Source organism: Patella vulgata, chromosome 6 (assembly GCF_932274485.2).
Source record: "Patella vulgata chromosome 6, xgPatVulg1.2, whole genome shotgun sequence".
In the NCBI taxonomy this organism is placed as follows: Eukaryota; Metazoa; Mollusca; class Gastropoda; family Patellidae; genus Patella; species Patella vulgata.
Genome location: NC_065884.2, coordinates 49,863,295 through 49,935,383, shown reverse-complemented (window position 1 = coordinate 49,935,383; position 72,089 = coordinate 49,863,295). Strand labels below are relative to the sequence as shown.

The following is a 72,089-nucleotide window of genomic DNA, read 5'->3' as shown; positions in this document are numbered from 1 at the left end:
TAGCCATTTGCATTGAAGAAGTCTGTCATATACGTCTCGAGCTATGTAATTGTACACCTTCTGTATATCTGAATCACTTGCAGAACCACTCCAGAACCATTGTGAACTAAATCTTTATACGCTAACTGTGGTCGGTGCTCTGGGCCCCAAATTGACAAGAAGGGCAGGTCTCATTGGCTTTCCAGGTGGTCGTTCTCAAACTTGGCCCACAAGGTTGCTCGTTTCCATGTATTGGTGTTTTCTCCATCCGTTACAATAGACGTTTTGTCAACAATTGTCTCCCGATTTTTCCACTACTTCCTTGGTTTACACCTCTGGCGCCGCGTTCAGACGACTGGTCAAATCCTAGGAAATAGGACTGTTCTGTACCGTCATCATGCTTGTTATCAACGTGTGCCCTGAAAGATTTCCTTGTTATTATATAGTTATCTGCTGCAGTATACCACCTAGTAGCTTTTAGTGGTGTGGGGTGGATTTGTGCGAAGAACATGAAATTTAAATACAACAACGTAGCGAGGATAGAAGATTTGAATCTTATAAAGTAAGTTTAATGGGGATTGTCGATAAGAGAGATCATTCTAATCCTTTTTCGAATTATTAAACATTAAAAATAAACAGTGTGTTGAGCGGAGCGACGGTGAAATTCTTCAAAGAAATCGTTTTCATTTTTAATTACATCAAATGCAGCAACCGTACAAATAGTGTTGCGGAAGATGCGTAATAAAAAAATAATACATTGCATTATAAAATGGTCTCTAGTTTTTAGTAAATATATTATTGTGGTGTTTGTATTGCGGGGTTCGATACCGAGATAAAATCTGAAATATTAGTACCATATATCGACTATTTTGATTTCTCCAGTGAAGGTTGGTATGAATGAAGTTGACAATATCCGTAATACCATATACTATTTAATGTACGTGCTTTGCTATGATAAAGACCGGATGTCGAGGGTTGACAATCATATAACGATGTTGGCAACAGCAGATACGCATAATATTATCCTTCGTATCGATTCGTAACACTTTATTAATTAAGAAGGGATTGTTTACCATTGTAATGGTAGAGTTAACTGTTTACCATATTACACCGACCTCTTGCGTTCTTAAAGGGGGGTAGCCCGGATTTCACACGGTACACTTTGATATAGCTCCGTTAAAAATAAATGAAATGAAATGGGGTTGAACGCCCTACTGTTCTGCTCCGAACTAGGCTAATGAAGACGGGCATAAGCCATACAGTGTGCTATGAGGGAAATTTTGCCCGGACAGCGGCACTACGGCCTACTCCTATCGAATTCCAACTGTCAAGGGTTCTTTTACGTGCACGCCAATGTATACACGGGACCTCGGTTTTTCGTACCGTCCGAACGACTAGAAAGCTGTCCTTCTCAGGAATTCCGTCCTGCATCACTGACAAGGGGGAACCACGCCAAAAAATCTATATGAACTTTCTCGGCTAATGCAGAGATCGAACACCCGACCTCCAGGCTGGCGAGCCAGCGTCTTACCCACGTTAGCCACCGTGATCCCCGAATAATGAAATGTTATTAAATAATATCTAAAAGGTAGCTAATTTTGAACAATTCACAAATTATAACCCAAATTTCTTGACTTGATCCAATTCGTCAATTCGCATAGGACACATAAAGGGAATTTTTACAGCGAATATCTCCTAGTGTGTCTGGACCTGCGACATTCGCTCGAGCTTTGAACAATCTGATTAAAACACAGATCTTATTTAATTTCGTTTTTTATAGTTCAAAAGTTCGTTTTTACTTGCCTTCACTACACTAGGATCTAGAAGAGTTGTTATATAACCCGCGTGCTGGTTGATGTGAGGGATTAGCCAATGAAACGGTCTGTTGTGGCGAGGTCTTTGTGTGCGGTGCATGGAACCATGGGTAGACATTAGCAGTGTGTTGTATTTCCAAATACCCAAATAAACAAAAGGGCGACCTCCACCGACATAAAGTGGCCAAAAGTGTATAGGCTGATGCGTGGGTGACTTATTTGCCGAGAAATCGGCACAGGCATTCGCCTTGTGTGTCCACTGCGTTGCCCGAGTAACTTCAGCAATGAATACTAAGGCCGAACTATATGCGCATAGTGTGTCCAAGGCGTTACGAGTATTCGATTAAACATGGTACGTTTGATTTAATTAGCTAATTAAAAGCTGTGCTGTACATACAGTAGATGCATTTTTCTGGATTAACTGATGATGTAGTGGAACACAACAGAAATATCATGAAAACGGCGAAGTTTGTATCAATGAACTGGGTTACCTTTCCGTGTGATCTGAAAATCCTGACTATTAATCTGGGACCCATAGGTTTGGTCACAGCATAATCTTATAATCATGAAATAAATGGGGTTTAACGTCCTACTTTTAGGCACCGACTGGGCTAATGGAGACTTACAATCATATTGAGTCGTGGATTGTAAAGCAGACGATACCTTGCTACTTTAAAACTCGCCTTAATTGATCAGTTACATCAATATACATTCTGAAAGTTTATGTACAATGCTACATGAACGGAAGTACGTGTATATACCAGTACACGTATTTTCTATTATGTCTTCAATATTTATTATTTACGTTTGACTTCTTCCTTCCTGCAGTATCTAGACAATGAAGTGGGGAAAAGTACAACCATTCCACAGTTTCCATTTGTGTCTGTTGACACACATGGTAAAAATTGTTATACCGAGTTTGTTTTGCTTTTTTGTTTTTGGGATTTTTTTTTTAAAATCAAATGAATAATCCAACAGAACACGTGATAATGTTGTGTTTATTCCTTTCAATAATAACAACTACGCGTTGGGATATGGCGTTATGACGAATGGTCGTATGAGAGTCGCTTTGTCTTTTTCATTAAGCTTTAATATTTTATATGAAAGCTTATTGTTTCTGTTAAGATGATAATTTTTTGTTTGTTCTTTTCCCATAACGCTTATATCTCAAAATTTAACCATGGGATATTTCTAAAACTTTGACCTACAATATTAATGGGAAGTGACTTTGAATTTGCTTTGGAATAAATATATTTTCAAAACGTTTTCCGAATCCGAAATCACCGAATTTTACAAACCAAGCAAAATAACAATGCATAATCCTATTTTACTAATTCTTGTTTCGTTGAGTACCTTGAAAAAATGCATTTTCACCTGCAATTTTCGAATTTCGAAAATTCGTCTCTGTGATTTCGTCCCGCAAGTTGAGACTAATTTGACAACTTCTTTAATACTTATTAGCACGATTTTCATGAAATTTGGAATGTAAGTAGATCTGTCTCAAACGACTTGAATGATGTCATTAGAAATTTTCTAGCTTTAACTCCCACTGGAGAAATTAAGGATCAAACTTGTTGTTTTTAAATGAAATGAAATGAAATGGAGTTTAACGGCCTACTTTTCTGCTCCTAACCTGGGCTAATGAAGACGGGCATACGCCATACAGTGTGCTATGAGGGAAATTTTGCCCGGACAGCGGCACTACGGCCTACTCTTATATCGAATTCCAACTGCCAAGGGATCATTACGTGCACGCCAATGTGTACACGGGACCTCGGTTTTTCGTCCCATCCGAACGACTAGACAGCTTTCCTTGTCAGCCCCTCCGTCCTGCATCACTGACAAGGGAGAACCACGCCGGAAAATCTGGATGAACTTTCTCGGCCAATTATTGTTTTTAAAAATCGTGACAAAAAAATTTACCTACATCGCTGTAACTGTGTGACCATTTGACATATTTTGCTAATTCTTTTTATTGTGAATACCTTGAAACATTTTGTTATGTTCAAAATCGGTTAATGAGAGTCTGGATATACGAGTGTGTCTGGATAAAAGAGAATGAAAGTGCGTGTTGCTAGGTGATTGAATATTATAGGATGAGAATGGTGACCCGAGCCCTCGTGTGTGTGTGTGTGGGGGGGGCGGCGGTTTTGATATCGTTTTTCACGACGAATTTGATGTTGACACTCAATTTCCCTTTAATATTGTAGTGAATTATGAACTCAATATATATATTGAGTGTGAATAAATATGTATGGTGAATCTTTTATAAGGTGATTTTTTGTTTTTTGTTAAATTGGTCATATGTGTTATGAGATCAATCCGTGAACTCTACTTTTCTCTGTACATTATCCTATTTTGTATGACATTTATTTCATGTTTAATTTACTATAGTTTGAAAACAATATTGATGTTGAATCACCAGTGATACAGCAAAACTACGCCCATAATACGACCCGCGGCTCACCAGTACTATACATTTACTTTAAATCTGCTATTTTCGTTTTCCGAATTTCGAAATTATGTCATTGACATCTCATCCCGGAAGTAAAATCCAACTTGGCAACTTCTTTAATATTATCACGATTTTCACGAAACTTGCCATGTAAGTAGACCTGGCGGATCCAACTTCGACGATGTCATTAATTTTTTTTAAAACTTATCTCCCCTTAGAGAAGTTAAAGAATCAAATTTTTCAAAAAATTACTTATGCGTTCACAAAACATGAGGCGTGTTGAGAGAACCGGAAGAGCCACCACATTGAAACGTGAAAAATCCCTAAGTCTTTTGCGATATTTTACTTACAGACATTGGAGTTACATTTACCTAATCCTTGAAGGAATGTCTAAAAAAACATTCAGAGCAGAATTTTGACATCCCGACATGATACCAATCAGCCACTATACTCTCCACTGACAGGTGAGAATCAAATATTACCCCAATGTTCCGAGCCGCCTTAGAGAAACAAAAGAAACCATCACCCACTTTACTACTGGGGTTGTTATCCATTTTCTCAAAAGTTTTATTCGACCCAATAAGCAAATATTCTGTCTTATCGTCATTGAGTTTGAGGAAGTTATGACACACCTAACACTTTATTTCTTATACATTGCTCAAAAATTGATTTTGAAATATAGAAGTGGTAATCTTGCTGAGGTTTAAAAAAATGTAAAGCTGTGAATCGTCAGCATATAGAAGAAATGAAAGGCCGTGTTTCCTAGCGATTACACCAAGGGCAGAAGTGTATAGACTGAATAACATTGGTCCTAATATGGATCCCTGTGGGACACCACAATTTAAAGGCATTTTTGTCGATGACACACCATTAACTATAATAGTTTAATTGCGACCTTTTATATAAGATTCTATGAGTTTCGGGGCATCAATTTGGATTCTAAAGTTACACTCTAATCTTGACATGAGGATATCGTGATCAACGGTGTTGAATGCTGCTGATAAATCCAGCAGGATCAGCAGAATGCATTTACGCTTATCCAGACATATGGTAATGTCGTTGTGGAGACGGAGAAGAGCTGTTTCCGTATTGTGGAATTTTCTATACGCGCTCTGTTATTCTTCCATAAGATTGTGTTCAAATATATGGGTCGTAATTTGATTGGCTATCACCATCTCCAGAGTTTTTGATAGAAAACGAAGGTTAGACACCGGTCGGTAATTTTTGTCCAAGTTGGGAAGTAAGCTTGTTCTTTTTTTATCAATGGGAAAACGAAGGCTCTTAAACACATCAGGCACAATATTCTCTGAAATAGAAGAACTGATGATGTTAGTTATTATGGATAGGGTCGTAGTAAGACGTCCCTTTAAAAAAGCAGTTGGTATAGGGTCGAGAGCGCAAGATTTGGTTGCAGACTGTTTTATGATTTTTGCAATTTCAGTCTCATCAACTAGTTTAAAGTCCTATATAAAACACACTCTGTTGAAGGTTATTATGAAGTATGAAGTCGAGGCGGGTATATAGAGAATCTCCTACGAGTCTTTTTTGATATCGACGATCCGGGTGTTGATATTTTTTTTATATAAAAAAAAACGAATAGTAGATTTTATTTATCACTCAATCCTTTCTTACATGCACACATAAATAAATATAATTCTTTGCTATAGATTTCACTTTTACTGAACCTGATTACATTTATACGGCGTAGTGATACATCATTTTTTGACAGCAATTCAACCATTGCAAAGTCCTTATATTGACCCAGTGTTTCCCACACTGATCAGCAGTGAATATTCGCTAGGACGCTACAATCACTGATAAGGATGACATCACTTAATGAGTCTCAAATATTAACTTTTTTCCACCGACAAATTAAATTCTAAAACATTTTTTTGATGTATTAGAAAAATAAATAAAGACGTTTGACGTATTTGTAGGTAAAAATTATTTCCTATTTAGTGTAAATGGGTATTAAAATGAGTAAAAGGCAGCATTCTGCCCAAAGCAGTAACGTCTTATGTAAACAATGCACACGCCATTCAGCCAATGATTGACGGCGCGTGCTGTGACGAAACGTGTTAAAGGCAGCCATCTTTTACGGAGATATTAGAAGACTCGTAATTCTCTTTGAAACAGATTGAGTGTTTCCATGGAAGTCAATTAAATAAAAATAGTTCCTTTTTAATAAGAAAGAAGTTATTTTTAATAAAAAAAAGAACTGTTCTTTGAAAATAAAAAAAGTAGTTTCTTTTTGATTGACCAATCAAATTCATGTAAAGTGATATCTCCTAAGGAGATTATGAAATTTATCACACAAGCGATATCTACTGTACAATGTATTATTGGATGATAAATAATTATCATATCCAGTATTAGCAAGCCCTCGGGGAATTTTCACAATCTTATCTGTACGTGTATCTGTAAAGTAGGGTGCCAATCTATCGTGGGGTGGGCTTAACGAACTCTTGGGATTCACTATCGGGTAGTATGGTCTTGCCATTAGGGTTTAACAGTGAGTTGGTGATCCTAAACAGTTCCGTTTGCTTGTCGTTGCTAGAGTCAATCTTATTTGAATATTAAGCTCTCTTAGCTTCGGCGATAAGATGGTTCATTTTTGATTTTAGTGGTTTATAATCTGTTGTGAATTGTTAGCTGAAACTTGCGCCAAACATGTTCAGCCTTATTACGTTTTCGTTTTGCATCAAGAATTTCATTATTGAACCAAGCAGAGTTTATTCTCCCGTTGATCTAACGCTTTCAATTGTCTAAATGTTACAGTTTTGACGGGTAGAATTGGTTTACAAACACATAAATCAAATAGAATAGAAAAATGGTCGGATAATAATTAATGTTTTATTTGCAGATTTCTTAACAAATCTGATTCAACAAGGGAAATTACAAGATCCAAAATGTGTCCACGGTTGTGTGTTGGGGTTTTGATGTACTGTTGTAATGAAAAAATATTTAGAAGTTCAATAAACTTTATGACAGACGAGTTGTTTGGTATACCAAAATGGAAATTAAAATCTCCCTCTATTAATATCTCCGAATTGTTAAAGTAAATGTACTAATTAGCTCGTGAAATGCAGCAAAGAACTGTTGGTCTGATCTGATGGGGGTCTATAAATAACTCACAGTTTTATTAGAGATGGTTGAATTTACATTCAAACATTCGAAACTTTCAATCAAAAAATTTAGAAGCTTGTTTTGAAACTTTTACTAATGTTTTCTAGCAACATCCAATAACCCTGCCCCTTTTCCTTCTTGATTCATTCTGTCGGGGTCTTGCTTCCGTTTACATTTCTTTCGACATTTCAGCTCCTTTCACGCCGAATTCCCCAATCTCTGATGTTTGTGCCCGAAAAAAACAGAAATACACTGTCCGAAAATGGACGGCTTCTACGCCTATGTCAGCAAGCGGGCCGTCTGTGTAAATAAGATAGACCCAAAGACTGGCCCTTGTGGAATTCGGAAGTTCTAAAGTATTGGATTTCTTTCAAGATCTTTCAAGCCAATTATCTAAGAACTATTCGTGGGATATGTTAGATTTATTTTAGATTTGTTTCTGAGATTATCTAAGAACTATTCGTGGGATATGTTAGATTTATTTTAGATTTGTTTCTGAGATTTGTGTTTAAGACAATCTAAAAGTTTGGAATGGTTGGTTGATCGTATCAAATGTAGTAGACAGGTCTAGTAAAATAAAAAAATCTCCATGCATTTGACCCATTCTTCGAAACAAAGGATAATAATAGGCGAAACGATTTACCCAATAATTATTTCTATAGCTGAGTATATGGTCCTCTAAACGTCCTTTCTATTGGTTTTGTACCGCCATCTTATTTTTCTCTACGCTTGAATTTCAATCCAAGAACCTCAAACTGAAATTGGCATCTAGTGGGGGGTTTTTAATCATGAGATTACGTATATAAAGAAGGCTATTTAATGCTTTAATTTAGATAAATTCAAGTAGATAAATGATTATTTGTTGTCTGGCGTATTGGGGCTCTAAATCATATTGGTCTGCAGCGCACCACCATCCTACTTTTCGACACTATGCACTGAAGAGCAAAATGATTAATAATATATAATACACGCTGTTTGTTTCGATTGGTAATAATGATGCTTGTCCTTCAATAAATCAATCACAATTGTTTTTCTTTCTCCGTTTTAAATCACGTTGATATATATAATGGAGCACCGGATGTTTATGCTTCATCGAATCGTGTTGATGTATTTGATATAACATAAAGACGAGCATGACTCTCTCTATTTATCTTGTTGAACTAACAAAACATTATTTCTTCCTAAAAAAACATAAAACAAAGTTTCCATCCAGGAAGAATACAGTTATACTCCAAAATTAGATTCACTACGCAATTCGTAATCCATATCTACTCCAATTGTTTGTTCTTTTTTGATTCGGGGTGGCTTACTCCACTGTAGGCACGTAACAAACCTCGTTTTGAATTGACCGAGGCTTGAGACTTACACAATACCCATACTGATTTTTTAAAAAAAATGATAAAACACAAAAAAGAACAGTGAGGCTGCTTATTTTAGAGTTGTTGTTTGTTCTTATTAATGTTTTTAAAAAATATGTACGTGAAAAATACTAGGTCACGATTTTAAAGAATACCATCATTCCTGTGATGTAATGTTTTTACAATTTCAAAGGAAAATTCCCCCACAAAAATATTTGCTATTTCAATATTGTGGTTTCTGATTTCTTCAATTTTGGATTTAAAATTCGATCTGCGTTGCACGAATGGACACGTTAAAAAAATCAATTGTTCTGGGCATCTGATTGGTCAAGACAGTGTAAATATTTGAAACCGACATTTTACCGTATCCAAAGTTTTTTTTAAAAACCTTTACACTTCATTGTCATCTAAGGCATCAAAACCGTGTTTTAACGGTGAAACTTACAATTTATGTCAGCCAATCATACGCTAACTCTAAACCTACCAGAATCAACCGAATGCGATTGGGTTTTTAAATTCCGACAATGCCTCATAAAAGGCAGCCCTGTACATCACACCGAGATTCTGATTGGTCAGTACGTGAGGAGATAACATAATCAATTTTATTGTATCTTCCCCGGACACCAAATAAATCATTTTCGAAAAACAAGAAAAGACGAGCACAGTCCTGTCAATCAATAATACGTCATACTGTATTTATTTAATCTTGCAGTTCATGTTGTCGTAGTCGTCGACGTACAAAAATCGTTGTAAATAGAAATGCTGAAAGATGTTTCAGGACAAACGAGAAGTGTAGAATTAGGAAATCAATCCACATTCCTCTATATATTCCGGTAAACTCCGTAATTGGGAATATGTATCGCACTGCATGCCGGTCGGGGGGGGGGGGGTAGGCAAGAAATCTGAACAGGTTACTTCCCATTAAGATTTAAGACTGCATAATATTTCGCGTATTTCCGGGAGCATCAATAAATAATTTGAGATGTTGGAATGTTATTTATTTTATTTTTTTACTATAGGTTTGCTGAAAAGAAAAGTTCTATATCGACTTTCAATTGGTGGATAAAACAAGCATTTAAAGGTCTTTGTAACCCGGCTCACTTTGTTATCGGGTTAGAAATAATTCCCGCACTAATTTGTGAAAGAAATTACATACACGCACCATTTTATATAGTTACTTTAGTAACGGATTCTTAATGGTCTAGCCTATATTCGTCACTGGCTGATGCTATATACAACTAATATAAGGCTTTCCCCCTATCTCGGTTCTAAGGCTATTTTAGAATCCCTACCGTCTATTTTTCACCGTGATTCTTCTTTGTTTGCCAAAAGGAATCATTTCTTGTCATATCCGACACAAATTTATAATAATCCAAGAATTTTCTTTTACGGTAACATTCCATTTATAAATTTGAAATTTTGGCTGAGCGCGGCTATGAACCCGTGACCTCCGGTCTGCGCAGGCTTGAGTTTCATAATGGCAGATCATTTCAAATGAATTTTGTTTGTGTTTGTGGATCGCTTTATTCTACATGAAAATAGTGTTAGATTATTATAAATTTGTGTCTGATGTGGCAAGAAATGATTCCCTTTCGCGAACAAAGAAGAATAACGATGACAAATAGAAGGTAAGGATTCTAAAATAGCCTTAGAACCGAGATAGGGAAAAAGCCTTATTTTCATATTAATTGTATATAGCATCAGCCAGTAACGGATAGAGGCTTGAGTCGATAAAAATCCGTTACTAAAGTAACTACATTTTATAATAATCTTTGTTATATTTTAAATTACCAATATAAATGTTTTGAACACATTGACAAGAAGAGAAATATAAGTAAATATACACGATTCGGGTAGGCGTTAGCTATTCTTCAGTTACATACAGCCTGCTTTCTTTCATCGCAAAATATTTGAATACCATTATACAAAATTCCATCCCATGCCTGAGACCCCGTCTGTTGATTTACATCCATATACAAAAATATTTCAATGATATCGCCGATTCGGAAATACTCAAATCGGAATAAGCCAATTTCGATCCTTAATGCTATTGAATAAAGAGTTTCATCAAGTTTCATGGAACGTTTCATTGGCTACTTGAACATCTGTAATCTGCATAACTTTGGTATCCATTTCTTCTGACGTATTGCTGATGATGTCATTTCTAGGCACAAACAAGGCTAATAATATTGAAAGTGCTGCAACAATAATTATTACAGCTATAATCACAACCAGGATTTTTAATTTCTTTGTTCCAGATCTTGTGAATGTCAGCGATCCACCATTGTCCATAATTTCGGTTTCTTTCTTCCTGAAAGAAACACATTATAACTTAAAAAAAAAAAAAAAAATCTCCACATCTATAAGAAGCTGGGAATAAATCTGGGACGGTTCCTTGAGTCAAACATTTTGATGTGCACAATTTTTGAATTTCAATGATGACACCCCTTTTACACACTGCGTTATAATTTATAGATAGCAGGCGAAACAATTTGCACCTCGGCCAATATTTCACATTGTAAGATTGCATTGTATACAACACAATATAAATAAAATCAAAGATGTCTGTGTATAGGTTCGTCCATCACGCTTCATCCCCGTGATCATGCTAGTATACAATATTTTCCAGACTAATGTAGGGTAAGGGTAACTGAACATATGCAGATAGGATTGACGACACTTTACTATTCTGGCCACATTTGAATGCCTAGCTTTAAGTTGTGACGGGAATAGTGTACTAAGAAATGAAGGTTTTGTTTTCTCTTTCAAGAACACCCGATACTACTTATCAATGACCGTGTGAACGATGTCCAGTTGCAAATTCAAATGGTTGCAAACATTGACATTCTGGTTAAATTTTGATATTGGTTTTGTGACCGGACTTTCTTTGGTGTGCACGTAAAAGAACCTTTGACAGTTGCAATTCAACGTAGGCTCCATCTCATTAGTCCGGTCGGTGCAGGAAAAAATAAGACATTAAACCCTCATTTCATCTGTTACGGAACTACTGTAATTATATCATTGTTAAGGGCGTTGCACAAACCATCAGAGATTAAAGATGCATTATGCTGGTCTTTATTTTGACTTTAAATGTTATATAAACTATCATTTAAACATTTATTAAAATGGTATGTCCATAATCGACTGTCTAAGTAAATTAGAACGGAGGAGCGAGGCTAAGTCTCGAATAATAAGTGCCCTTTATACGAAACGATAATAAACAACCAATGCCTCATATTGTCAAAATTCCAAACAGTGATAACTTCACTCAGAATAAAGGAATTTGTATAAAATTTTCAATATATTCATTTTGCATTATCTATTTTTGAACTATTATAGAAAGAGCGGACTGCTCTGTAAGTAAATCTTACATAATGCATCTTTAAAAGGCAAATTTAGACTTTCAGACCACACCCATAAGTAGATCCAAAAAGTAAATTTACTACAGAACACATCGTCTGTACCAATCCGATTGGTACAAAAAATTAGGATTTAGCAATTGTGAACTAGTACAGTTATATAGTAACAGCAATAACTGGTTTATTATACATGTACATAATACATAGGCACGACGTTTCGATAACTATTCTCTTACCGCTATCAAACACACGTAGCATTTTCTTTATATCCATTCAAACTAAATAACCATAAATTAGTTATACACGGTAATCGCATTATGCAATAACAATTTAAATGCGAGTTATACTTTCTTCACACAGAATCGTTTGTGGGACTTAACATCCGCTTCAACCGGGGGTAATGTCGCAGACAAGAGTTTCCTGCGAAATTTGCCGGTCGTGTTTGAGAGACAAGTTCAGCATACATCTTTAATTGTTTTTTAGTGTTCTATATTATTATTATTATATCGTTCTACTTAATATATGATCTCACGGCTAATCTAATGTCTTTCCCAAGTTTGTTATAAAGTATGACCCCTTTTCTGTATCCCGGCCTGACATTATTGTTTTCACTCTTCTATCTTTAAACAAATGGCAAATAAGCATACCCCGCCAACACAAAACCAGAGTGAGATAAATGGAGGTTAACGTCCAGTAGACACACACTAAGTCATTTTAGGACTAACACATGGTATAATTTTATTTCAAGTATCTGCTTCTGTTTAGGGGTCTTTAGCAGTGGGACGAAACCGGGGGACCCGCAGAAAACCCACGAGGTTAGCCAGTCGACCCTATTACTTGTCGCGTACATGCTTGAGATCGAAACCTCGCCATTTTACTCAATGGCAGACCTTATGATCTAAAGCGCACACGCAAGACCACTTAACCACTCGTACCTTAAACCAAGCCCATACAACGTCACAAATCTACCGACTTACAAGTTAAAATTGGATTAAACGTATTCTTACCTACTTTCAGGAAACTTGAAAATCTTTTAAAAGTACAGAATCCCTTAAACGATATAAAACCCCTGTTTCTAGGCGTGATTAAGGTTAGACACCGTAAATACAACGTCACAAAATCAGTTCAAAAGTTACAATAATACCCAAACGTGGCCCATGAAATTACACCACAACAAAATCCGCGAGGTCACCATACAAAGCTTTTGTTTGTTTATTTCGTTTACCTGTTGTCGATTTTACGTTATTTACTTGTCAACATTGTCCTACTATGGAACACCGTCATGAGTAACAAAAAAAGAACCAGTTTGGTTGGTGCACGGTTTCATTTTGTGTCAAACCGAAGCGGTTTATCTCCCAAAACTGATGTGACCATAGTTATCAAATAACCACTAAAATGTTTATTTTGTGGAGATAATTACTGTCGTTACCACTCTCTACTGTGTATTGAATTCAATAGGCGTAGAAAGTCATAGTTTTGTTTCAAAGAAGAAGTCACATCTAAATAGTATAACTTGTTTATTCAGTCTGAAATACCCTCTCAAAACGAATACCGTACTATTTCTAAAGACCCCCCCCCCCCCCAAAAAAAAAAAATGAAAAAAATAAAAAAATAAACCCGAATAAATACAAGCTAACCTATTATATTAGACAAATTAATTCTTTCGGATCCCCACAACTAAAGAATAATCAAGTAGTGCAGTTACAAGTAAAAGCGGTATTAAAATTCGGAAACAACGAATATATTCTCCTACCAATTCGGGATATCCGTATAGGCCAAGTGAACCTACTTGTACTGAATCCCGAGGAGACTCGTACCTACATAATGTACAGGTAAAAATATTGCCTAGCAGTCATTGTACTCTATATGTACCGTTCATTTGGTTTCACGGAGCACTCAAAAATGTTTATTCCAGCCCTTTATGAGGGTCCTCCATTTGAGCTGTTAGGGTCCGCATGAGGGGGGCCCCAGTAATAATCCACATCTGAATGTGTTACATAAATGTTCCTATACTCAGATATTGTGCGTTTGACCAAAATTATCTGGGCTGCCCGTCTAGTCTGAACAGCATATAAAAATCACTGTAACCCCAATCAATGTAACCAGACGCATGCTGGGTGGGTAGGCAGGGTAAGTGGCTTCCCTCATAAATCAGAAAACAAAAGAAACCGGAAACGTTTGATAATGCTCGAATCCGATGAGATTTCCAACCTGCGTGGATGTGGCATCCCTTCCAAAAAGGTGTCCACCCTTCTGAAAAAATACCCTCCCTTCTGAAAAAGTGTCCTCCCTTCTGAAATAATTTTCTTAAGTGCTCATGGAAATGCCTGCGCCAATGTCATCATATTTCCATTACCCTAATGACAATATTGTGACCTCAATTCCTGGACGCTGGGGGTGTGAGATCCAGTCCGCCCCTGAAAACAGTTGAGTTAGAACAACTTTCCCTGGACCGAAACGTGTGGGAGTTGGGCACAGACTACTGGAGAAATTTTCCACTGATGGTTTCCAGATTAGATTTCACAGTCGGATTAATATTTCCTTAATATTCAGATTCAATTAATCTGTCTTTGTTTTATTTCTTCGCTTAATGAATATAGGAAAATGAAAACAAAAATCGGAAATTGCAACACGAGGGAGGGGGACCGTTACCACAAACCCTATTGACATGCATTAACTGAACTTGGCCGGCTTAAAGTAAAGTATACCGTGACCACCACCAGTGTCTAAATCTTGATCATCTTCTTGATCTTGGGGTTGCCTCTTAAGTACTACCCCCCCCCACCCCATTAGCGTACATGACACTTGGCAGGTATCGTAAGGAATATCAGTCACCTTTGAAGCTTCTTTGTCTCTAATCGAAGGCAGCTTAGTTCTTGGTTGTTGCTAACTATGGACATGTTCAGATCTTCAGGACATAAACATAATCCCTGAACCAATGAACCAAGTGTAAAGGTATGGTATGCCATGGCTCAGCCCCCACCCTCTAAGTGCCCTAAGTGTAGTCTGCTTTATACTCTCCTCTGGTCTTAGCGGTCTCGTCTTAATTGAGGGTCTTTAGATGTTATAATGGATGTATATATATATATATATATATATATATATATATATATATATATATATATATATATATAAAGTCTATACATTTAACAGTTCTGTAGTATTACTGACCTTAAAATATTCTTCCTTTACTCTGTTGTAGGGTGTACACAGGCCAGCGAACTGATTTAAACTGGTTCGACAGGAAACTTGTAAAATAAACTATAAAATAAATTATCTTCTTCCGGTGGAAAACTATATGTCAATCATTTTTAAAAACAGATACATGCACGGTTAAATACATCAAACAAACGAAATGGGTTTAATGAGATCAACATAGGAAAGTTATTGTTCGTTTCATAATATACCATATAATATCGGTGTTGGAGTATGTCACTCACGATGGGGTTGTTGCTGAGTGGTGTAACAAGTGCGCTCAAAGGAGTATGTCATCGAGACAAATGTCATGGTTCCGATCACTCTCTTGTACAGTTTCATGGTGACGTCTGTGCGAAGCGATGTATTAGAAAAGGAATAAACTATATTATTATGCTAGTCCCCAGATAACCCAGTTTGTACTGAATGGACGTTAGCCCCCTCCCTCTCTCTGTCTCTCTCTCTCCAAACTTAGAGAAAGACACGACCACCTTGATTTTGTGATGAACTAATTTGTTTAGTAGATTAAGCTACGCCCACTCTAAGCTCGCTAAAGACTGTATATTTATTTTTATAGGTTAACCAGAAAAAAACGAGTTTTGAAATTATCAAAGGTTATGATTGATATACTTTTAAAGATGAATATACACACATGTCTTTATACCGGTTTTATCTCGTTTTTACTACATAAGAAGAAGAATATGGGGTCTTTAGCGTTGGGATGATACCTGAGGAAATGAAGACCCATGAGGTTGGGCAGGCCGCCCTACCCGTTGTCACGCACAGACTTCGGATCGAAACCAGTCCACTTGACTCAATGACAGATATACCTTATGATCTAAAGCACACACGCGTTACACCACTCGACCACCAACCCCACTGGTGGACAGGGTGGAACAGAAAACAGAGGCCCACCCGTGTATTGGTTGGCATGCACGAATAGAACAATTGACAGTTGGAATTCGATGAAGAGTATAGGTGTAAAAGTTCAAATCTTTGGGTTAGTTCGTCAAATCTTTGAACATCTACCTTGTCAAATCTTGTACTGCCCATGTATATGTTTATGACTATTAGGGAGTTGCGGTGGCTCAGTGAATAAGACGTTGGCTGGCTAACCCGGAGGTCCCGTGTTAAATCCAGGTGTTGGCCGTGGTGCAGGACAGAGAGCGGCAAGGGATAACGTATAGTCGTTCGGACGGGACGAAAACCGAGATCTCGTGTACACATTAACGTGCACGTAAAAGATCCTCAGAAAGTCGGAATTCGATATAAGAGTAAGACGTTAAACCCCATTTCGTTTCATTAATGATTATTCTTCATGTTGTATAGTGTTGTGGTGTCACTCTTTAAGACTACGTCATTGGTTTTGTTGCTACAAGTACGAGTGGTTTCCCCTGAGGGGGTCTATATTCCTTAAGCAACGGCTGCGAGTTTTACAACATCTGGACGTTGCTAGATAACTTTGCAATTCCCGAACTTATAGCTACACTTTCTCTCTTTACTGCAGACACGTGAACAATAGTGACACTAAGACAATCAAATCAACTATAGCGACCTCCACGGAAACCATGACTTTGAACGAACTTTAAACTTTGCAAATCGATTATCACAGGTAGCCCGAGACCTGGTATTCGCATTGATAGAGGAATCTGATAGGCTCACAAGCTGGGTGAATACCCAGTTGAAATTAGTGACGAAATATACAGGGTATTACGTAAAGGTGATTTTTCGTAGAATCAGGGGCCATAATCCTGAAAATTATGTCTGATATGTGCGAATATCCAAAGGAGCTGAGATCTTTGGGACATAAACATATATTTTAAGTACGGAGTTAAAGCGAGATCAAATCTTCTGTTGAAGATGATCAACATCATAAGTTTTATTACAGCAAAACGTGATGCTGCGTCTAAAGATGATGTATTTTCTGCATGTTTATATGCCCATGTTTAGCTCACTACCAAAAAGATCAACCCGTCTGCACTCCGAAGCACACTTAATGCCCCCCAAAGATTTAAAATAAAAATGCACATAATGAAGCGTTTTCTGTAATTTTGCAAAAATGAATTCACTTAGCGTTGAACACCAGTTATTGACTACAGTCATTTAAAATTAATAAACTATTAGTGGCTCCTGTTTTATATTTTCCATATTGATTGGTAAGTATTGATTGAACTTATTCTAGTTTATTTGGTAAACACATGTGATTGAAGAATGTTAATTATACACTTCACCTACATACAGAACTAAAAGCAACCGATAAACAGTCTGATATGTTGTTATATACATCGTAAATATGAAATCAGTTTGGAGTCCATGGCTTTATTATCATTGTATCGACAACCTTTCTGTACCAAGCCTCTTCTAACTTGTATAGCGATAGACATTCATGATTCATTCGAGTACTTAATGCTAAACTAGTAGGATCCATGATGGCTAAGTGGGTAAGACTGGCCTAGGGGTTTCTGGTTCGATCACGTGGGCCGAGAAAACCGTTCATCTTGATTTTCCAGTGTGCTTTCCCCTTGCCAGTGGTGCAGGATGGAGGGCCTTACAAGGAAACGAGGTCATGTGTATTGGCGTGCACGTAAAAGATTCCTTGGCAGTTGGAGTTCGATATAAGAGTAGGCCGTAGCGCCGCTGTCCGAGCACAATTTCCCTCATAGCACACTGTATGGTGTTTGCCCGTTTTCATTAGCCCAGTCAGTAGGACGTTAAACCCCATTTCATTTCCTTTCATTTCCTATACTAGTACATTATAACTTGGTGTTGCACGTATAGAGTCCTACCACGCTTCCTTTTGGGGTGTTTCGGACACCGGAAGTGGTAGTGCCTATCTCACTCCCCAACTCGAACAACCCGTATACCCCAAATTTCAGCCCCGGGACAGCTCTAGAATAGACTGTGTACCTCCGAACAGGCAAACGGCAGTCAGAAACAACGCCGAATTTACCCATGGGCTTGGCAGTAAGACGCTGACTCGCTAACCTATTTTTTGGCGCGGTTCCCCCTTGTCAGTGGTGCAGGATGGAGGGCCTGACAAGGACAGCTGTCTAGTCTAGTCGTTCGGATGGGAGGAACAACCGAGTTCCGGTTTACATATGAGTAGACCATATATAGTGCCGCTGTTCGGGCAAATTTTCCCTCATAGCACACTGTATGGCATGTGCCCGTCTTCATTATCCCAGTCGGTGCAGAACAGTAGGACGTTAATCTCCATTTCATTTCCATTTCATCTAACCCCGGCACTGGTCAGAAATATATATAATATAGATATAGGCATGACGCTTGATAAAAAATTACAGAAATGTCTCAAAGTAAAAAGCAGTAATTTTATTCTATAGAATTGTGACCTAGTTATTACCTCCACCGATTGAATTTTCCAGTGCTCAAAAATGTTTTATGTCGCACTAACCTAGCATAAAATGTTAGTCTGATCTCCAATATTTCTATGATACAATCGATATATATAGAAATTCGAAATAAACAAATCGGCATGCGACCTCTTTGATCAACCGGACGTGTTCAATGTTGGTCTGTCAAGAAATTATTGTATAATGCACCCGATAAATAATGGGATATTTATGTATATGCTCCCCCCCCCCCCCGGAACACACACGCACACACACTCACCATCACACACACACATAAAAAAATGCGGAAACAGGACCGTAGCCAGCGTGGAGGGGCGGGGGGGGGGGCAAGGTTGTGGCCAAAACGGCATGTTGGTGGAGTGCCTCACCCCGAGGGGCGCCCATAATGCCGGGATTGATGGGCCGCCTACGACGAAATCTACCATAAATAAGCCAACTGGAGATTGTCGACAATCTTCTAGGTCAAATTTACAATGGGGATAAGAATGATTCAAGCCCGCGCCAGGCGTGATATCTTCAAAATTCAAACAAGTCGCACTCTAACCCGATTTCGTTTTTCTCATAGATTATTATAGGTACGCTAAAGTCGTATTCCTTACTTCAATTTTTTATAATGTTCATATCAAAATACCATAATACGCCAATATGCAAATTCAGGCTCAAAATTGAAATTTTCCGTCATTTTCATAGTTGCTCTCCTCAAGTGCAAATCCTTTTTTCCAAAATTTTGTTGGGGGGGGGGGGCACCCTAGATCCAAACCGAGACGCGTCTACGTTGCTGTTCGCCGTGGACCGTCAAGTGTAGGTACATCGGCGCCTCTTGCACCCCCCTCCCCCAACATTTTTGGGCTAGCTACGGGCCTTCAAATGTAGTCTAAGCGTTCACTTAATAAACATCATTCTTGAACTTTCTATCACAATTGGAAGCAGGGTTAGTGTACCCCGATGTCTCGACGAATCAAATTGTCGGGTGTATTTGTTTTCAAGCAAAACGCACAGAACGACATGAAGTTATACAATCATAAGAAAGTATAAACGAGAACTATAGGTGGCCACATTGGTCGAGTTTAATATTTTCTGGACCAGCGGGCTTTTTGGTAACTCCATTTATAGCATATAAGTTATTTTTCTACCTACACTCCAACTGGTACTGTCAGGTATATATCTTTACCATGATTTGCAATCAATAAATAAATACTTCAAACGGTTGTTAATAGTTTTGAAGAGAATTTGAATAATGGACTGCCTGTCTGTAGATGCTTCATATTCAAATAAAGGTCACATTCCCTGTTGACAGCCCTGCTGGAAGTTCTTCTCCTATTTACTTTAGCTTAATGTTTCTGCAGATGCACTCTCTGTAATACACAAAATAGTCCGTGCGACAACACTCCTTCTGGTGTACTCTGGTCCAGCTGAATTTTAAACAGATATTTTGATGGTATTCATTAAATGATCTGTAAAATGTTTCACTACTTTAAACATACATTATGCGAGAGCTAAATCGGCCTATTGTAGGTCTTTCTTTAGGCCTGAAATGTTATAAAAACTATTAATTAGACATTAATTAACTTATCCAGACCATAATCAGCTCTCGATGTCAAGGCTTGCCTGCGATATTTGTTGGATAACAGTCCGATTTGCTGCAAAACTTTCCTTCGTAATTAACGATTAAATGGATAATCAAGACTATTAGTTTTGTCTTATCGACTTCAGTAATGATGATCGAGGCTAAGCGGAACTTTCATCCGCTTAGTTCTCGGTTCATAGTAGATCAATTTGAATGAAATTTTCATCAAGTTGCCTTTACATTATGTAGTTTTTAACTATTATAGTGAGAACTGCCAACTGGCAACTCGTTATCTAATCTCCCATAATGTATCTTTAATAAACCGACCACGATGGATACGGGTTTCGATTTCAGTAAAATATTGTTTTTTTAGATTTTAATACTTTTTGCCGTTCCCTTTTGATATTCGAATAGGCCTATATGTAGGGGGTGTTTCAAAAATATGACAGAAGGCAATCTGTCTATCAAAAAAAAATAAATAAAATGGTATTAATACCATTGTTATGGTTACCAAGAGAAAAATAATCGTTTTGATATAGAAATTCTGAAATGTTTGCCCATTGCTATAAGAAAATTATATGGTGCGTATTTAAAAACGTGAAAAAGATCTCTCATATGAAAATATGCTATGGATAAAAATAGTTAAACTCAAATAATTCACTGATGGCCATAGGAATGTTCAGATTAGACAATTTTGAGTGATGGGTTAAGCGGCGTTTACACGATACAATCAATCCATACAACCGTCGGATGCAACATATTGGACGACCGTTTACACGATACAATGGTTCTAGTCGCTGTTTATATGGCAACATTTATTCCTTCTTAGTAACTGAATAAAATGACAGTAAGACGACACTTCTCACCCCCATCTTCGTGTAGAGTTGATGCCGCGGGTTCAACAAAGACCTTGCTTATTAGATATTCTAATTCAGTCCAGCATAGGTTTAGATCCATTTTAGAGGACATCAAAGTACTCGAAGCGACAGAAGAAGACATCTTTAATCAGAAATTCTGGTGACGTCATACGGCGTATGGCGTTGTCTAATATAACGCTCTTTGATTGGCTATTGCATGAGTTGGTCGGATGAAAATAGGACTGATCATATCCATGCAATAAGCCGTCCATCCGACCATTTGTCTGATCAGTTGGTCGAATGCGACGGTTGCATCCGACAGTTGTATGGATTGATTGTATCGTGTAAACGCCGCTTTAATCTTGATTTTCTATTGAATGTACATATATAGTGATCCAGTTTATTACGGAAGTTTAGGTGGGGTTTGTCCTAAAATAATTAGGGGAGGGGGTGGGGGGTGGCGGAATGGTTAGCACGTGCGCGCTGTATCATGAGGTATGTCATTGAGACAGGTTGCGTGTTTTCGATTCCCTGGTTTTACGTGACAAGGAGTAGGGTCGCCTGTCCAACCTCGTGGGTTTTCTCCGGGTCCTCCGGTTTCCCCCCACTGCTAAAGACCTCTATGCGCAAGCGAATTATTGAAATAAAATTGGACCATGTGTTAGCCCCGAAATGACATAGTTTGTGTCGAGTGGACGTTAAACCCCATTTCTAATTGGTAATCACGTGCAATCAATATAAGATTAACGTAGCTATATCATCCAAAGTCTTCGACATTAAAAACACGAATTTATTTGTCAACATTGATGATGCAATCTTACCGGGAGAAAGATGGGCTTCTGATATCCAATATTTAAACATGCATTATGCAAGAGCAAAATCTGATTATTACAAGTCTTTCTTTAGGCCTGAAATGTTATCTAAATTATCAATTAGACATTAATTAACTTATCCAGACCATAATAAACTCTCGATGTCAAGGCTAGCCTTCGATGTTGGCTGGATTAGATTCCTATATGCCGCTAACGGCCATTGATAATTAAATTTTAAAAAAGTGGATAATCGAGACTATACTGTTTATATTAATGATTTTAGTAATGATGACCGAGACTATGCAAAAATTTTACCCGCTTCTTTCTCGGCTCATAGTGGATCAATTTGACTGAAATTTTCAGCAAATTACCTTTACACTATCTAGTTTTTAACTATTATAGCGAGAACTGCCATCTCTTTATCTTATCTCCCATAATGTATCTTTAAGACAACATAAACATTTTACCATTGGTACACGAATCGTGTACCATAATGCGTTTCATGTCAAACGGTGACGCTATATTCTTATCAGGAGAGCATGCGTAATGAATACTATCGGTGTAGACTGGAATAACCAGACGCGAGAGATTGCCATTCGATTGAGACATTTGGTGTATTTCGCCGAACATAACTAATTTGAAATTAGAGTAAAAACGGAAACGATTGGACGTAAATCAGTTTATACATTCATATTATATCAGTATGCGTTGCGAAACATTTGTTTCAATTTCTACATTCCCAAATATTAGCGATTTAGCCCCTTTAAATCATCGAGGATTATTTTTTGGTTTCAGTAAATACGATTTATTGTCATGTAAAATGGAATGCCCGCTTACTATCAAACTGACTGTAATTTTACTTTATTAAACAGTGAAAGGACAAAAAAGAGTAGAAATCTGCATTCGGAAAGCAATATAATTATATATTCTATTGAAATTAATTTTATTTCAATAGAATATAGCGTGACGATACAGAAGACTTGCTTGAATGAATGTGGCCAGGAAATGTTTAATCTCAAATATTTCACTGGTGGTAAGAGAAATAATCAGATTGAATTATTGAAGATTGGTTGTTATTGTGGCTTTTGTAACTAGTTCAATTTCTTTTGAAATATCTAGCAGGTCTCTTGATTTATAACAAATCGACCACTGATTCGTAGACATTTTACATTCAGCACGATATGAAATGAAATTGGGGTTAACGTTCGTTTTTCTGCACCGGCTGAGCTAATGAAATGGGTGCATACGCCATACAGTGTGTTATGAGGGAAATTCTGCTCGGACAGCGGCACTACGACTTACTCTTTCCATCTTAGCACACCGTATATGGCGTAGTGTATTGCGTATACCCGTCTTCATTAAAATCGAGTCGGAACAGAACAGTAGGACGCTAAACCCCATTTCATTTCATTTGTGTTTTAAGGTTCCGTTCATTTACTATCAGCGAATGTGTTAGTATAAACTATTATCTAGTGACATATTTTGGAAGATCGATGGTACTACAATTTATTTTGTCCGATTTCAAATAAACCGAATACAAAACAAAAATAGTATCTTCTGTATCCTTGCCATCGATTAGACCAGTGATTCTCAATTAGTGTGCCGCGGCGCACAGGTGTGCCGCAAGATCTTTCTAAGTGTGCCGCGAAATTTTGAACGGCACACTAAGAAAATGTGAAAAAACAATCGAGTATTCATTGGTGTCTACTGATAAGTTCATAGCTGTGTTTTTCCTCATTTAGTTTAAGTCATTATATATGTCTATGACTAGTCTTTGTCTACCGTTGTATGACGTCAGACTTACCATGTTTATATTTTGCAAAAATTATTTAGCCAGGTGTGCCGCTATTTTTTCAAGTGTTCCAAGGTTTGCCATTGGCAAAAAGGTTGAGAACCACTGGACATACTATTTGAATCCTCCAGAATGGTGGTCATTGAAATTAAAAAGAAATGTCAATGTATAGATAAATTTTAGATCATCTAGATGTGAAGACTGCCATGTACGACGCATGATACTATTTCTAGAACACCTGATAATGCTTCGCGTTTGCCTTGCCAGAAATGGACTATTCACATTATTCGTTGGAATGTTCTGTTCACCCAACCCAGAAATATAAAAATTAAAACGTATACAGCATAAGGAAATAAAATCTCCAGGTGTGGTGTTCTGTGTTATGTAAAAATATGACACATATTTATTTTGGTTCTATAAAAATATCGGAAACTTCTACCACATTTTAATAGAAACCTTTAATTATATGCCCATCATTCGATTTCAGATTCGTGTAGTTTATATCAAATATTTATTTTATCTTAATCAAATTGTATATAATAAACGTTTCTCTGTTTCTCTGATGTTGCTATATTTTGTTATGTGGTCTTTACTTAATAACCTATCGATTGGTTCTAGATTTTTTAAAATCTAGAAGCAATCGATAGGTTTCCTTACAAATATTTAAAAATATTTGTTAGGAAGCCCAATTGCAATATTGACTTAACTTTGTGCGATTTTTTCATCTAATCCATTTCTTTCATCTACAGATAAACGCAGTTTGTTAAGTATTATCCAATTAGAAAACAGTAAATAATTGATCATCCTGATGCTCAGCATCCTTATCCCATTGATTTTATGGCATGATATTGTCAAATTTACATTTCTAAATCCCCCCTTTTCTTATTGTAATCTGACTGTTTGTTATTCGAGACAATAGCAATCAACTAAATGGATGCCAGCCAAAAACTTTACAGTTGTCTATCAATACTACCATTTTATATAATAAAATTAAAATAGGGCCTGTGCACAAAGGGTCACGTGTTCCGCTCTAAAGTTAACTGATCTTACGTCGGCGATAATTTGTCTGCCAAAAGATCCAGCGTAAACCATATCGATTTCGCGTGCATATTGCACCTGAGTGATGCTATAATATCACCAACGATTCGGCGACAATGGTACGTTGGTACGTCGGGCCGGTCCGAGAATCCGCCCCCCCCCCCCCCACGAACGTCCACTGTCAACCATCTTCTCACAAGAGGATTCAATCAGACTTGACGCAAAATAGGAGGAGCATGTAAACGTAGAAGTCGAGGGAGAAAATTGAGGCCGATCTGTTAGTACGTCCCCGTAGGACTGCTCTAATACACCAAAATTAAAGGTCGCAAAAGACTGGAGCGAACTGTCATTGACCATTGACCAATGCAAGATTTTGTCTGAGAAATATACGAGAATATTAGTTAAATAAAACCATTCACTGTCATAGGAATAAAAAAAAAATAAAACATTTTGGTCCGAAGTTATTTAAATCGGTCAATTTTGGCCTAAGTTTATGGCCATTTAATGTGGACGTCAGTTTCTATTGACTTGACACCGCCATCTGTGTGTACCTTAGATACATAAAGAAATAATAATTATACTATCCTTTTCCTACCAGATTTTTCTGTACACCCACTTGTGGTTACTTAAATTTATAAAAGTATTAAACATATATTTGAAATATATGTGATCGACCTGGCATGTCGTGTCTTTAATCAAATATATATGTTTTTCGTTACACCACAAAACTACCTGTTATTATCGCTTTCACTAAATGCCCTTTAAAGATAACCACATTCGTTACACCAGGTAGCTTTTAATTTGCTTAAAGAGTATATCGTCTCGCACGATCGAATTTACTTTCATTTCACCACTCTCTTCCTAAACTAGTTTAGAGTTTTAAAGTCAATTTCATCAAATCGCCGAACTTGGAATGCGTATATTGATTAATTTTAATGGTTGTGAATAGGTAAGTTATTTGCCTTAAGAGCGAATTAAATGGGATTAAATTCAGACACGTGTCTTTATTGTATGTTGCTAATTGAAGTAACTGTCTTCTTCTTTTCCTCGTTCTTCCTGAGCAACCTCGTGTCTTGCCTTCCTGCGATTTCCTTGTCAGTAGCGCACAGTGGGCATGATTCCTTTTTTAGAGATTTGGCCAGAAGTGAAATCCTTCAGAGAAATAAACTACGTCGCGTATTCAGGTGAAGCCAGTCATTTGTTCTAATCAACCGTGCTGTTAGAAAGTTAGATCATGGCAAACCCGATTTTTTTGAGGACCAAATGTGCCTCGTATTTCGACAATACTATATACCGAAAAACACCGGAAACAAGTATAGTATAGCCCCCGTATTTGGGATAGACATGGTCACACTATGGGACACAATTACTATGACTTGCAAGTCAATAAGGATACGTGACCTTGGACTACTATCGCCTACAAAATGCTCAAATATCAAGACTCTTTCTGAAATGAACAGACGAATTTTAGCTAAAACTGAAATGTGATTTACTGTGCCCCGTAATCAACCCCGACAGAAAATCGGAAATGGCAGTATTTATTTTACTGCCATCACCGTCTTTATCTTACTACTTTCACTGTCTTTATATTACTACTTTCACTGTCTTTACTACTTTCACTGTCTTTATCTTACTACTTTCACTGTCTTTATATTACTACTTTCACTGTCTTTATCTTACTACTTTCACTGTCTTTATATTACTATCCCCACTGTCTTTATATTACTCCGAGATCTGTTAGACATAAACATATATTTTCAGTGTCATCAAAATCGGATAAAAAATTATTGTGACCTCTAGACTGTTCACAAACAATCGGTCCAGAAACCCCCAAAATGGCACCCATCTAGGAAAATGACGACCATTTTGAAAACTTTAATTGGCTAACGGTGTTTTCTTAATAAATAACCCTAAAACGGACACCCATGCAAATATTAGTGCTTGTATTAGATTTTAACATTTATCTGTCCTACTATCTTCCCCAATTTTAACCTTAACGTCTCACCATACGTCTCACCATAAAAGTTGGCTAAAAAAATAATTCGACTGTTTGCATGGACTAGTTCTTATTATAAGTCAGTACAGAACACACTCTACGCAGTGTAACAGCGTAAAAATGAAGTTAAAACTAACTCGAAGAATTTTATATATTTTTTTCATCCAATCTTTTATAACACAATACATTCTTTCTGCTTTTTATTTGAAGCGACAATAAACATTAGGGCCATACAAATTTGAAAGTCTGTTCTTTGAGAACACTTTTTTTAAAAAAAACCCGTCGCCTCACTTATACACTTTAGCTATGCATGTTTAATTCGGCTAATTATATTCTACCAGCCCCCCCCCCCACACACACACACACACGACGTTTGCAAAAAATTTCGCCCCCCCCCCCCGTTAAAAAAATGTCGACCATAAAAAAAATAGATATACATTGCCCGTCAATTTTACAGCACCCCTGAGAACACCCCCCCCCCCCACCTCGTGGCTCTGGGCTAGTTACGGTGCTGTATTCTACAGCAATAATACAGCACTGACTTAATTAACCATGACTATTATCGTTAAATTGTTGCATCTTAAAAACAACAACTAAAAAAAAACAACCCCAGAAAGATGTCGTGCTTGTGTGATTAGTAAAACAATATTAATCCACCGAGGGTTTAATTCATATAGATATCCGGTCTGATGGGGGCATTAAGGACTACATTAAAATGTTGAACTCAGGTAAATAACCCAATAATGAACAATAGCAAAATACATCAAATAAAGTAATTTCATACATTAGTAGTTCATTAAAATTCCTCAACAGGGATCAGTTTGATGTTTTAATTTCCACTGCAGTAATTGCAGTGATACAATAGACCAAATGTGATCAAGAATATTATTTTGGAATATTAGGTATTTTGTCAGATATACAGAACGGGTGTATTAATATTATTTTAATAGTGAGCTTTTATTCTGCTTATAAGGAGGGGCAAGTTGTACAGCATAAAAATAACTATTCAAATGCCGTGTCAGACTTTGACTAAGTTCCTTATGCATGGAAATCAAGTGGACACATTGTTAAGATAGCTATCTGGTTCCATATTTAATTATTTTATGAACAATACATTTTTTTATTTATTTATAAAAAAACCCCACACAACAACAACTGGGAACCAAATAGCTACGTATCTAATGCCTTTTGTGTGTAATCTATTTTATAACAGTCGTTAATTGATTAAAGATGTTGATTCACATTTTAACATAGTCCTGTAAACAATCCAACTGTTTATTGAGAGCACAACTCGTTGATTTAGTGATGTATTTCTCATTACATAAGTTTACTTCATTTGCATATGCCTTTTGTCTTTTGAGTAACTGTAGTGTAAATTATGCGGGATACCATTTTGGGTAAGGTTGTTTTTTTGGTAACTTACCAAATTAAGGCACCTAGTCAAACCGCGCTACGAGCAGGGAACCGTGTTGGCTCTGTGGGTAAGACGCTGGTTCACTAACCAGGAGACCTCGGACTCGCTCCCGGTATTGACCGAGAAACTTTCTCGGGGGTTTTCGGCTTCATTTCCCCTTGTCAGTGGCGGAGGACGGAGGGTTTGACAAGGAACAGTGTCTAGTCGTTTGGATGGTACAAAAAACCGAGGTCCTGTGTTCACATTGACATGCACGTAAAAGAACCCTTGACAATAGGAATTCGAATAAGAGTAGGTTTTGCCCATAGTCCAGTCGGTAGGACGTTAAATCCCATTTCATTTCATTTTTGGTGTTGTTAGTCAAACCACGACACCGCGTTGTGCAGTCTGCATCCTAATTTCAGCCCTATATAATGGAACCTCCCTGTTACTGCTATTCACGTCCCTTTTCCGTGTTATAATTATTTCATGTTTATTACATAAGGTCAATGTTTATTACCATAAGGTCGGCATATATAGATTAGTTAATGGAGTAAACAATAAAACACACTTAGTCTAACATTTTCGTAATTGCTTTTTAGTCTTCACACAATGTCTTTATAGATTATTCATGTTCGAGCCATGAAAAAACATTCAAATGATTGCAGGCATTGCATGAAGTATTTTAAAAGAAAACAACGATTCAGAATTTAAGTCGTCCCGAATGCTCTGTATGGTTACTGAAAGCGTCCATTTAGATCGTCGTGTAGAGATACAACGCGAGAGTCGCCGTTAAGCCAGCACGACGAAAAAGGCGACAATCGGCTGGACTTCAGTTTGTGTACGATCATTCGCCAAAGTTACATACGTGGCCCAAAATTTTTGTCAACTACTTGAACACAATCCAAAGAGGAATGTGTCCGAGTAATAATGTACAATTTTGCCCGACGTATGTAAGTTTGCGTCCAACGACACATATGTCATTTGGAGCATATTTTGGAAAGCACGTGACTTTTATTCAAGTTGACCAAGATAACTGAAACTTTGGGGAATGATCGTACACGGACTAAAGTTTGCTGGACCTTTTTAGAATTTAATAAAATTGTGTGGTTCTGTTTTTTTTTTTCGAAGGGGGGGGGGGGGGCCTGTAATAAATAACAATAATCAGCCAGTTATTGTTTTGAAGACAAATGAACAGTTTTGTTTATTGCATTCAGATGTGATTCATATCGTTATCTTCCAGATAGAACAGTGATTCCCAACCAGTGTGCCTCGAGATCTTCCTAAGTGTGCCACGAAATTTTGAACGGCACACTAAGAAAATTTCTCACTAAAGAAACCAGCTATTTGACTGCAAAAAAATAAGTTCATAGCTGTGATTTGCTTTATTTAGTTTTCATCATTCTATGTGTCTATGATTAGTCTGTGTCTACGGCTGTGCCGTCTATGACTTGCCTTGTTTTTATTTTGTAAAATTTAAATATATTTCATTTATGTTTAGCCAGGTGTGCTGCTATTTTGTCATGTGTTCCAAGGTGTGCTGTTGGCAAAAAAAAGGTTGAGAACCACTGAGATAGAACCTTCTCTTATCTCGATATAGGCTGGGTCGACAAGATGTGAGGTTTCTTATTTAAAGGAGCTAAGTCGCTAATATTTGGGACCTAGAAATTGACACAAATGGGCCGCAACGCATACAATAATGTAATATGAATGTATATAAATTGATTTACATTCAATCGTTTCTGTTTTTACTGTAATTTCTAATTAGTTAGGTTCGGCGAAATACGTCAGTATTCTCAATCGAATTTCAATCTCTAGCGTCTGGTTTTTCCAGTCTACGCTGATAGTATTTATTGGGCATGCTCTCCAGATAAGAATATAGCGTCACCATTTGACATGACTTGTGGAATATGCCTAGCCACGTTTTTCGAGACCCTTATTACAAATAGCGCTGAAACGCATTATGGTACACGATTCGTGTACCAAATGTAAAGTGTTTATTTTGTCTTAAATATTGGATATCAGAAGGTTATCTTTTTCCGGAAGACTACAACATCAATGTTGATTTAAATTGACAAATAATTCGTGTTTTCAATGTCGAAGATTTTTGATCATATTGAGTAAAAGACTTGGCTACTTTAACTGCGGACCAGATTAACTCTAGCAATCATGCACTAACCAATCTACAAGGATGGACTGTGGCAAGTCTCTTTTATGTTGTATTTCTATTTGGCAAAGCATAAGACTGCACAAAAACTAACGCAGAAAAGAACGCCTTAAACAAAACCCAACACAGACAAAGCAAACGCACGACAAACCAAAAACCGTACAGTTAGATACTTTATTAATAAGCTATTCCCGAGGAAAATTAAAAGTGGGAAAAATATAAAGCTTGTCGACAAAACACAATTTCGGACTGAAGGATTAGTTTTTTGATCAGTTCGGAAAACGCCAACAAGCCAAGTAGAGGTTGCCAGATTAAATATATAAAAGAGATAGGTGGGTTTTAACGTCCACGTATACAAACCTAGGACATTTCGGGACTAACTAAACCCCGTCGGCCCTTTCCATGGACATTTACAAATTCAACCAAAAATCCACTAAGCCTTTAAAAGCGAATGGGGTATATTATGGCCATGGTCTGTACCATAGCTAAAACTTTATTAGTGTTCAGTAGAATATAGTTTAATGGATATATAGCATTTTATTCACTATAGTTAATGCATACGCTGGTATAAGGGCTGTCGATCGTCACTAATATTGATAGTTGCCTGCCGTGAAAACTTCGTTTCGTCTGCATCGCTCAAACCATTGATAATTTTGGCGTAACCACAATACATCGTTCCGTGTTATATCTCCAGCATTTCCAATTTTGCATTAACCAACATGGAGACTTGCACTAAAGGTTTTTGTTATGTTTACATTTTGAAGGAATAGAACTGAATAGGCCCATTATTCGATATTGATAATTTAAACTCTGATATTTATAGTAATTATCGAAATGCTTTCTTGACTGTTCAACAGAAACACACAGTTACAAAGACCAGTTAGTGTATATCTTCAATAAAATGATAACAAACAATGAAGTCCAGAATTTAGGAAGCCTAATTGGAATTCTAAAAATGAAATGGCTTATTTCCTTTTTCTGTGTTTGATGAAATTTCGTAAGATGTACTCACTCGGTTAACATGATCTACATAACTAAATTACTAAAAACTTCTTGTGTCATAAATGCATACAGTTGATACGGTCTGCTCCATCACTGATAAAATAGAAATAACACATCATCTCAGATCCAAACAATTCAAAACAAGTGGCCTACTAGTACTACTACTACTACTTGGCCTAGTACTAGACAATATTTTGACTTAAATCAAAAGGTTTAGCTTCTTTAAATACAAATCCTTTTTTTTCTTTATTCAGTAACTAATAAGACTTAGCTAGTCTTAGATAAATCCTGTAAATGTAGCTTGTGATATGGAACCAAATTCGACCAGTTACCAATAAATAGAAATCTCATCTGTTTTTTTTTTGTTTAATGTATGTGGTCAGTGGATCGCTCTTCAGAACAATAAATAAGGTAAAAGTTTTCCATTTCATATTGTTTACATTTCAGTAAAAAAAATAACACATCACAGGCCTTTTTATTACATGGAAGACTGTAAAATTGTTTCCTAATAATCTCTAGAATAAATATGCTAAAACACAACTTTAGTTAGACATATTCTCCTCGGCCAGAACCCCTTCAATGCCTATATGTATGTGTTCTGTTCCTGTTAATTTATATAGGCTAATTATGTAATGACATCTTATTACACTTTAAAGTCTATCCCCTATCAATAATCTCCTTTGAAACACAATTTATAGCGCTACCGTATTACAAACGGCTATGGGCCAACTACAAAATGAATCTGTAGCACAGATACTGTATTTTATACAATTTGTGGAGAAAAACACATGTATAGGATCTACTTTACAATTTTTTGCCAAATACTTCTACAAAATATGACAGTTACACTTACATCTAGTCGATCGCTTTCCCTCATTTACAGTTATGTCTAATGGTGATATTTATTTACATTCAATACATACATGTATATATTTGTACTACATTTGTTCCTCTATATTTGTAAAACTACAGATGATGTTCAGATTACGTAAACAGTTTTTGATGGTGATGCTGGTATTTGGAGCTATACCAGTTTTTTTGATGTTATATTTGGTAAATCAAGAAGGTATGTGTATATCATTCTAAGGGTTGATACACCACTTTAATAATAATAATAATAATATAATATTAATAATTATAATAATAATAGTGATGCATTGTGAGGCATTGCAATATCTAATTAAATATCTTACAAAATAACATTATTTTGCAAGACGTGTGGTACATGTACATATTAATGTTGATGCACCTGCGAGGTTAACAAGGAAAGTATGCCTTGTCGTTTAGATGGTACCCCAAAAACGAGGTTGTGTGTAAAAGAAACCATTTCAGATGGAATTCGAAAAAGAATAACCAGATCAACGCTCTCTTTATTGAAATAAGAAGTCAAGAAGTACCTTGTAAATTTACTTTTATCGCATGTAAACAGATTTATTGTAAAGAAGTTTAGTTAGTATGCAATTCCTGATATTATGAAATGGTTCTTACATGTTACATGAGGTCCAGCCATGGATTTTAAGTTAATTATTAAAAGAACTTGTACAGTTTAACACTTTCAATTTTATTTTTTAGATTCTTCAACATCATTTAATGAAGACAGTTCATTGAGTTTACTAGAGTCAAAATTAGCTGACAGAGTAAGAGTAGTAGAATTTCAAAATGGTCATCTACGAAAACAGCTCAGGTAAGACATTACATTAAACATACATTATGCAAGAGCTAAATCTGCCTATTGCAGCTCTTTCTTTTAGGCCTGAAATGTTATATAAACTATTAATAAGATATTAATAAGACCATAATCAACTCTCTATGTCATCTGATGCTTCTGATTTTCATTAGATTTACATCCGATCTACCGTTCAAAAATCATTGGTGATTAAATGCAAAAATGGATAATCAAGACTTTTTTTTATTTTTGTCACAATGGCATCAATGACAATTGAGGCTACAAGGTTTTTAAAATTAGTATTACTCGGCTTAGACTGAAGGAATTTGACTGAAATTTTCAGAATATTCCCTTTACATTATCTATTATTTAACTGTTATAGTGAGAACTGACAGCTCTTTATCTAATCTTCCATCATGTATCTTTAAGTCTTGTGGCTGCAAATGTTTACTAATGTAAAAAAAAATTAACTGCACTTCACATTATTGTAGAAAGGTTGTATGAGGGTTTTTTTTGGAAGAAACATGCTTTTTAGATTATTCAATAAAGAGATACATGAATACTGTTTATGGATGGTTTAACTTGTGATCTATCAAAGTTTATAACATCATCATAAGCCACAAATTTCTCATATTCAATTCTTCTGTTGGATGTACACTTTTAATGTTGGTTTACACTTGTTTAACATTTTGCTTCATTACTAAGGGCATCAGTGATTTGTTAAGAATCATACTGAAAGCCTCAATGCACCACACAACCAATAATTATGTTCATTACTTAAACAAAATAAGATCTAAATGTGGTCTTTGATAGTAAATCTAAGTAGGAGACCATTTTGGCTTTGATGTTCGTGTAACGGAGAGTTTATAATTCAGTCGTCACATTACAATCTTAAAGAAACAAAATGGCAGCTTGAAATTGATGAGAAATTTAAATGGCCTTACTTCACTTAGGATTGATCAGTTTGAATTTTTTGAACCAATATGCTTGTTGGTAAAACAGTATTTATAATGTACAAAATGTATGGTCTAAAAGTCTATGTTGGTATTTTAGCTCAGAGTAGTATGCCTTTAGTTAACAAAATAGAGAAATAATTCCATTAAAATTCTAATAAATATTTTATTGCAGTATTGCTCAGAATCAGTTATTAAAGTTACAGTTAAGTATGGTAACGGTAAATGATACAGGTACTATGAGTAATAGAACTAAGTTAAGATGTATTAGTACCGAACCTGATGTACCTAAATGTGAGGTAAATATATCAACCTATGCAGGCTCACATTTATTTAGTATTTTTGGGTTTGTATTGTAATTGTTTGACCAGTCATAAGGATGAATCCTGCATCAATTACTGTACTTGCAGATTTATTGTCCTTGTGATTAAAATCCTCTAATCACTCTCTTGGTCATAGATTTTTTTTTTATTAAATTCAATTACTTGAGATTGCTGTTGTAGTTATAAGGGTGAACCCAACTGAAATCCAAACTATCCTTTCAACTATTGCCCTTGTCATCCAAACCTGTAAACAAAATTAAGGATTTTCTTTTAAACTTACTTGGATCCTAGAGAAATTATTTTCCAATCATTATTATGAAAACCTTTATAAGCAGTTGAGTATTTTTATTGCCTGGCAACCTATGTTCAGTTTGTTCGCATCTCTAATGTTTAGAGATATGTTTTGATTTCATCTGATTTGTGTAATGTTTTGTTTTCAGGTTGTCCATGTAGCCATTGTTTGTGCTGGTCATAATTCTACTAGAGATGTTGTCACACTTATTAAAAGTATTCTCTTTCATCGCAAAAATCCTCTTCATTTTCATTTTATATCTGATCCAATGGCCGAGTTGATATTAAAAACATTATTCTACACTTGGAATGTAGCAGAAGGTATGTGCAATAGTCTCTGTAAAAACCTATTTTGTATTTCTAATAACATTTTTTCGAAGAAGATAAAGAGATATGTGGCAGAAGTTTTTGTTAATATTTAAAATTAATGTATTAATTATTAAATAATTAACAAGCCATGACTGCATAGATAAATCCACACAATACATGCTGCATGCCACTCAATATGTATTTTAGTTTGCAGTGTTAAGATTATTTCAATATCAAAATGAATCAGAATTAATGCTTTCAAAGATTTCATTGTCTATTGTATTACAATATCATATCTTTCTTTGTTTTCTAGTGCAATATAGTTTTTATCGTGCTGAAGATATAAAGGTATGTATGATTTTATCTTTAGAAGAGATAATCTATTCTTGGTTATAACAAGAATAAATGTCCCCAAATAATTTGCTAGTTTGATTTTATCATGATCTGACTTTGCATAACTCATGTTTATATTCATTTTTTGAATGCAAGGGTAAATTGAGCTACCTCAAATGAACACTCGCATTCATTACCCATTATTTTTGTTTTAACTGTTGATTGTGCCAGCCAATTAAAGTGGTAAATGTATTACATTATTAACAAATGTCTTGCTTATTAGGTAGCGAGATTGGGATGGCCTAGGGGTCCAGAGTGTCATGCTTCAATCTCTAGCCTGACCAATGGGTGACCTCTGGCTCGAGGTTGTTGTTTCGATCCCTGGTGCTTTCTCAACCTTGTGGGTTTACTCCAGGTATGCCTTTTCCCCCTGCAAAAAATGCCCTTACACATACGTTGAATATACTAAAATAAGATCACATGTCTGGGATAAACCCTACAAATGAACGTTAATTGGGTATTAAAGTACACCTGTTAAAATGTAATTTCTCGATTAATATTACTACAAGAACTAAACAGATGTGAGTTAGTGTGTCCCTAAAGATTGTTGATATGTGTAGAATTTTATGCTCTTTTTATATTCCGTTCCCATATCACACTTGATTTAATTAGACTAAGATAAATGGAGTTGAAACTGCTGTAAATGAAAGAGGTATCTGTACACGGCAGAGTTATATTTTCATTTGATGTTGTATTTATATTTTGTTTTGTATGATTATATTTCAGTCTGATATTTCATGGGTACCAAATCATCATTACTCCGGTATTTTTGGATTAATGAAATTAACTTTACCAAAATTATTACCAAAAGACAGAGATAAGGTAAGATTATAAGTATTATTTTAACTACAGCTATTTAAATAAATAATTTGATGGACTAGACACACCGTAGATTTCTTTTTTGATTTAGAAATAATTAGGGTTACATTCTAAAATCGAGTTGAAGTAAATGAATTTATATTTTATAAAACAGTGAATCTACATTTATTTTAGATTATTTGATACTGCATTGTGTTTGATTCAGTTAGTGTGGGGGTTGGGTGGCCGAATGGTTAAGGTATCATATCTTCTGTCATTGAGTGAAGTGGCATGGTTTAGATTCCAAGCTTGTATGTGACAAAGAGTAGGGTATCTTGTCCAACCTCATGGGTTTTCTACTGGCCCTCCGGTTGCCTCCCACTGCTAAAGTAAAGACCCCTTCTCTCAAGCGAATTAATGAAATATAATTGAACCATATGTTAGTCCCAAAATACTGACCTAGTTTGTGTTGAGTGGACATTAAACCATCTCTCTCTCTCTCTCTCTTGATGTAATTACACACCGATGACAAGTTTAAAGAAATTGAAATGAAATTTTAATGGAGTTTAACGTCCTACTGCTCTGCTCCAACTCAGCTAATGAAGACGGGCACACGCCATGCAGTCTGCCATGAGGAAATTTTGTCCGGGTAGTGGCTCTATGGCCTACTCTTACATGTATGTATATATCGAATTCCAACTTCCAGGGGATCTTTTATGTGCACGCCAATGTATGCACGGGTCCTCGGCTTTAGGTCAGATCCGAACGACTCAAGTTTAAAGAAGTGCAAACCAATTACTAATTGCTTATTCTGTTCACTTTTTCTAATACCCTTTTCTTAACTTTCAGTCTAACCCAGCATTTTAAAATGTAGGTTTCAATATTCAGCTATTTTTTTCTTTGATTTGTATTTTTGTAGGTGATAGTATTAGATACAGATGTAACATTTTCTACAGATATAGCGGAATTATGGAAATTATTTAGAGTTTTAAAAGAAAAACAGGTAACTTAGAATTAACGACTTACTGTTCAGGATTCACCTGGTCTTAATCTTTAGATTTTTCTTGAACAAATAATATATCCTCTCAGGCTTCTGAGGGAAACACTGCCTCTTTCTTTTGAAAGCAAATTTAATAAACAATTTTAAATTGTATTTTGAATTTTTTTTTTAAATTTCAGAATGCAATAGGTCTTGTAGAAAATCAGAGTGATTGGTATTTAGGTAAATTATGGAAAAATCATAGACCATGGCCTGCCTTGGTGAGTTTTATGCATGCAGCATATTCTCATTTTTTAGCAAAAATGTTAATAAAGTAATCACTTTGTGATTGTTCGTAAATATTACATTTTTAAAATTAAATTATTTGATGTTCATTAATTATCTATAGCTACATATTTCTATGATGAGATAAAAAAAAATATTTGCATAGAATTGATCTGTTGAATGTTTTTTTTTCTAGGGTCGAGGTTTTAATACAGGGGTTATTTTATTAGATTTAAATATGTTACGGGATATTAGTTGGATGCAGATGTGGAGATTAATAGCAGAGAAAGAATTAATGACCATGTTAGCTACAGCATTAGCTGATCAGGTACAATTAATATTGATTTAAATAGAATTTACTGTAAATATACTAAAAGAGTTAAACCATGATGAAGATTTTTCTGCAGACCTATAAATCATTAACTTGGCAAATAATTTATAGAGCAATTCCTCAGATGTTCATTGCTCTTAATAGTAATATTCCATGTTCCATATGGTATAATTTAAAAGGAATTTATAGGATTTTTGCAATGATGCTGTTCTATAAAACCTTTGAATTAATCATTTTAATTTTCTAATATTTAATTAATTATAAATACTATTTATTTCAGGATATTTTTAATGCAGTAATTAAACAGCATCCATATTTAGTATTAAAATTACCATGTCAATGGAATGTTCAACTTAGTGATAATACTCGTAGTGAACATTGTTATAATGAAGTCTCAGATTTAAAGGTTAGTTGCTCGATACTCCAGATACTTGTATAAAAGTGGTAAAAAAATATATTTCCTACAATAAGTATGTTGAGTTAACTGTACTACCCTCATACTGCGAAATCATTAGCAAGATATAGCAAAAGAGTGATTGTGTGCAATATACTAATGGGAGGTAACTCTGCTTGTTGGACCTCAGCACAATATTATCTCCCCTTAGACCACATACTTCTGAAACATGAACTTTTTAGCAGTGGAATTTTGCCCAGCCTTTAAAAGTTATATAACTTGCAATATTAACTTTTTATTCAGTTTACATTAGTTTTGAAAACTGTCATTTAATAAATTAGATTATAAATAACTTTGAAGTATGACTGAAGCAAAAATAAATAATATCTAAATAAAACCTGAACATTCAACACAATGCATGTGTTCATGTGTTTAAATTTGACAGGTTGTTTCTAAGACAATGACCAAACAACATCTATGAGTTGCACATTACAGGATTTAGAAGACCTGGGCCCTTATTCACGAAAACTTAAACTAAGATACAATCGAAATTTTAAGAAATACTGCAATTCGATTGGCTGACCAATATGCAAATTGGATATATGCAAATTGATTTTACTGGTCAGCCAATCGAATTGCACTATTTCTTAAAATTTCGATTGTATCTTAGTTTAAGTTTTCGTGAATAAGGGCCCAGTTGATATAGGGTCAATCATCAATTATCCTTTGCAATGTCATTGGTTAAATTTGTTCTCATGCACTCAGGTTGAAATATATTAAATGTTTGTTGGATACAGAGTAATATGAGATCTTCTTATCTCTATAGATGTTTTATTTTATGGTTACATTGATTGCTGATTTTTAATATTCATGTATTCTAAGTCATTATTTGAATAATATCTGAATATTTGGTTCAATACAAACAATCAATTTTGGGGACATTTTAGGTGCATTTTCAGATTTCTTTTTGTCTGTTTATTTTTTAACATGAGTTGTCATTGAAGTAATAGTTAATGTAAATATTTCCTCAAAGAAAAAAAAAACAGTTCCATTTAAATAAATAGACATTGAATAACGAATACTAAAAAGTCAGTTTGAATAATTTTCACCTCATTATAATGTTTAATCTATTGTAGATTATCCACTGGAATTCACCAAGAAAAATGAAAGTAAAGAATAAACATGTGGAGTTTTTTCGGAATATGTATTTAACGTTTTTAGAGTATGATGGTAATTTATTACGTAGAGAATTATTTGGTTGCGGTACAACAAGTTCATCTAATCAAGTTGAAGAACAAGTGAGTATAAGTATGTCACAAATTGTGAACAGTACAGCAGATGTTATTGCATATGGCGAACTTTCGCCCATAAATAACCAATCATGTAACTTGTTTGAAAAAAAAAGATATAAATAAAATATTTTGTGTTTCAGATTAATGCTATAAATGAAGATGATGAGTGTTATGATTTTAGACGCGAACGTGTTATTGTTCATAGAACACACTTATATTATTTAGACTATAATTATCAACCAACCGAGGACGATGTTACATTAGTGGCTCAACTGAGCATGGATCGTGTTCAGATGTTAGAGTTAATTTGTAAGCATTGGGAGGGACCTATTAGTATAGCTCTGTATATATCTGATGCCGAGGCCCAGCAATTCTTACGCTATGCACTGGGTTCAGAAACTCTGATGGCTAGAAAAAATGTTGGCTATCATGTGGTTTATAAAGATGGGGTAAGTAAATCTATTATAAGTTTAAATTTTCATGTCCTTAATTTCATCTAATTTCAAATTATGATGTCGGTTTAACAATGTTTTGTATCATAGCTCCCCACAATACTGTAACAACCAACAAGATCAACCAAAAGCATAAATATTTTATAAAGATTTGGAGGGACAATGCTGACTAATTATGTCAGTGCATTTATTTAAACAGAAAGTTATTGGATTGGCTAGAGGACTACAGGCGTACCGGTACTAGTTCAATCAAAACATTTTTATCTTCAAAATTTGTTTCTAGTTTGTGTTCTTTTGAAAATTTTTGTTTTGTTTTATTGAAAATCAAACAAGTTTAGTTGAATACAACACACTCCCGTTAAATTAAAAACAGTGTTTATCTCAAAAATGTATTTGTTTGTAATAATTACTTTCCATTTCACATTTCAGCAATTTTTTCCTGTAAATTATCTGCGTAATGTGGCCTTAAAACAAGTAACCACGCCTTATGTGTATTTATCTGATATAGACTTTTTACCTATGTATGGTTTATATGAATATTTAAAGAAAGCTGCTCCAATGATGGATCTTAAAGATCAGAAAAAAGTAAGTTTAGTTAAAATTTTCATGTCCATGTCACAGTTACAACATGATCTAATTGAAAACAGTCTTTGATTAATTATAATGTTGGTGTCACAACATTTTGTATCACAACTCCCAACAATGTTTTATTTAGGGTAGTGTGTAAGACTGAAATCTATAGTATAGCTTATTGTTGAAACAGTCTCAGTCACTATTTAACTACAGTGTTCCTAGCTAACTCACAGGACAATCTTTATAGAATTTGTTGTCAAAAGATTGGTTTCTCGAAATATCAAAAATTAAATAGTGGTGTTGATGACAATTTGGATTTATGCACATGAATTTAAGCAATGTTTTTAAGTGATAACTATTCGATATCCTGTTTTTTTACACTAATTGTTGTTTGTCTCTGTGCTAAAACCAAGTTAAATATTATTGTAGGCTTTAGTAGTTCCAGCATTTGAAACACAGAGATATAGATTAACCTATCCTAAATCTAAAGCTGAATTATTATCTATGTTAGATATGGGAACTTTATTTACGTTCAGGTAATATATGGTATATGTTTCTCTAAAATAATGGAGGTGCATCAGTGAAATTGTCTTTTTAACACTTAAGACAGTAATTCATTGCTTACATTACTACAGATATATATTCTATTTGATTAAGGACATACTCTGTTTATTGAGGTATTATTAATCTAAGGAATGTCAACATGCTTGTTGACAGGTAGACTAGACCATTAAACTGTATATGATCTATGACTAGACAAGATGACATTGGTAATCCAAACAATTGCAATGAGATGGTTTATCAAAATGGCAATCTAGCTCACTCTCGCATGAATCTACGGTGCCGATGCTATGATTTTTTAGGTTGCCCCACTTGGTTAACGGTACCGGTACTTGATTTTCATGCAATGAATAGATATTTTGTGTAGAATGAGTTAAAAATTTGTCGGTGAAAAAACGAATGATTTTGGCCAATATTAGCGTACGCTTAAAATTGTGACCCTAATTTTGAAACAAGGAGTGTGAAGGAGTGCCCCTCTAAAATCAAACCCTAAGCATGGTATTTATCTCTTTAAAACATAAAGATATTGTTTATAGTTTATCAATTTTAGAGAATATCTTTAATGAATTGCTCAATGAAAGCTCCTAATCATTATTTATATATTCAGACAATATCTAATTTGCCAGGCTTAATCCATTTTAAACCATTTTTAAACTGATCAGAATTGAAAATCCCCCAAATGATTATCAGCAGGTTTAATGAAAATTTTTATTAAGTACATATACATGATGAGTTTAAATGTAAATAACAATATATCTAGTTGAGCTAATTTGGCATATATCGCACTCTGAAAACAGCATCTAAAAATTTAGCATATATTTTTAATCCTGTTTATTTAGTATTAATAACAATAAAAATAAATGATATATAACTTTCACCACAGGTTTCATGTGTGGGCTCAAGGACATGCTCCAACTAATTTTGCTAAATGGAGAACAGCTACAACACCCTATACTGTAAGTCACATTTTATAATAGAGCCAACAGTGCCCAATGATATTATCATTATCCAGTAAACTAATCGGGGGACAGTACATCAATTAACATCTGTTGTTCAGAAATTCAGGAATGATTGTCTTCGGAATAAGCTAACAGTTAATCTGTAGGATAGAAATGGGGTTTAACATCTGATCACCACAGTACTTCAGTCATTTTGAGACTAACATATGGTTATCTTTTTCTATGGTCACATATAGTACCCAAACAGCAGTGCCTATGGCTACTCTTATCAAATTTTATCTGTGACATGTACGAATTGAGAGTCCAGATCCCTTGCTACTCAACTACCTCAACAGCCCTCCTCCTCATTCAGGCAGTTTAGTAATATGGGTGATTTGTTATCTTGTTGTTAATGAGAAATGTGCTTCCAATTAAAAACAAATTTGTGAAATTAAGCCTGATTATAACAGATATAAAATTATATAAATTTTGATTTGTTATTATATTTTTTGATAAAGGTCAATTGGGAAGCTGATTTTGAACCCTATGTGGTTGTTAGAAGTGATATACCTGAATATGATTTGAGATTTATGGGGTTTGGTTGGAATAAAGTTTCTCATATAATGGAACTTGATGCTCAGGGGTATGTATCATTCATTTAATAGCCAATATTGTCTTAGCTACGTAGAATATTATAATGTCTCACAATCTTGTTTGTGTAAGAAATTTTCTGTATGACAATCTTTTAGATATTGTTTATTGATATTGGAAAAAGTCACTAATATATTTATGTATCTTATTTCAGATATGAATTAGTTGTTCTTCCTAATGCATTTATGATACACATGCCACATGCACCTAGTTTTGATATTGCTAAATTTAGATCGAGTTCATTGTATAGAAGGTAAGTCTAACATAAAATGGTTTTCTCTCTCATGTCAAGATCTTATCTTCCACATTTCTCCATTATCGGTTTCATGCAATATTCGCTTATGAAAATATTAAAGTATGCACTGCAATACGTTTGTTCCCAACCAATATTTTCCCAATTTTACATGCCCACATTTAATCTTCACTATTGTCACTAGTAAGTGAAAAAATTAAGCTAAAAGTTTTAAACATGTGGACATTCCATATAATCTTTAGAAACGAATCTTTATTAGTTTAGATGAACCTAATTCATTGCTTTTTTATTTTAACCTAAGTCAAAGATGTTTAGCACCACTAAAATTATTATTTATACATTGATAAGTTTTTTTAATTGTTTCTTTCAGATGTTTAAAAGTATTAAAAGGAGAATTTCAAAGAGATTTATCTAAAAAATATGGAATCAAAGCTTTAAAATATTTATCTGTAGACTGATTTATATATGTGCCAGCAATATTCCAGCCAAATTATCATCATCATCATCATCATCATCATCATCATAGTTACCTTCATACTCATCATCATTATCACCTTTATAATCAAATTAGCATTATCTTTATGTTAAACAAGGTGTGGATTTTGTGGAATGGAAATAGATAAAACAAAACACAATACTGTTACAAACAACTTGAAATACTAGTGATAAATACATGGACACCACAGATTAAAAAATGTACAAAATCAAATTAATGCATCTGTGTAGTCGGCTTATACCTGTAGGTGTCCATTGTAGTTTTTATACTTTAATTAAATCAGGTTCTGTTTAATAACCATTATCAATGTTATTTATTAGTTAATGGCTTGTTATTAATTAGTTAATAACCATTATTGATGTTTTTAATTAGTTCATATTAATAATAACCATTATTAATGTTATTAATTAGTTAATAACCATTATTAATGTTATTAATGTCTTAATAACCATTATTAATGTTATCAATAAGTTAATAATCATTAAATTGTTATTTATTAGTCAATGGTTTGTTATTAATTATGTAATAACCATTATTGGTGTTATTAATTAGTTAATAAATAATGGTTATTTATTTTTAACTAGTTTGACGTATGGTATCCGAGATTGTTATCTTTTATTGTTAGTATTTTCTTACTAACTGAGGTATTGGGTTCCCCTATTTGCTTTCGCTGCCAAAGACCTGTGGACATTCGCAAAACAATGAAATGAAACAATAAAATACCATATGTTAGTCCCAAAATGGACTAGTTATGACCCGGTATCTATCTCCTGCTAAATGAATTGGTTTTATGCTCATATGTAACTGTTGACCAGGGACCAAAGTCTTTACTGTCTTACTTTATATCTTTTTATTATTTTTTATTTAATAAATCTGTGCATATTCAATTGGTAATGTCCGTAATGTTTTAATTTATAAAATCTAATAGCATAATACATATGATCTGGTCGATTCATTTGTCTAGAATTGTTAACAGATCAGGGATCTAAATGGAATAATGTTTAAAAAAGCCTGTTAATAAAACAATGAACCAGCTAGTATCATAAATCAATCTAACCGGTATTCAGTTCAGTTACAAAGAGTTGATTGTTATCTGTTGAGATTGAGAAGTACATCAACTTGTCACCTACTCCATAATATTCATACCTTTGTGAGAATCAGCCACATGATCACTATTCAACAGGAATTTTGATAATTACAAGTTTTCTGATTATTTATAATTTGTCCAGATTTTAACCATCTAATCACAGTACTGAGCAAATCATCGAAATATAGTTTGTTGAACCCCATTTCTCTCTCCCTCTAGACATTCGGGCATATTGTGTTCTAGTGGGCCCTCAATATCCTTACAATATACAGAATGTCTACAATTTATAAATGTTTAAATATGGTTCTAGTCATCAGACTTCCAATCAAACTGGTAAAATACTTGATGTATATATGTGTGTAGGATATAGATATATTTATTTTGTACATTGTTTTTAGTTGTAAATTTACACATTACCATGCTTATTCTTCAATTTAAATACTTTAAGTTGAAATTACACTAATTATCACAACTTTCAATCTAATGAAAATTAAACCCTACTTTTGTTTCCTTTTCATTTCTGGTTTGTTCTCATTTACGCTACAGTAAGATCTAACAACATCTTTTAAACAAATGACCTGACCTGACCTGACCTTTCATCTAGCCAATGAATAGATGCGTTAACTTGGGTAAGAATGTTTTTAACCAATCGCAGGGACTGTTATTAAATTTATATACGGAATATACAAATAGTTACCTTCACATAGTTTAGGTCAACCTAAGTTAAAACAGGAACAAAATAAGGATTTCATTTGAATTAGAACTGTAGATCTATATGTATTTTTATTGCATGTTAATGACTGTAGATCTGTTTAGTTGTATATGATGTATATATAATTACATGTATATATATGTACTATAAGTAGTATATGATTACAGACCTACAGTATATATATACTGATGTCCAAAAGAAAGTATACACACTAAAAGTATGACTAAGTTTTGTTTATATTAAAAACATTTGATAAAGCATTACTGAGTTTGTCTCTTGCGTCCAAACTCAACATTTCTAAGCAAAATAAAAATGTGAAACAAATTGACATTCTACAGAAATACCGTCTACCATGGAAAAACGACTTTGGTTGATGCAGCACAAAATGCACAGTGTATACTTTCTTTTGGACGTTAGTATATATATATGCCCATATTCATCGAAATTAAAGTAGTCTAATTGAATATTGTCAACCAGTTTTAATGTAGCACCATAACCTGAGATAATACAGATATTCACTGTACTTGCTGAAAATATAACTGATCTTGTCTAGTCTTCCATCTTGATATTTTAGTCAACTGCCACTGGAACTTTATTTTAGGGTGTGATGTAATCATCTAACCAGAACTTGCTAAATGTAATCTGTATTTTAAAAATAATTCATATATACTGAGACAGACAATCATTGTCATCCAATATTGTTTTATTATTATACATTAACCTTTTAAAAATCCACAATTTTTTTCTCTACTCTGTCATCATGTTTATAGTGCTTGTTACAATCAAAAAATGTGACCACACAAATTTTATTTTGATTGATTTTGTTGACATATGAAAACCATTTTTGTATATTTGTTGTGCAATATATATATATATAATTTTGTAAGTAGATGAAAGTGGATGTTATGGTTGAAAATTTGCATTTAAAAAGTATGAAATTGATATGAAAATTGTGTTCAATTATGATGATACTTTTAATTGTTGACATGTTGGATGTTGTAGCTTCTGTCCACCAGTCCATCCACACTTATTTATACTCACACATAGTTTTCGGGAATAGTTAGTATTGAGATAATGATGGAGCGTTTCCAAAATTTGTTTGGTCAACATTTTGAAGAGTATTTTTCAATGTTTTCAAACTTGTATGTGCTGTAGTTTTGTTGCTCTATCCTGTTGCTAAATGAGATAATAAGTCTTATTACAGCAATTGGGTGTCTGAATGGTCTAATGTCTGTTCTCTATACTAATGTCCAAAAGAAAGTATACACACTAAAGATATGACTAAGTTTTGTTTAAATCAACAAAATGTGATAAAACTACACTGAACATGTCTCATGTGTCCTAACTCAAAATTTCTAAGCAAATAAAAGGCAAAACAAATGGACATCGTACCCAAATACCGCATACAATGGAAAAACGACTTTGTTTGAAGCAGGACTAAATGCTCAGTGTATACTTTCTTTTGGACATTAGTATAGATCATAAGGTCTGTCCTTAAGTCAAGTGGCATGGTTTCGATCCCACACAAGGTGTAGGGTCGCATGTCTAACCTTGAGGGTTTTCTCTGGGTTCTCCAGTTTCCTCCTGCTGCTAAATAGACATTGCACAAGCAAATTACTGAAATACAATTTATCATATGTTAGTCCCAGAATGACCTATTACAACGCAAATGACAAATACATTTTTACTGTATATGGTAAGAGTTAGAAAAGTGATGAATTATAAATAGATATAGTTAATATATAACAATATGTATTTAAATAAATTTGATGAAATAGCATTGAACAACGAATTACCTAGTCTTTTCCTCAATAACTGAACCACAATGGTTTATAATTTATAGAATGTATAAAACAAAAGTAATTTTATAATGATATTCAGACCTGAAAATCAAATATGATTTTTCTGTGTCTTGAAATAAATGGCTGAATTTAAAACTATTTATGATATTCTTTTTTAGTTTTCATATATCCATGTTATTGATGCAGTGGTAAGAAACATTATCAGCTCATTGACCATTGCTACATGGCCGAATGATCTAATGCATGCGCTTTAGATCATAAAGTTTATCATCGAGTCAAGTGGTGTGGTTTCGATTCCCTGTAGTGTCACCTGTTGAAGCAACTGTGTGTCCCGCAATGACCTAGTTAAATCCCATCTCCCTCTCTCTCTCCCATTGCTGCATTTAGATAGCAATTATAAGTGATTGTTTTCATTGATGGTTAAAGAGCTGATAATGCCTGAACTTAATTGTTCATTGGTCAACAACCATGGTTAAATACAGGTGAAGTCAATGTAATTTATAAATTTAGACATATTGTATAAAGATTGCTACATAGTTACGATTTCAATCCATAGCATCAAAGAGAGAAAAATTATGTTGTAATGTGGTCATATTATATCATAACACCCTTTCGTCAGTCATTCACAACTGCTTGTGGACACTCAAGTTATTATTTGATTGTTACTCTTGATCCTATTTAGTGTCCTTTAAATGCCCGTTTTATTACCCACAAAGAATAAATATATGACAGCCTTTGTGGACTGCACGGACAACTTAGCTATGGTGGGCGTATGTTTCATAGACTATCTAACATTGGTTTGTCTATTTCAAAATACTCATATTCTTGAATCCTCCCCCAACCATTAATTTGTCAGCATTCTTGTTAAACCATCATCACTCATAAGCAATCAGTCTTGGGTAACTCTTCAAAATTCTTCTGCTTAATTTAGTAGAACAAATGCATAATGCAGTCATTCATAATTGCAAAAATGTGAATAGTCAAGCATTTATTACATGTATAAAAAATAATGGTATTTAGATGTCCTTTATATTTTACTGTTATTTATTGTATATACACCTATATTATTATATGTACTATGTCCATATTTGTTTTATAATAACTTGACCATTAAACCAGCCAAAACTTACTTCTATCTATTGAATAAAATTATGTTTTTAAAAACTCATTTTGTTATTTTCCTCACTAAATAAGGTTGCAGTGGTGATGACATCCGAATCAGAATGTCCTGTTTTCGAATTATGATGGGGGCTGAGAAGATCCATCAAGATTCTTTGAGGTTCTCCCTTTCCTTGGGCCGATGACTTTTGGGCTGACATACAAAAGTGTGTATAGTCAAAAGCGATGTCCTGTGTACAAATTTGTTGTGTACTTAAAAGATCCCACTGTCTGGGCACAATTCTCCCACTTACATTACCATTATGTTAGCTTCAAACGGTAAAATTTTGACCAGAATAAAACCTTTTACTGAACAGCTAATTCAAATAAAAAAAGTTAAACTGATGTAGCCTAATTTTAGAAGAATTATAATTTATAGGGTAACCCAACCAAAACAGTTTTTGGATGTATAAATTTGATACAATATACATCTCTCTACATTTAAAATTCTATGTCTGCAAACAGAGCCAATGTTAAACAGTTCAGAAAGTGAAAAAAATTAGAAAACAAACATAAGTAAGTAGAATGTAATGCACAGTGTATGTTGAAATAGTCTAATATCTGTATCCATCTAATTGAAACTGAATGTAGTTTTTCCCATTAATACTAACACATTACCTCATCAACTTAATTCTATACCTATTTCAAAGGCGTGGTTCCCCCTGGTCAGTGATGCGAGACAGAGGGCCTGACAAGGACAGCTGTCTAGTCATTTGGATGGGATGAAAAACTGAGGTCCCGTGTGCACGTAAAAGATCCCTTGACAGTTGGATTTCGATATAAGAGTAGGCCATAGTGCCGCTGTCCGGGCAAAATTTCCCTCATGGCACACTGTATGGCGTATGCCCGTCTTCATTAGGATGGGACAAAAAACCGAGGTCCAGTGTACACATTGGCATGCACGTAAAAGATCCCTTGACAGTTGGAATTCGATATAAGAGTAGGCCATAGTGCCACTGTCCGGGCCCAATTTCCCTCATGGCACACTGTATGGCGTATGTCCGTCTTCATTAGCCCAGTTTGGAGCAGAACAGTAGGACGTTAAATCCCATTCCATTTCATTTTTCCTAATTCAAAGAGGTCTTGCCCCAACTGTGTGTCTTTTGGACATCAATATTCACAACAAAACATGGTTGTTTGGTTTCAACAATTTTTAATAATCAAAAATTTTACTATTGATATCATTTATTAAAATTGGTCAAATTTCAAAATTTTTATCTGAAATTCTATTGCACATAATGGTCTTTTCAAAAATTATTTTATTATCTTAACTTTCAGGTTACAAATAATTGGATTACTGTTGATTCGTCTTCATAAGGTAACCAGGAAACCAGATATTTATCTTCACATAAATTGACTGACAACAAGAAACATAACATAAATATACCTTGATTTCAGTTCATCCTAATGAAGGGGCAATGCTGGGAAATTGCCTGGGGACCCCACGTCAATAGTGGGCCCATTCTAACCAATGTATGTTGTAACTTGCTGTACAGCAAGTTTTTTAATATTCAAACAAGTCTGATTTTGTTGGAAGTACCAATATAATAAATATATGTTTAAATTCATCAATCATTTACATTTTTATTCCTGTGAGTAGTTGTGTATAAATTACATGCATATAAAATGTATAGATATTACTATAATGAAAATATACATAGGGTACATTATATACTAGTAATAATAAATGTATATTACTTTTCTATATGACATAATTTATAATGACCGTAGTATGTAGGTTTAAAGGCACAATATTCCAGATTAAGAGGCAAATATGTTCCAACTATTACTAAAATTGATCCTAAGTAAGTTGTGGCTATCTAGGGGGGTTGGATGGCCGAATGGTTAGCACGTGCGTGCTGTATCATACGACCTGTCATTGAGTCAACTGGCGTGGTTTCGAATCCCCAGTTGTACGTGACAAGGAGTGGGGTCGCCTGTCCAACCTCGTGGGTTTTCTCCGGGTCCTCCGGTTTCCTCCCACTGCTAAAGACCCCTACGCGCAAGCGAATTATTGAAATAAAATTAAAACCATATGTTAGTCTGAAATGACCTAGTTTGTGTTGAGTGGACGTTAAACCTCATTTCTCTCTCTCTCTCTGTGGCTATCTAAAGTTCACATTAGTTTCTACCGATTTTGTGCTGCCATTTTGTCTCTCTCTAAGATTGCTAGTCAACTGGTGAATGATATTTCACTTCTATCCACAAACGTGGAGCTCAAGATGGCATCTAATCTACTTCTTACAATCTAAAAAAAACTTTTTGGAAGGCAGAATGTAGTTGAGGTAGAATGTTAAAACTTGGATGTAGATATTCATTAGGGGAAAATATAAAATTTGATTTGTCCATGCTATGGAACATGATAAGTGGGAGGATGAAACTTGATGAATAGTTTCATTGCATCAATACAGAGTTTGTATATGAACATTTTCCTGTAGATAAATGTGAAAGTAATTAATAAGTGTCATAGGTGGGGGACATGCTGGGGTTTTTTAAAGAGGGAAATTGATCACCGGCCTTTTGGTACATTGGGGCTTTAAAAATCAAAATTTGTAGTTATATTAAAATATCTATATAATACATAACAGAAACAAGATAATAACAATAAATATAGTTGGTAATTTTTGCCTTCTTTTACCAAACTTTAAGTAAAAATAGAGGGAGCAGACATTCCTATTGTGCAATTCAATAAATGATTATCAAATAATTATACATTTTTTGTGTTCTAAAACTATACAAAGATAATTGAAAATAGCAAAGTTGCTTCTGATATGTTTCTATGATATAAAAACTAGGTCTTTACGAGCCTATATATAATAAAAGCTTCTTTTGTAATGTTGCCTTTATTAGACCAGTCTTTACCGTGGGGGTCCACCCACACTCCACATCTAATATTTGATGCTTTTACCACAAAATGCATAATTCTTATGAAATCTCCCACATTCTGCCAGACTAAAAGCAAATATCATTTCTTTATTAGAAATTTGTCTGTATGTGACTGTATTGAAAATTTCTCAAGATATGAATTGAAACTACAGCTGTGCGTATATGTATATGCGATTTCCAAAAGATTGGTCTGTTCAACCAACAATATCTTCTAAACTATATAACATATTATAGATGTTTTAATAATTTTATATGAAATAGAAACCATTTATCCAGTTAAATGTAAAAAACAAACTATTTGTGTGATTTGTTACAAATATAGGTAAACAAGTGGTGCAGCCTTTTTCTAAACTAAATCCATAATGTCCTGATGCTCCATTTTAAGCAATAGGAATCATCTGCAAACTACGATATTATGAAAGGTAAATCTCTATTAGGTAGGAATATCAGTCCAATTATGGTTCAGTTCCATTCAGTATTTACAAAGATATATCAATTGAAATTTCATCGATCTATGCTAATTTTGTTTTCTAAATCAATTGTTAAATAATCAATCTAAGTACATAATAGCGTGGATTAAGCCGTGAGAAACTTTACATTTTATCCTCAAAAGCCAATGGCGCATTGGGACTTTAATAATTTGTGTTAAATAATACTTTGTATGAGGACAAAATAAGAATACTTAAAACATAAGCATTTTGGAGAAAAAGACGATAAACTTTAAAAATCTGTGTACACAAGTCAAAAAGGCAAATTAAACGTCTAGATAACTTGTCTGCGATATCACCTCGGTGGAAGCGGACGTAAAATACAACTAACTCATCATCATCATCGTCTAGATAACACAACTTCTTATCTAAACAAAACTTCTTATCTTTATAGCAAAATGTAAAATGAAAAGACTGTGTCTCTCTTGCGTAGATGTGGTTGATCTTATTTTGTAAGAAAATCTAATATAATAAACCTTGTTTTTTTTATCTGCACAAGTGGAAATTGCACTGTCATTGAAAATGTCTCCTCCCTTGCATTGTACACATACAGTAGAATCTGCATTAAGCAGCCACCCAAGGGAATTTTCAAGACTGACCCCTGAACGGGAGTGGCCTCTTAATAAAATCTCGGTGCTTTTTGTGCTGACATCAATTAAATATTACGCTTGGATGCATTGGAAGCAAACATCAATACTTGCATCGGTAAATTTGACGGTCGCTGAATCTTGCACCGAACGAAAATTCTTTGCTCAAATCTCGGACGTAACTTCTGTAAACTTGTCATTTTGTACCAACCTTCGATACTACTGTCTACCATTGTGATGCATTTGATAATGTTTATCCATATTGGGAAGAAAATCGATGAATTAATTTTATTTTATCAAAAAAGCACATGAACAAAAATCATTTCTTTTTACCTGATCAGTGGGGGTCCAGTTAATTAACTACTACTCACGGGATTAGCGTAGGTGTTATGAAGAACGACAAGTTGGTGTCATTCAACGATGGCCGTTGAATGGGCGATGTTTTGTTAAATTTATTAGTAAAATAATGACCGCTGGCCGTGTTAGAGGAGTGACCGTTGAATAAAGAGATGAAACAATGGAATTTTTAAGGGGGGAATTTATCGTGACGGCTTACAAGGAGATGTCGCTGAATAGGAGTGGCTGCTCATACAGATTCTACTGTAATAATAATCACATGTTAGTCTTAAATAAATGAGACTATAAAAAAGGCTATAAATCGAATGCTGTTAAAGATATGTTATCTTAGATTTACATAAAGAGCTAGCCATTCTCGCTATAACAGTTCTAAAATAGATAATGTAAAATGAATAATTTTCAAATTTCATTCAAATTACTATATTGTGAGTGAAGGTATTAGCCTTTGAATGTTTGACAAGACGTACTGGTTGTTCGAAGCTAAGTCTCGCTCCTCCATTTTTAAATTAAATCGAAATATGACTGAACCGTTCTAAATTAAATCGAAATATGACTGAACCGTTCTAATCTACTTGATATCGGAGATATCCGATGGCATCGAGAGTTGATTATGGTCTTGTTTTGTTAATAAATGTCTAATTAATAGTTTATATAACATTTTAGGCCTAAAGGAAGACCTGCAACAGGCAGATTTAGCTCTTGTATAATGTATGGTTAAACAGCTCCACTATTTGTGAGATCATAATAATTATAATGACTAGTTCTTGTTATAAACAACAGAAATTGTTGTTTATATTTATAATCATTCCAATACAAACATGCTGAATATTACATTCTCTCTCGTAGGATCTAACATAATGGACACTCTTGTTTAAAAACACAAAATTTGTGGAAAGCGTGACCTGAAAAAAATTGAAAATTTTAAACAATGAAATGTAACCAAATTTACTTTTTGCAGAAAAAATCATGGATATGATCAAGGAGTCAAATATTACAGAGGTCATGATGTTTTACTGATCAGAGATCTCAAATGTTTAAATTTGCGAAGGTGGGCAGAATTTTAAAAAAGTTCCCCCAAAAATACCTTTCCAAACCTTTTAAAGTGTTCTTACATCTATAACTTAAATAATATTTATTCCTTTCAATCACAACCCTCCTGGAGTCAGTTGGCTGAATTTCATTTTTGTCAGATGTTGGGTTACAAGCAACAAGCAAAAGACATGTGTCAATCAAAAAGACCTTACACCCTTCTTTGCTAAAATCATCATCATGGTTTAGGATATTCAAAAGCGTACAGATAGATCACTGAATGATCAAATTGTGATCTAGAAGTGATTTCCTCATATTGTGCTTATTGTGGAGTAGTTATAACAAGATTGCCATTCAGTCGGTTCTGAAACAAAAGCTCTGCTATACGATCTACTTACCACAATTATATATTATAACACCAGGTTCCATGTGAGATACAGTACAAGTTAACCTTTGACCACAACACGGACAATCTCTATAATAAACAAAAATTAAATTTATTATTTTTTTCAAAACTTACACCTACTGTTAGTAGATGTTCTTGTCTCAAGTACAAAAGATATTTATTTTAAAGAATTAGATAACACACCTTCGTATATCTGATTGTATACCCCAATGACATTCAGCATCTTCTAGACCAGGTACAATGGTGGTCCCAGCAGACGACAATCTGGAAAACTATAGTAAAACATATATCAATATCTGAAAGAGTCAGCGGTCACACTATGGCCATACAAAAAAAATATTCTGGTTCTCTCTCAGACAATCCTTACCAAAAATAAGATGTGGGAGGTTTTTTTTTTAATTTTGTATTTTTATTTTGTCAAAGGATCAGTACTGGGCTAAATGACTTCTCATAAACATTGCATTTCAACACAAGGCACTACATTTATCTCATCATGTTATTTAAACAGGGATGTGTGATTATCCAGTATCATTTATGATTGTCATTTATCAGGGTTGTGTACTTGATATACGAGCCTATGTCACAATTCAGGATTCATTCAAATATTTGTTTAGAAGCTACTCCCTGTAACAGGGTAAAACATTTATGTGTGTTATAATTTAAAATAAAAACAGGTAAAGCAGGATTATCGGAGAACCAAAATATTTTTTTATATGGCCTAATATTAAATTACTTAAATAGAAATAAGAAATTTCAATTGATATTAAAATATAAACATTATTGTTCTCACAGATGAATTTTGGGAAAGTTCACCTTATTGTTTGGAAAAAGAAGCATTCCTGTGTGGATCTGATGGGCTATATTCCCAAAATCGTAAGTCGATTAAAAACAAGATTTGTTACACAGCTTAGTGAAATAGAAGATCCTGGGGTTTCTGTAAAAGGTTCTTGCTAAAAAGATGCATAAGCATTTTGTATCAATTTTTATTTTGCTTCATCTAATTTTTGTCTGTCTTGAAAAGTTGAAAAAATACAATGATACCGCCTTATATAAGTGAAATAGATATATTATATAAAAAAAAACTTAAATGAAAGTTATACTTACATGTGTTTGGTATGTAGAAGAATCCGACTCTGTAGAAGATAGATTACTATATTTCTCTAAAGACACAGCATAATGGAGCTACAAACAATAAAAAATGATCATCATTCAATTACTTAATACATGGGGTATTAGAATACGAGAGAGAGAGAGAGAAATGGGGTTTAACGTCCACTCGACACAAACTAGGTCATTTTGGGACTAACATATGGTTTAATTTTATTTCAACAATTCGCTTGCGCATAGGGGTCTTTAGCAGTGGGAGGAAACCGGAGCACCCGGAGAAAACCCACGAGGTTGGACAGGCGACCCTACTCCTTGTCACGTACAACCGGGGATTCGAAACCACGCCAGTCGACTCAATGACAGACTTCATGATACAGCGCGCGCACGCTAACCATTCAGCCATCCAACCCCCCGTATTAGAATACAAAGGTATAACGATGACATATGTTATGATGTATATACATGTAGTATCCGCTACGGATTAATCTGTTTTTAGAATCTGAAGGCTTTTTTCTGCCCAACCTCCATACAAGTTAATTCAAATTCTTTCACAAGTCTTCTAATTTCATGGTCAGAGTAAGCAGAGAACGCTTACAGCTGGTCCCCGGATCCATTTACTGGATTTGATATTTTTGTTTATTGCTTGTAGTATGTGTGTAGTTCAAGTCTTGTCTGTAAGTTTATCATTTTGGTTTTGTCTTCCAGCACTTACTATTATATCTACACAATATTTACAGATTTCATGAAATCAGGTTTATACTATCTATGTAATATTAAATACCTGTGGCGCTACATGGTTGGGCTTTTTGGACCAAAGATATGTATTAATTTTCTCCAACATATTGTGCATCACATGACTGAAACACACAGATTATAAAGTTAGATATTTAGTCATTTTTTTATATTCAGTGTTAATGTTTTATCTAATTTATTTAGTAATTTAAGTAAAGTAAAGTAAACTTCTTAATTTTTTTAAACTAACATTTAATCGCACAGAATTCATCTCATGACTGATGTTATTGTAACCTATTTAGCTTGAAACAACAGTTGCCACTTTTCTGAAGCATGAAAACTCAAGAACTTGATCAGCAAAAGAAAACTATCACCATTCAATAATTGAAACAGCTGGTGATTGAAGTAGTGTGGAAGTAAAGGGACACTAAGGAACACCAGCAGGCCGTTCTATATATTTCCGGATGTAAATTATGTCTACCAACCTTTGTTGTTTTTGAGTAATGGCCTTCAAAATACATTTTTGGTAGAAATCATTGGATAATGTACCATCTTGTAGATCTAGGTCTTGCAACATTGATAATGCCATCTGAGAACCCAGATTATCCACTAATAGAAAAGCCAGATTTTCCCAAGTAAGGGTCCATTTAAAATCTGGAACTGGTGGTTTAGGTTTTTCTTTTGTCATAGATTTAAACTCATTTAACAAAAATCCCCATTCATCAAAATCTTGTGGACAGTAACCTATAAAAATAAATTATATTTCAAAATGTTTATGATACTGTTTTGTTCACCATGGCAACCATCTTGTCCTCAAGATAATAGTCTGATTAAAATACAGATTAAAAGTTTTGTTTGTAACCGTGGAGGGTAGTTAGGGGAGGGGGGTAAACTTTTGATGTCAGGATAGGTCAACTTTGACTGAATTACATAAACTATAAACTCTGCATACCTCCCTAAAATCTCGATTAAACAGACTATTTCATTGGTTAATCTTTTACATCAAAGGGAAGGCAATTTATTTAAAAATCATTCCAGATACCACATTTGTCAAAATTATATCAACAGAAATTTGAACTGTACAAATGAAAACGATTAGTGTTTTAATCAGATTTTAAAAATGATATCATACAGAAATACATTCTCAGGATATACTCAAAACAAACAGTTGATGATATTAATTGAGGAAATGATCTCTCTATCTTGTGGAGTTTTAGGGGGTACTTGATTGTGAATCCAGAATATTTCGAATTGATAACATTACAATGGAGTGACTTAGAATTCAGTCCTGTCGCAGGTCTGCCAATCCTGATAACTGTTGAAGTGTTAGTACAATATAATCAAATATATTGAATAAGTTTCAGCTGTCATTGTTGGTAGAAAGATTTTCTTGCTAAGACATTGCTTGCTTAGTAGTGTAAATTCTTTTTAACTCAATTTTCACTATTCCTGGGAGTGAGAGAATTCAAAAATAGAATAATCAATCGGCTAAACCTATGGTAATTTGTCTATAGGTGTTTTTAGGTGAAAGCTATTTGTTACTTACCATATGGATGTAAAGATGAAAGTAAATCTTTATCTCCCAACTGACAAATTAATATTAATATATCTTTCCATTCCTTTCTCTTCTCTAATAACTTAATACATCCAAACCAATATCTATAGTAGACCAATACAAGCACATTAATATACTTTTAAATGTTATGAATTAAGAATTGAAATTACAGAGAGTTAAGCACATTAATATACTTTTAAATGTTATGAAATAAGAATGGAAATTACAGACAGTTATGTCACTGAGGGTTAGAAGGAATTGGAGTGCAACATCCCATCAACACAAATGGGTTATTTTGGAACTAACATATTGTTTATTCTTTATTTCAAAAATTAAATTTCAAGAACTCGGAGAAAACCCTATAATAGGCAGGATTACCCACTCATTGTCAGGAACAATCATGGGGTCACTTTTATTTAAATTATTAGTTTGCTTGTATTGGGTCAATAGTGGGAGGAAACTGGAAAACCTAGAGAAAACAGGTAGATGAATCTACTTCTGGTCACGTACAAGACTGGTACCAAAACCACAAACACTTGACTTAATGACAGACCTTATGATCTCAAGTACCCATATTAGACCAATCCTTTGATGACCTTGAACCCAATATCATTAAGAAGAACTTACTGAATAAAATCGTTCGTCTACTTTACGAAGACACATACACATACATAAGGCACCTGTCACAGATTTTGACAAGTACAAATCATCACACAACTTAAAGCGAGAATTTCATATTTTCTAAGAAAGTCAAAACATAATTATTTCTATGTCTTTTGCTCAATAGGTTGTCAACTCACTATTATACGATCATTGGTATCATTCTCAAAATTAAAAATCATTCACCCCGGAAATAATAACACAATTACCTCCCTTGTTTTTCTATTCCACCCCATGGAATAGTTATCTTCAAATGTTTGAATTTGAGGTTGAAAATGATATTTTTGCCAATTTCTCAACTGGCAATAGTGAATTATAGGATTAATAGGATTATTCTTTAACAAGGTAGGAATGTTTATAGATACCATCTATTTTAAGGCTTTATTTTAGTACAAATTGTCCAGGGATGTGTATATAACATTATTATCCTCCAAGAGTCAGACTGATATATTATTACCCTGATTATATCTCTATTCTGTAGTGCTGGATTACCACAAAGTCTTGTTAGAATTTAGATTAATTTACCTACCCATGTTTTTTACAAACTTTTAAAGCTTGTACTTCTTCTTCTGCTTTGATCAAATTAAGTACATTATTTATCATCTTTTGATGTGGCCATTTAATTAGATGGCTTCCTGGACAAGGACTATACCAAAAAAAAGATAAAGTTAACAAATTCCTATAAACTATACACTTGTAACAAAATAAAATTGTGGATTTAATTAAGTTTAACCCTTTAGCACTTGGTACATGTAAATATTGACCACCAGTTCCTTAAAGACAATAATAGAAAAGTGATATATTTCACACCAGAATATTCCTAGACAGCCCAAAACTACTGTTCAATTATATCAGTTTGGGTCAGTTTGAGGAGCACTAGTTTAGGCAATCCAAAGGGTTAATGTGTTAATTTGCTTTGTGAAGTGTGTAGCTGTCTACATTTAAAAGCTTTCTATCTGTAGACTTAATTTTTGAACAAAAAAAAATCCACATATAAAACTCAATGAAACCGATCATTTTATTTTTAAACCAGATCAAAGAGGAGTGGCTATTTCAATCTACATCGCATAATGTGATATCAATATCATGATATTTTGGACATTGTAAGCTAGACATGGAAATGAAATGAAATGAAATTGGGTTTAATGTCCTACTGTTCTGCTTCGAACTGGGCTAATGAAGACGGGCCTTACAGTGTGCTATGAGGGAAATTTTGCCCGGACAGTGGCACTACTGCCTACTCTTATATCGAATTCCAACTGTCAAGAAATCTTTTACGTGCACGCCTATGTGTACACAGGACCTCGGTTTTACGACTATCCAAACAACTAGACAGCTGTCCTTGTCAGGACCTCTGTCCTGCATCACTGATAAGGGGGAACCACACTGGAAAATCTGGATGAACTTTCTTGGCCAATGCAGGGATCGAACACCTGACCTCCAGGCTAGCGAGCCAGTGTCTTACCCACCTAGCCAACGTGATCCGCTGCTACACTTAGAAGAATAGTTACAAGTAAGAACCAACCTGTTAATTTCTACTTGATCTATTCTAGTCATCAAACAATTTAAAAATTCTAACTTTACGTGAGAATGATGACAGATTGATTGTAATGTCTGTAATCTATAAAATAAAACAAAACAACATTATATTTGTTGTCAATAAATTTGATTATGATTGAACATTGATATGTTTATTTAACATGTAGATAACAGGAACCCACTATATGTATAACCAATTTGATCACAGTTAAAATACCATTAACTTTATTTATAAAAATGTTGTCTATACACAGAAACATTTATCTCATGTCTATATCAGAATAGATTTCCATTTTTGGTCTCATTTTATCAAAGATGTAATATTTATGGATGGTTTATTTGAGAGGCCTGTTATTAAGTTGGATGGATAGTTAATAATATGATATATAAGGACTGTTTTTATGTTGAATGGATAGTTAATAATATGATATATAAGGACTGTTATTAAGTTGGATGGATAGTTAATAATATGATATATAAAGACTGTTATTAAGTTGGATGGATAGTTAATAATATGATATATAAAGACTGTTTTTATGTTGAATGGATAGTTAATAATATGATATATAAAGACTATTATTATGTTGGATGGATAGTTCATAATATGATATTTAAAGACAGTTTTTATGTTGAATGGATAGTTAATAATATGATATATAAAGACTGTTATTATGTTGGATGGATAGTTCATAATATGATATATAAAGACTGTTTTTATGTTGAATGGATAGTTAATAATATGATATATAAAGACTGTTATTATGTTGGATGGATAGTTAATAATATGATATATAAAGACTGTTTTTATGTTGAATGAATAGTTAATAATATGATATACTAGCAGGATACCCAGCTTGGCTCGGGGGTCATAACTCCGAAACCGGAAGTGGTAGACTAACGCCACCTGGCCTATGTTACTCCCCGGTCCGAGCTACCCCTATACCCCAAATTTCAGACTCGGGCCAGACCTAGTGTAGCCGCCAACCCCGAACAGACCGGCTTCGCTCGGGGGTCATAACTCCAAAATCGGAAGTGGTAGACTAACGCCACCTGGCCTATGTTACTCCCCGGTCCGAGCTACCTCTATACCCCAAATTTCAGACTCGGGGCAGATATAGCCGCCAACCCCGAACAGACAAGACTTCGCTCGGGGGTCATAACTCCGAAACTGGAAGTGGTAGACTAACGCCACCTGGCCTATGCTACTCCCCAGTCCGAGCTACCCCTATACCCCAAATTTCAGACTCGGGCCAGACCTAGTGTAGCCGCCAACCCCGAACAGACCGACAGACAGACCGACAGACAAACGACAGTCACAAATATATATATAGATAAAGACTGTTATTATGTTGGATGGATAGTTCATAATATGATATTTAAAGATTGTTATTACGTTTGATAGATAGTAAATAATATGATATATAAAGACTGTTTTTATGTTGAATGGATAGTTAATAATATGATATATAAAGACTGTTATTATGTTGGATGGATAGTTCATAATATGATATTTAAAGATTGTTACTACGTTTGATAGATAGTAAATAATATGATATATAAAGACTGTTTTTATGTTGAATGGATAGTTAATAATATTATATACTATTCAAAAAAAGTAGGGGATATTTGATTTTTAAGTGTTATTAAAGTCACCTAATGAAACTGACGAAGAAACAAATGACAAAATGAAATGAAGTTCACATTCATCGATTTATTCCAAATGATCGTTAGACTAAGTAATGCACAGACTGACCATTATAAGGGTAAAATGATACCCGGGGTCAAACAGCAAAGTTACCACAGCATCACAACCAAGTCAGTAACGGGTAAATCCTCCTCTGTTTGCCAAACAAGCATTGATCCGACGTGGCATACTCCTAATGAGACGTCTAAGGTCATTTTGGTCCAGATTGTCCCATTCCTGTTGCAACGCAGCAGCAAGTTCTTGGACATTGGCAGGACGTTGTTGATGTTGACGTAACCTCTGTCCAAGCATGTCCCAGACATGCTCGATGGGGGAGAGGTCGGGACTCAGTGCTGGCCAAGGTAATGTGGTGATGATCTGTTGTTGGAGGTAACCTGTAACGATCCTGGCCCTGTGACATCTTGCGTTGTCATCCTGGAAGATGAAACGGTGGCCATGACGTCGTGCGACCGGCACAACATGGACTGCCAAGATGTTGTCCCGGTAGTACTGGCCTGTAACACGCCCTGCAACAACATGTAAAGCCGTTCTTCCAGCAACAGTGATGCCTCCCCACACCATAACAGAACCACCCCCAAATCGATCATGTCTGATGACGTTAACGTCTTGGAAGCGCTCGTTTCGACGACGCCACACCCTCCTACGTCTGTCCAAAAAATCAACAGTGAACCTTGACTCATCTGAAAACATCACATTGCTCCAGCGTCGATTATCCTAGTGTTGACGATCCCTACACCAACGACGTCTTGCCTGAATGTGATGATCTCTCAAACAAGGGATCACGCGAGGACGTCGGGCGCGAAGGTGACCCCTATGCAGTCGATTCCGAATCGTCTGGCCACTCACTCTCACACCAGTGTCTGTTTGAAGACGAGCGCTGATCTGATTTGCTGTGATGACACGATTTCTCAAGGCCAAGGTACGGATAAATCGATCCTGGGCTTGAGTTGTCGCCCTTGGTCGACCTGAGCGTGGTCTGTCCTGTACAGATTGTGTATCACGGTATCTGGACCATAGCCTGCTTATGACAGACTGAGAAACATTCATCGTCCGCGCCACAACCGCCTGTGTTGTGCCGATCTGTAGCATGCCAAGGGCACGTAACCTTTCATTTTGGGTAAGCCGACGCATATTAAAATTTGTTTTCTGGTCACTAAAACAATTAAACTGATGTTTCCACCCTGGAATTCAATGCCACAATGACTGTAACATTCAAAGTCAGAGTCGTGCAAATCTTGGGTTGGACCCCCATGATGATCCCAAGCATCACCTGCATTCCATGCGGTAGCTATTGGTGCGTTTGGGCGTCACATGTAACTGGAAATATTTCTTCTGTTAGGTTCTATAGTGACTTTTTTCGTAGTCATTTGCATATTTTAGTATTATGCCCCCAAAATCAAATATCCCCTACTTTTTTTGAATAGTATATATAAAGACTGTTATTATGGTGGATGGACAGTTCATAATATGATATTTAAAGATTGTTATTACGTTTGATAGATAGTATAAAATAATATGATATATAAAGACTGTTTTTATGTTGAATGGATAGTTAATAATATGATATATAAAGACTGTTATTATGTTGGATGGATAGTTCATAATATGATATTTAAAGATTGTTATTACGTTTGATAGATAGTAAATAATATGATATATAAAGACTGTTTTTATGTTGAATGGATAGTTAATAATATGATATATAAAGACTGTTATTATGTTGGATGGATAGTTCATAATATGATATTTAAAGATTGTTATTACGTTTGATAGATAGTAAATAATATGATATATAAAGACTGTTATTATGTTGGATGGATAGTTCATAATATGATATTTAAAGACTATTATTAAGTTGATGGATTGTTAATAATATGATATATAAAGGCTGTACATACATGAAGATTGATAGTTCATAATATGATATATAAAGACTGTTATTATGTTGGATTGATAGTTAAAAATATGACATATAAAGACTGTTATAATGTTAGATGAATATTTAATTATATGATATATAAAGACTGTGTAATTACCTCATGTATTCTGGTGAATTATTATATCGTAACATGATATATTTAATAAAGTATTGTTGTGTAGGTTTCTCATGATATCTACATAGGTTTAAAATGTCTAATGACGATACATAGTCTGGAACATCCATACCAAATTCACAACATTTATAAGGACTTGTAGCAAAAATACTGAAAAATAAATCCAAAATACTAAAACACAGAGGCTGTGAGGTGATCATAGAATAAATTCTTTTTTAAAAATGATAAAGTATGACTGAAGAGTTATTTTCCAAACTTGATAAATTGGAACCGTCTCTTTTTTTCAGAATAATCTATAAAATAATTCCAAAAGTATGTACCATTTGTAAGTACAAATGAAATATAGTTTTAATTTGATGCACAATATACTTTATTATATGATGCATAAAGAACAAAATATTATTACCTTGAAAAATGACCAAGAAAGGCATCTTTATTTCTGAGTATTCCTGATCTTAAATGATCTAAGGCACTATTGACATCTTGTTTACTGAGATAAAATGTTATGGGATCTCCTTTACCTAACTCTGAAAAACATAATATATAATATACATTTGTGCTGTATATATAAAAAAAAATAAATTTGCTTACAACATATAAGTAGGAAAACGTATATTATATTATAATTAAAACACCCTTAAATTCTGTAGAAAATAAAATGAATACTCAGAAAACAATATATTATCCAGTATATGAGGTCAACTAAAAGCTGCCAATCATTTTTTGAAAGGATTCCGACTCCCTTTTAATTAAAATATTTCCACCTTTTTCATAGAAATAATTACGTCAGTGCACAAGGTCTTTGACATCAATTATTTTATCACTCATTTATCGCGTTTTATTTTTGTTATAAAACAGAAAATATATTGATTTTATCCGACTTCATTTAAAACATTAATTTTTAGTTTGACATTGTTAGGCACCATAGTATTATGAAGAAATAAATTTGAGTCATTAATTACTGAAATATTACCTTGACAACAATGGATTAATGCCAGCCATGTTTCATATAAAATACCATCCTGATTCATCAAAAACTTTCGGATATCTTTGGTTGATAAAAAACAAAAATAACATTCAACAAACTGGGCCAATTCTTTGTCTAAATGTTCTAGATCACTAACATTAAGACTTGATGCAGTATCATTCTTTGATTGTTCACCTAAAGACTGGTCATCGTGTATACTGCTCATAGCATTTGACTCCTTTTCTTGACATATTGTACAAGTGTCACTGATATCACAATGTCTGCATGTTGAATTTTCTACATTAGCAATGACATGGTTACTATCTACATTACTATCACAACTCTTATTTGGAAGTTTATCATTTTCTACACTGTTATCACAACTTCTTACAGGATTCTTATTAAATAGTTTGCCATCATTGCTAGTAATACTGTTGGTTTGTTTGATACTATCTAAATCACAAATATTCTCATCACCATTGTCAATATCACAGTTATTTATTTCACTATAAAAACTTGATTTCTGTTCATTATCTACACTAACGATATCAATCTCATTATCTACACTACTGATATCAATCTTATTATCTACACTACCGATATCAATCTCATTATCTACACTACCGATATCAATCTTATTATCTACATTATCACAATCAATGTTTTTACTATCCTTCCAATTATCACAATCTTTAGAATTAGGACGAATAAATTTGGATATGTTACCATGGATACAACTTTGGAAACACAACAATGTTAGTTCAGAAACCTGAGTGAAAAGTTCGGAATCTAAATTAAAAGGATCTGATATGTTATATTGGGTCTGACATTTTGGACTCCCTGAGCAGTCGCAATTATCAGAGCTGCTATGTAACTGATTATCTATTTTTCTATCTTTGGTATTACCAGATGAGCTTTCTATTGTTTGATGCTTAGTTTTATCTACCTCTTTATCGGTTTTATTCAACCACATTTCTAATTTTTCTAAAGTTCTAGAATTATCTACATTCTCTTCCAAATCTACATCCGACTCGGAATTTTCTACAAATATTTCAGAATTATCTTCATTTGTAACTGAGTTATCTTCAAGTGATTCAGAAAACCTGGCATGGATTTCATTCTCCTCACTGTTTTCCTCATTTATCTCCAAATCTGATCCATTTCCTTCGTCCTCACTGCTTGTCTGATGTTCATTAGAATCCATATTTTCAGGAACTCTCACAGTTTTCTCACTCTCTTCAATATTTTCCGTTTGCTCTGAGGTTCCATTTTCTTTTCTTGCTTTCAAATCTAATTCATTGTGTAATCTTTGTAGGGTGGAATTTAAGGTTGTAACCCAGGCCTCTAAAGTTTTCTTTAATTCTCTCGGATTCAGTATGACTTCCACATCTTTTAGTTTGGCATTAGTTCTGGTTGTCATGGTTTCCAGTTCTGATATATCAGTTGTAGGTTGTTTTTTCACATCTGCTAGTTTTTCTGTCGCTGCTGTTATTTTCTTGGCTTCCACTATTTTTTCTATGGAACTGCTTATCTCCTGAAGATAAAATTTATCAAGATATTTTATTTTATCAAAGTATGCTAGATTCTAAATTTAAATATCAACAACGAAAACACTGTTTACATTCAACATGGAGATCAAAAATATCCAATCTACTAGCAAGTGGCAAAGAAGAAGTTTCAAAACTCATTTAACAAAGATTCTTCATGTTTGTTGAGATGACAAAGGAAAGACTAATTTCAATACACATTTTCATTCTCTTGCATAAAATACACAGTAGTATTGTAATCAGTGGTATAACTAAACATCATACTTCATACCCCGGAACATTACAATAATTAGATGTACATGAAGTTGATAATAGAACAATAATGTCATTATCTGTTATATATGTTGTTGCTTAATTATTAGTTAGCTTACAAAACATGGTTCATTTTCTACAAGAGTCAGTTTAATTCTGTCATGCATTAACTAATCTGAGGTTATGTTGTACAAAAAAGTACATGGTATTGAATATTAAATGAAATGAAAAGGGGTCTAACTTCCTATTTTTCTGCTCCATCCAGGCTAACAATTATGGGCATACCTTACAGTAGCGCTACGGCCTACTCTTAGTTCGAATTTCCAGCTGTCAAGGGTTCATTACATACACGCCAATGTGTACACGGAACCTCGTTTTTTGGGCCATCTAAATGACTAGACATTGTCCTTGTCGGCTGTCCATCCACACCACTGACAGGGGAAATCACGCGGAAAACCCAGAGGAACAGGTTTCTGAGCCAGCGCTTTACTCACTGAGCCAGTGCTTTACTCACTGAGCCACCGCGGCTCGGAATATTAAATCACAGGACAGCATACTCTTCTATATTTAATGTGCTAAAATCAAACAATTACTAAAAGCATACAAATATCTTTTAACAAAATTTGGCATCCATGTGCACATAAACGACTATAGAAAGATACAATGAATATTTACCTCAGTTTCCACGACAACATTATGTAGGTTTTGATCAAAGACATTTGGTGATTTAGACAAGGAGCTTTTATCTTTCATAATCTTAATAAATGTTTTACCTTTCTTTATTTTCATTGCTAAACTGCAAATCAAACAAATAAATGACTATAAATAAAAACCATTTAAAGTTTATTTGGCACAAGAAAACTGTCGGAATACCTTATCTCAATAAGAGAAATGAGGTTTAAAAAATCCTACGTTTCTGCACCAACAGGAATATCCATGCTAGTTATTAGGAGGGAAATTTTGCCTGAATTAGGGTTATTTTACTTAATGCCAATGTGTACACTGAACCTACAATTTTTTGTCCCATCTGAATGACTAGATGCCATTTCTTGTCAGGCGTACGTCCTGTGCCTCTGTCCTTAGGAAATCCTTCTGCCAACATTGGATAAAACCTGGGACATCCTGATTAGCAAAGAAGCACCTTACCCATGATGTCACATGACTCCCCAATCCCAATAAATAACTTATAAAATGTGTTATATATCAATATATAAGAATGATTCTGAATTCATGTATCCCATATTCCGCAGAAGTGATTACATTGCCGCTGTCCGGGCAAATTTAGCTCAGATGTACTTGCCATTTGATGAACAATCCAGTGTTGACAAGAAGTCCAATAATTATATATATATACATTACATATTCTACAGTAACTATACATACCTATCTTTGACAGCTGATAAAGATACTCTAGGGGACTGTGACAACCCTCCAACAGGACTATTACTAGACCGCTTTGATGGACTTTCATTTGGTGAGGATTCTCTACCAAACGTCTGAATCAATTCGTCTGAATTAGAAGTTAATCCACTGAGAGATAATCTCTTAATCAAGGGCGGAACAATTTCAACTTCTCTTGGAGCAGAAGACAATTCCTCAGTACTTTTTACAGATATGTTGTCAGCTTCTAATGTCTTCTCTTCATTTGTAATATCTTCTATACTGCCAAGAGAAACCGTGTCTCTTTCTTTTATTTTTAGTTTACCTTGACTTCTGCTATTGTCATCTATTACAGGTATGCTCATCGATCTATTGGTTTTAAATTCTGTAGTTAACAAAAGGTAAACATACAAACTATATACAAATTATGGAAACTAAGGCCATACAAACAATTTGATGCTGGAAAGAGTTACTTTTAGTTTGAGGGTTTGTATTTTGTCACTGGATCCCTGGACAAAATGACTTATTATAAAAATACACATTTCAAGTCAAAACGGGGGAAGAGAGAAAATGGGGTTTAACGTCCACTCGACACAAACTAGGTCATTTCGGGACTAACATATGGTTTAATTTTATTTCAATAGCTCAATCGGAGAAAACCCACGAGATTGGACAGGCGACACTACTCCTAGTCAAGTACAACCAGGGATTCGAAACCACGCCAGTTGACTCAATGACAGGTCTTATGATACAGCGCGCACATGCTAACCATTCGGCCATCCAAAACCTATTCTATATCTTATTATGCTTTTCATAGGAATGTATGATTAAAAACCCCACACATGGTCAGGCAGGTCACACTACTGTCACATACATGCCTGGTATTGAATCAATGACTGGCATATATCGTCACATTTTATCTGATATTTTTAAGTATTGGGAAAAATGTGTTCGAAATTTGCATTCTGTTGTTATCTCTGAGGCCATCAAATAATTTATGTAAATGGCGTTCCATGTCCTGATCTATATGTATGAAATATTAAATCACAAATAAATGTTATTATTTGATGGCCACGCAAGATACAGCAACATTTTGCAAGAGATGGACAGAGAATGAGCTAAAAAAGTAATGTGATTTTTTGTACAAGCAGGGGCCATAATCCAGGAAGTTATGGTCCAATATGTGCCAATATCGAAAGGAACCGAGATCTTTGGGTTATAAATATACATTTCAAGTTTCATTAAAATCGGATCAAAATTGTGACTTCTCTCTAGAGGGTCCACAACCTAGATATACCATACCTTTACACTATTTGCATATAACGAGCGGCCATTTTGTAGGGAAATTCAAACTCGATCATCATGGTGTAACGGTGATATATTTGAACGTTTTTTTTTTAAATCAGATAAAAATTGTGACCTTTAGGGGGACCATGCAATTTTTCGTACAATCAGGGGCCATAATCCAGGAAGTTGTGATCCGATAAGCGCAAATATTGAATGGAACTGAGATCTTTGGTTTATAAACATACATTTCATGTTTCATCTAAATCGGATAAAAATTGTGACCTCTAGAGTGTGCAAAAGCTAAAAATGTTATTGTTCATACAATCAGGAGCAATAATCCATGAAGTTTTGATCCGATACATGCTAATATCGAAAGGAACCAAGGTCTTTCGGAGATAAACCTATATTTCAAGTTTCGTCAAAATTGGATAAGAATTGTAACCTGTAGAGTGTCCGAAAACAAATTGTGGACATACGTCCAGACGGACGGATGGACAGGGGCGCTGACATTTTACGTCCACATGAAAATGCCAGGTATAAAAATATCAGATTCAATGGTTTGCGAGAACAGTGATGATATATGAGTCTTTAGATATCAGTCTATTAATGGAAAGATTCTATATGGAATGTAACTTTAGGGTTTTATCCAAAGATTATAAAAATTATCTCAACTTTACCTTTCTTTCTCAGTCTGGATTTAGAACTGCCTGAATAAAAATGGATTTTGAATATTAGGTGAAAAATATTTTGTCCACAGCAAACGAGTGAAACATTAATTATCAATTATCGCATGAAACGCTTGCCAAATAAAATTGGACTGGATTTTTCAGAACTATTAATCGTGTATGTTTTGTTTTATTTAAAAAAAATACAAATTTATTTTATGGTGTAGTATTGGTTTGTTTTTGTGTTTTGAATTACATATATATGGGGGCACTGTAATCTTTTCAATGCAAAAGGCTTCAAAGGCCTTAATCCGACCTGGGAGTTGATACATACAATACATTGTTTTATCTACTCTAAATAAAAAAAACCAAATTAATGACGTACCTGTATTTTGTGGTTGTGTTAAATCTATTTCCATGACTTTTCGTCGTCTAATATTTTTTCTCATTGGTTGATCAACTGCTTGTAAAATTGGCTGTGGATCTGTGGCTAAAATATAGAATTGTACACAAGGATCGAATTAGAGATCATTTTTTTATAAAGTAGTTTTCAGTATAATGTTGTAGGAGTCCTGCAACTCATGGTTGCTTGATTGTATATGACTAACATGGTCATACGGGTTTCTCTGGGTTCCTGATGAGTACAAGTAAATTATTGAAAAATAGATATGGAAGAGTTTCCCTTGGTAAATAGGCTATTGTATTTAGGAATTAACATTACCTTGTAAATACTTTCGAAGCCTAACTCAATGAAGCTACTCCTTGTGCTTGTTTATTATAAATAGGGTCCTAATAGAAATAACCGCTTCCTTAAGATCTAGCTTACGTTTTTGTTCTTTATAAAAAAAAAAAAATCCTTACCTTTTTTAGCAACAGACGGATATTTAGATATTCCAATGTCTGTCTGCTGTAAAGCAAGATGTTCATTAGTAGCTCCCTGCCCTCCCTTAGATTCTTCATCTTTACTTTTTGTCAATACAGATTCCGTCTGCTCTACTGTAGTTCTACTATCACCAGCACTGTTCAGATGATCTGTGGCTTGTTTTTGTTCAGATGGTAAAATATCAGCTGATATGATTTTAACCACATTAGTCTCATTTACGGTTTCAGTAACTTTTCTGTTGTCCACTGAAGTTTCAATTGTTTTGTGGAAATCTTCCTGTCCATGTTTAATACTTGTTTCCGAGTTATTATTGTGAACAAATGATTCAGTATTTAGAGTAATATCTTCTCTAGTTACCTGGGGTTTATTTCTACTTTCAGTATCTAAATCATCTTCAGGTTTTTCAACATCTAATTCACTTTGAATATTTTGAATAGTATCACCAATGTTTTCAAGTACCAATTTATTTAAATCATGTTCCTTAATTTGTGGCTTTTTATCATCTTTATCTGGTGCAGTAGCTGAATGTTCACTACTTTGACTATGAAGATTTGTGTTTCTATCAGAGTTGACATTCTGGACATCTTTTATTTGATCCGAAGACTTGTTAACGCCACTTACACTGGGAGTATTTGATGCCTTTTGTATATATCCTTTTTGAGAAATAGAATTATCAGTGCTTTGATTATTCAACAGTTTATCTTTGATTTGAGTATTAGAGTTAACGCCTTTATCTTGCTGTTCCTTAACAATTGCTCCAGACGATACCATCAAGGCTTCAGTTACTATTTCAGATTTGCTGGATTTGTCCAATTTATTGACGTCCATTGATGTTACATGTAAGTCACTGTTTACAGCTGCATCCAATGATGAGATACTGCTTGTTTCACTAATTGACTGATTAGCATCATTTGTTTCACTTAATTTGTCCTGATTCGGAATAGACGGAGAATTCATCATTAGTTCCTGCAAATCCACCAAACTGGCAACCAATGTTGTATCATCAAACTTTTTCACACTTTCTATTATATTTTGCAAAGTTTTTAAAGGTAGGTTTTTCGATATATATTCAAGATTATTTTGCTTAAAATTTATTAGAACCAATCCGGCCAAAAGTGAGTGTCTTCTGCTAACTAACTGAGAGATACAAGTTTCTAACTTTAACAAATGAAGATGGGTAATATTTTGATTTTGATGAAATATGTAGATTTCATTACCATACACAGAAACATCCTCTATATCTGTAATGTAAGAAAGCAGAAAATACAAAATAATGGGAATATTTCTGCTAAAAATCAGACCTCTATAAAATCAGAACACCATAATACACAATATCTTAGCATCATAACATAACTTAACAGTGATAGTATTTATCTTCAATATCTAAGCATCATAATATAACTCTAACATTGATAGTATCAACATGACCATACATTTAATACCTGAACACCATAATATAACTTCAACTTTTCCATAATAAATATAAGTGAATCATAATACAACTAATCTTAAATATCCTAGCACCTTAATATATAACTTTAACATTGATAGTATTACTTTACCTTTAATATCTGAGCACCATAATATAACTTTAACATTGATAGTATCAAATATATATAAACCTGTAGAACACCATGTTAATATATACTGACTGAAAATAAAATAACACAATTCTATCATTGTTTCTAACTTTGTACAAAATGTAAATAATCAAAAAAAACTGGACACTTGGAATCTAGTTTAAAGGGACAATAACACTCTTGCTAGCTTGAGAGCCCCAGAAAATAAAAAATAGCCTAATTCTAAGTACTAGATGTGTTCGTGTCCTACCTGTTGTGTAAATTATCCATTAAATACTATTTACTTGTTCAAAGGGTTCAAAAATATTTTTAAATCCAAGTCACATTTGAAAAGCTTTACGTCAGGCTTTTCAAATCATTTAGTTGATTTTTTCCAATTTTTTAAATTAGGTGTGTTAACATGAAATTTGTATCATAAATTAATTGGAATATTGTAAATTAGTAC

At 34.4% G+C, this 72,089-nt stretch overlaps 2 protein-coding genes and 1 long non-coding RNA gene across 3 annotated transcripts; 1 reads left to right on the top strand and 2 right to left on the bottom strand.

Annotated features, from left to right (window-relative positions):
• Window positions 1-9,717: 9,717 nt before the first annotated feature.
• LOC126824591 (uncharacterized) lies at window positions 9,718-13,480 on the bottom strand. Its single transcript, XR_007681572.1, has 2 exons — window positions 13,099-13,480; window positions 9,718-11,043 (listed from the first exon to the last, which is right to left on the bottom strand). It is a non-coding gene; the product is annotated as an uncharacterized LOC126824591 (long non-coding RNA).
• Window positions 13,481-30,981: 17,501 nt separating this feature from the next.
• On the top strand, window positions 30,982-43,565 carry LOC126823882 (xylosyl- and glucuronyltransferase LARGE2s). Its single transcript, XM_050552929.1, has 20 exons — window positions 30,982-31,017; window positions 31,536-31,692; window positions 32,254-32,347; window positions 32,854-32,965; window positions 34,076-34,199; window positions 34,664-34,835; window positions 35,137-35,171; window positions 35,943-36,038; window positions 36,934-37,017; window positions 37,194-37,274; window positions 37,475-37,606; window positions 37,890-38,015; window positions 39,140-39,301; window positions 39,436-39,744; window positions 40,177-40,332; window positions 40,750-40,856; window positions 41,765-41,837; window positions 42,338-42,462; window positions 42,625-42,723; window positions 43,094-43,565. Exons 2-20 carry the CDS (start codon window positions 31,651-31,653, stop codon window positions 43,179-43,181), a joined length of 2,217 nt encoding a protein of 738 aa, XP_050408886.1. The 5' UTR covers window positions 30,982-31,017; window positions 31,536-31,650; the 3' UTR covers window positions 43,182-43,565.
• Window positions 43,566-49,111: 5,546 nt separating this feature from the next.
• Window positions 49,112-71,819, bottom strand: LOC126823207 (uncharacterized). The gene is made up of 18 exons (XM_050551859.2): window positions 71,627-71,819; window positions 70,043-71,305; window positions 69,567-69,671; window positions 69,194-69,223; window positions 67,233-67,614; window positions 66,525-66,645; window positions 64,057-65,584; window positions 63,490-63,610; window positions 63,066-63,233; window positions 59,311-59,406; window positions 58,315-58,431; window positions 57,117-57,229; window positions 56,056-56,314; window positions 55,620-55,695; window positions 54,836-54,913; window positions 53,915-54,003; window positions 53,724-53,800; window positions 49,112-53,198 (listed from the first exon to the last, which is right to left on the bottom strand). Exons 1-18 carry the CDS (start codon window positions 71,742-71,744, stop codon window positions 53,146-53,148), a joined length of 4,794 nt encoding a protein of 1,597 aa, XP_050407816.1. The 5' UTR covers window positions 71,745-71,819; the 3' UTR covers window positions 49,112-53,145.
• Window positions 71,820-72,089: the final 270 nt, after the last annotated feature.

Bases quoted from the DNA above. Each gene is read 5' to 3' on its own strand.
- LOC126823882 (XM_050552929.1), top strand. From the start codon at position 31,651: ATGTATGTGGTCAGTGGATCGCTCTTCAGAACAATAAATAAG. The intron at 32,348-32,853 runs GTATGTGTATAT...TTTATTTTTTAG, and splicing joins ATATTTGGTAAATCAAGAAG to ATTCTTCAACATCATTTAAT. The intron at 40,857-41,764 runs GTAATATATGGT...CTTTCACCACAG, and splicing joins GGAACTTTATTTACGTTCAG to GTTTCATGTGTGGGCTCAAG.
- LOC126823207 (XM_050551859.2), bottom strand. From the start codon at position 71,744: ATGATAGAATTGTGTTATTTTATTTTCAGTCAGTATATATTAACATGG. The intron at 71,306-71,626 runs GTAAAGTAATAC...CTTACATTACAG, and splicing joins ATGGTGCTCAGATATTAAAG to ATATAGAGGATGTTTCTGTG. The intron at 54,914-55,619 runs GTATTTAATATT...TATTGTTTGTAG, and splicing joins CCAACCATGTAGCGCCACAG to CTCCATTATGCTGTGTCTTT.